Consider the following 72089-nt stretch of genomic DNA (forward strand, 5'->3'; position numbering starts at 1 on the left):
GTTTTCTTTTATTTCTTTTTGGTTTGTCATTGATTTTCCTTTTCTTCTACACCACCAAGTTCCCGGTTGGAACCATTTGCTATTTTGGACACAGTTGGTCCACACATTCAGGAGACCCATCTCTCATCACTCACTTTTCCTCAAGACAGGACAATGAGTATGTATTTGGTCTTGTCACCACCCTAGCAACCTACCATTAAACAAACATACAATCTACATGTCTACTCTTACTGCACCTACTTTTGACCTCAAGCTTTAGAGCCATCTCTCCTGGATATTCTACCTACAACCATGGGACTTAAGGTACTGTCATTCAATGTTAATGGCCTTAACCACCCGGCCAAAGGAGCTCCATGGGGAAAGAAGCCTGCAAACACAAAGTCAACATACTCTTCATTAAAGAGACCCATTTTGAAACTTAAGCAGTTCCAAGATGCATGCAAAAATCATACCCCCACATTTTTCTCGCATTTTCATTCAGTAAAAAGTGGAGAGTCCTACTAGCTATCCGAAATTCAATATCTTTCAAACTAAAAGATTATATTTTAGATCTTGATGCTCTAGATGCTTGGAGATTCAAACATGGTAACGAAAAAGTGTTTACATTCTTTTCCACTAGGCATACTTCATACTCATGTATTGATTTTTTTTAAATTGATAAATGACTGTTGCAGCAGACCTCCTCTTCCACAATATCAGATATAATGTGGTCTGACCATGCCACCATTTCACTTCCTATTGAGGAAAAGGATGCCTGCCCTAGATCGTTTGTTTGGAGATGTAACAACTCAAGAATACAACGCCCCGAATATCTGGAAAAAACAAATCCATAGCCTCCAGGTATTAACACCACCTATAATCTCCCGACTTTCATGTTATGGAATGCCCATAGGGCTTTCATTAGAGGACTTATCATACAGCTCGGTGCTAGAACAAAACGCCAATTTACCCCTGAACTAAACAAACTCCTCAATTCCATTCACGACCTGGAAACACAAAAGAAACCTCACCCAGTGCCTCCGTCTTGGCCACCCTGACCAAATTGCGGTATACCCTGAGATCCCTACTGTGTTCTCAACATGATGCCTACCTAAGGAAATTTAAGATAAGATAATACACCCACGATAAATGGGCAGGCAAGCTGCTGGCAAGCAAACCTAAAACTTGTAGCGCTAAACTTAGACTCCCCTTTATCTACCACCCCTTTACCAAACAAAGGCTCCCCAACCCCCAAGATGTAGCAGACGCATTGAATATTATGGGCCCTTATACAACCTAAACAAAGATGAATCACCCCCCCCCAACCTACCCCAGAATCCATTAAGGATTTCCTTGCCCATCTTAAGTTTCTATCCTTCTCTACATCACAACTCACTCAATGTCCCCTTTTCAGTGGCAGATTTATCTCATGTTATTAAAAACCTCCCCAAAGTAGTCACCAGGCCCTGACAGACTCACTAATGAATATTACCAGTGATGTTTTATCCCAGTACTTAGTGGAAGTTTTCACAGAAGCAGCTCATACAGCATCATTCCTGGACGAGATGTTGATGGCTAATATAATCACCTTGCCCAAACCAGGTAAAGATCCCAATACCCCGGCCAACTTCAGGCCTATGTCTTTGCTTAATTGTGATATCACAATTTACTCAAAGCTGCTAGCTCTCTGTTTATATGACATCCTTCTGACCTTAATACAACCCGACCAAACCGTATTTGTCAGGGGCAGACAAGCATCAGATGCTACCAGGCATACCCTGAATATCATTCAATAGGCTGAATGGACCCAAACGCCTTCTCTGCTCCTATCCTTAGATGCGGATCTAACCAGCACCAGGTTGGGCTAAGACACCTGAGCGGCTTCCTTTCTCTTCAGTATCTACTATCAAAGGGGATACCTTACCTAGGCATCACCTTGACATTTCCAACCAAACAGTTAAATGGGGCTAACTACAAACCACTAACTGCAAACCAATTATCAGTAAATTGCAAAATTAAAGTCAACAATACTCGAGATGTGAGCTCTCCTGGATGGGCAGATTGGCTACATTAAAAATTATGATCCTACTGCAAATCCTTTATCTATTCAGGACTCTGCCTATCCCTGTGAACTCCCCACACTTAAAATCGCTTGAATCCATAACCAAGAGGTTTGTTTGGAAAGGCAAAAGAGCCAGATGTCCCCATACCCTCCTTATTAAACACAGAAGGAATGGAGGAGTTGGCTCCGTAGACCTACCAGATTACTGGACTGCCACACAACAAATCCCAACTAAAACAATGGTTCACCCCATCCCCAGACAATGTATGGCTAGACATAGAATCCTCCCTAATGCGCACTATGGATCTTAAAAGTCTTCTACTGGCGGATAGCTGGAAGAGAACAGATACTTCTTCCCTTCCAACTACCATAAAAGCAGCACTGACTGCCTGGAGAACGCGAGCTTAACAAAAAGTACATAGAACCCTAGAAACGAAAATCAAGACCCCTATCTTCACCCTCAAATTCCACATTACCCACCTCTCCATGAAAAGTTGGAAGGAATCGGGAGTTCTTTGGGTAGAGGATCTAACTGACTCCCAACCCTTACCCTTTGAAGACATACAAAGCTCCATCAACATTCCACCGAAGGAAGTCTTTAGTTACTTACGGATGTCAACATAAGTCAAAACAATGCTCCAAACCTTCCCTTTCTATACCTCCTGTAGCATGGCAATTCCCAAATGACAACAAGCCTAGGAGCAAGGGCTTTTCCTTGTTCTACTCGCTCCTGCAGAATAAACAGACTTTTCTTAAAACCTCCCCAATGCGTCTCTGGGAAATTGATTTACAACAATCAATCTCTGAAAACCAATGGCTCAAAGCCATAAAATATTCCCAACATTGCATAAACTAATTGGAACTATCATAAAAAATCCTTTCTCACAGGTATTTAACACCAAACTGCATGGTAAAGTTTTCCCCTGATATCTCCCCCCTATGTTGGAGAGAATGCAACCAATTTTGCACTCTCTTCCATGTCTTATGTTCATGCAAAAGCTTAGCGAGCTACTGGCATAAAGTTTTCCAGTTATTATCACAATTGACAGGTTTCCTTCTCAAACCAGATCCAGCATTATCCCTGCTATGCTTGGGTATAGAAAACATCCCTAAAGAATTTCATACTATCACTGTACTTATTCCGGTCACTGTACTTCTTCCGGTCCGCGCTATAGCCGAAAGACTGCTACAGCACGGACTCTAATTTCCGGGAGGCCGTCTTTAAATGGCCTCCCAGTAACAGGCTCCCCGCGCGCTCCCGCGAGCGCGCATCAGGGAAAATCTGTGTCGGCCATGTCCCTTGGACACAGCCAATCACAGATCGTGGTAAATGGCCAATCACAGCGGCCATTTACCACGTGATCGGCCCATGCAATGAGAGATGATCTCATATGTAAACATATGAGATCATATCTCATCGCCAGCTCTCCTTCCTCACACAGAGACTGCGTGTGAGGAAGGAGCAGAGCCGATCAGCCGTTCAGGGACACAGCAAAATGTAATCAGGGCACTGATCACCAGTGCCCTGATTACAACAGAGGTAAATAAAATACAATGTGCCCACCATCAGTGCCCACAGTGCCCTCCATCAGTGCCCCCCATCAGTGCCCACAATCAGTGCCCATAGCGCTGCCAGTCAGTGCCCATCATTGCCTGCTCATCTAGGCACTGATGAGCACTGACTGGCAGCACTATGGGCACTGATTGTGGGCACTGATGGTGCTGCCCATCAGTGCTCATCAGTGCCGCCCATCAGTGCTCATCAGTGCCACCAGTCAGTGTCCATCAGTGCCACCCATCAGTGTCCAGCAGTTCCACCTCTCAGTGCCCAGCAGTGCCACCTCTCAGTGTCCAGCAGTGCCACCTCTCAGTGCCCAGCAGTGCCAGCTATCAGTGCCGCCTATCAGTGCTCATCAGTGCAGGATATTGGTACCTCCTCATCAGTGCCACCTCATCAGTGCCCATAAGTGTCACCTCATCAGTGCCCATAAGTGCCACCTCATCAGTGCCCATCAGTGCAGCCTATCAGTGCCCATCAGTGCTGCCTCATCAGCGCACATCAGGAAGGAGAAAAATTTATTTATTTTCAAAATTTACTCGCAGAAAATAAGAAAACTTTTTTTTTTTTTTCAAAATTTTCTGTCTTTTTTCTTTTTTTTTTGTAAGAAATAAAAAACCCAGAGATGATTAAATACCACCAAAAGAAAGCTCTATTTGTGTGAAAAAAAATTATAAAAATTACATATGGGTATAGTGTAGCATGACCGCGCAATTGTCATTCAAAGTGTGAGAGCTCTGAAAGCTGAAAATTGGCCTGGGCAGGAAGGGGGTGAAAGTGCCCGGTAGGCAAGTGGTTAATAGCTGCCAAGGCGCTCCTAACTAGGCTCTGGCAAACAGTTCAACCTCCCCAATGTCTCTGAACTTACTATGTATCTAATGCCTCGTTTCCACTGAGCGGAACGTTTTGGGTCGGTACAGTTTGGAAGGGTTAGAATGGTCCGGCCTATTCAGGGGAGCGTTTCCACTGCAAGTGGGACCGCCAGGGGCCATGCAGTGTTCACACCAAACGTGGTGTTTGTTTTGTGCTTTTGTTTGACGTGACCATTGACTTTTTCCTATCCACCAATCAGTGGAATTTATTGTGTTACGCCAGTAGCTCCACCCTAACCGTACCGTAACATTTCCTATGGCCCTACATCTGAAGGAGGACCAGGAATGGTGCGGTTTGGCTTGGTTGTATGGGCCACTTTCATAATGGAAACACTCAAAATAGCGTGCCGTACCGAACTGACCCGAACCAATCCGCTCGGTGGAAATGAGGCATTAGCCTCACCTTTGAGTATGAAAAGGCTCTTGCTATTAGCACTAACACGTATCCCAAATTCCAAAAAATTTGGGGACATTGGTTTCCAATGATTCCCAAATAAACTTTGTTTATTTGGGAACTTTGTTAAACTTTGTTGCTTTGTTCTCCTCGAACAAGATATTATTGATATTCAGTGTTTGAGTGTATCTACAATGGTTCTCTGCAACATGGTTCTCTGCTACGTGCATATGTTGTTCATAACAATTACAGACTTGAATATGTGTCCTCTACCTTCTGTAAGCTGTTATTTTTATAAAACTCAAAAAATTTATTGTTGAGAAAAAGTGACCTTTTTAAATGGGTCTAGGTTGAATAAAGACCCTAAAACCAAGACTCATTGGTCATTATTACTGTGTTACTGTTGATGATAGACAATGGAACTTGTTAGAAGGTTGTAGACTAGCAAGTACAAGTGTAGAGTGTGATATTCTTGCAAGGCCTTTATCTGGTGTTTTGCCCTGTTAATTGTTCCTACAAATCCAGATACCTCTTAAAGAGAGATTGTATAGTATATGTTAGAACACTGACAAAGCAGAGAGCATGGATGAAATTCCTAAGTCACAAGTTATCAATAATGTCAATGCTTTTGTCACTAGCCATGGTGCCTGTCATAGAGAGTAAAACCAAAGTGATTTGCTTTGAAGACAGGTCAAGAACTCAGAAGTGGTGTGCTTTTTACCCAGGCATTATGATATGATGTGTGGCATTGTAGCAACTAAATTTCAGGTACCTGATGCAACTTTTATTTGAATAAAGAGAAACTGTCATCTTGCCAAAGCAGAGGAAAATGACTGCACCTCAGCAAAGAATCCCTCTGGGACTCCCTTATACTATCCTTGCTTGTGCTTCCTCACCACTGCTGTAAAATATTCCCATCACGCACGTTCCTGAAAATGGCTTTTAACAAGTGAGTGCTGCGGCAACAGGCATCTGGGAACTGGTATTAACATGAGGTTAAAGCATATATTGCCAGTATACAGTGGCTCTTCAAATAGTTTTTCGAAAGGTTAATTAAAGGCATCACAGAAAAGAGTTTAAACATTTTGGGGGCATGCAGGACCCCATCTAATGCTTGATGAAGGGGCCTTGTTTTTCCCTGAAATGCCACAACTCTTAGCTGTAATGTGATCACTTTGATAACCTTTTTGGATGCTATTTGAAGAGTTACAGTGTGCTGGCGATATATATGATTTATCCCTAGTGCTCCTACTTTGATTGCTGCTAACACAGAATTGAGCAGTGTTGACAACCTGGGGGACCAGCCATGTCACTCCCTCAGTCATAAAACACAGGGAGTAGTTGACATGCACCCATATACCTGGAACCTGTGCTGGAAGAAGTGGCAGTATAAGGGGGCAAGGTTACAGTCTCTTTAGGTTTACAAATAAATTGTTAGCTCATGGGCCTAAACTAGCTAAGAATGTATTTTTTTTTAAATACCTGTATTTTTTCATAAATAATTTCAGCTTTTTAGTACATCAAGGTAAGAAAACAAATGTATCTAAAGCAGTAATATATTTTGAATATAGAACATTTTTAACACATGGTTTTGGAAGAGATTGTCAGCTTCTGGGGTTTGTTAAAAAAAAAAACACAACCTGGTTTCTTTCTCAGTATATGCAATTTTCATAATACTATGCTTGGAAAAAGATTGTTTGGTCCTGGAGCTTTAATAAAAGGAATGTGTGAGTCTATGTGTCTGTGATATGATATGTTAACACTAACGTTTTATATGTGGGAGTGCCCATGCACTGATTGACTGTTGTAGGAGATGGGCAAGCTGTATACTTGGTCAGTAAGCATGCCAAGGATTATAGGATGCCCTGCCAATCTAACAGCAAACGCATATGGTGAGATTGTGTCACTATGGGCTAATTACAGAACACTTTTTTTTTTTTTTTACAAACCTTGTAGAAAAGCAAGCCATTCAGATTTATTGCAAGTTCTTGTTCAAATGTATTAGCCTATTTCTGTTTTTAATACCTTGCAGGGTTTTGAGAGTACATGCAAAGATGATCAGAAATAACCACTAATGAATTAAAGTTTATATAAGAATTTTAATGCCATTCAGTTCAGACTTTTTTTTCCAGTCAATATATGGCTTAATAAAAGGATTGGGCAAACAATTCTATCTATCTTTTTATAGTGTATTTTTACAATTTTTTTCAGTTTATATGAATGTCTAACACACCTCTATTTTATAGTGAAGTAGTCTCAAGATAACTGCCTACAGTGCCTCCACATAATGCAGGCACTTGACCATTTTTCTTGCACAAAATTTTAAAAAAATCGTAGGTTGATTTATTTTTTTATATATATTTTTTTGTGTGTCTAAATAATAAAAAATAACAAATGCTGTTTGAATAAATATTGATTATTTCATGCAGTTTGGAATCATTTTATCAGTTTGTAGAACTACCTATTGCATAAGTAGAATTGTATATCTTGCACTAACCAGGGACAGTATCTGATGTATGGCAAGGCAATGCTAAAAGGAGCAGAATTATTACAAAATTGCTGCTTTATGCCTACCTTCCTCCCTTTGCTGCTGTAAAGAATAAAACCTGTCCTTAACCACCGTCTCACCTCTAGTCGTAATTCTGTTGTGGATCTCTTGCGTTACTGTTTTTATTTTCGGCCTGGGATTACAGGCTGAAGGGCGACAAATACACGGGTATAAAACACGGTCACATTAATTTTTCAAAAAGGCAGCCTGATTTGCATCTTTTTATGTCCCTAATTTGCTTGATAAATGTATTCCCATGCAGTGGCATATGTAGGGGGGTGCAATCTGCACCGGGTGTGGACACAACATTTCGTTTTCTGCTCTACAGAGCTGCAGTACCTATGCTATTAGCATGATGTGTTTGTGATGGAGCCGAATGGATAGAAGGGAAAGTTGGTTTTGATGGATCCACAATAAAGTGATTCATCCTCCAAAGAAGCAGATCCATGATTGAAATATAGTATAGGTGTTCCCTGTTCTGATGTTAGGCTGATACCTCTGCTGTGACAAAAGAAGTGCTTGCCAGAGATTAAATTCTCAGCTGACTGCCTTTAAACACTTCTGGACCAGAAGATTCTCCCCCTTAATGACCAGGCAATTTTTTGCGATTCGGCACTGCATTATTTTAACTGACAATTGCGCGGTCGTGCGATGCTGTACCCAAAGAAAATGGATGTCTTTTTTTTAAACAAATAGAGCTTTCCTTTGGTGGTATTTGATCACCTTTGTTATTTTTTGCGCTATAAACAACAAAAGAGAGACACTTATGAAAAAAAAAATAAAACATTATTTTTCACTTTCTGCTATATAACATTCCCAATAAAAAAAAAATTAAAAATCTGATTTTTTCAACATTTTAGGCCAATTTGTATTATGCTACATATTTTTGGTAAAAAAAAATCCCAATAAGCGTATTTTGATTGATTTGCACAAATGTTATCTCGTCTACAAACTAGGGGAAAGATTTATGTCATTTTTTTTTTTTTTTTACTAGTAATGGCTGCTCATAAATAGCATCCAAGTCAAATCAAGTCGGAAGGAAATTGCAGGGCAAAGTCGCAGGCAAAGTCATAGGACTTTGTTGTCACAGCAGTGTGAATGAGCCTTAAGGTAAAAACCCTTCCACAGTCCATTCTCCCCTCCTTACCCTAACCTGACTCGTTTATCAATCCAGCGGTGTGTCCGGCTGCAGGTCTTCTCTACCTCACTTCCTGGTTTAACAGGCTTTGCTGATAGCAGTGTGAGCTATTAGCTCCTGCTTCTGTCAATCAAATCCATTGAGGAAGGAGGGGGGTTGAGCCATGTTATGTCTGTCTATGAACACTTACAGCCTGGCTCGAGAGAACCTGCACATCTGCCCCATAGCAAGAGGCTTCAATTGAGGCAGACACAGAAGAGGAGGAGGAGCCAAGAGTGCCAGAGGAGGACCCCAGAAGAGGAGGTTCAGAGCCGTTCTGTGCAATATCATTGCAAAGATCAGATAAGTATAAACCTGTTTATTATTTTAATAAAAAAAACAAAAAAAGGCTTTGAAACCACTTTAACACAGGTCCCCTACTGCATTCTGATTTATTAACATCGACTGCTCAAGCCCTGAAGAAAGGGGAGATTTTTTCCCCCAAAATGTATTGCCTGTATTTGACGCTCTTAACCAGCATCAAAAAGTCCTTTAAGCGCAATGAACAGGTGCTCCTCCTTACACATCCAAGAATATGCTACTAGAATGGAAGCACTGCTTCTGCCTGCCTGATTAGCGCAGCAGAGCAGCAGTTCAGAGCCTGGGAAGGTTCCAACTCAGCTCCAGTTACATGACACAACTGTGGTGGGAGCTTCCCCTCACTCTGAACTGCTGCTTCTGGTAATTTGATGGGGAGATCTGTACTGAAGGGGGAACTGTGTCTATGGGGCTTTACTGAGGGGTTAGGTTGAGGGTGTGTCTGTACTATTGAGATTTGTACTGGGATGGGTGGGCAGGGAGAGGGATTTAGAGTTCTGGGGAGAGATCTGTACTGGGGAATATGGGCTTGGGGGGATAGTGTATTGGCAAGAGGGGGTAATTTTTGGTTGTATTCTGTACAGTGGCTTGTATGCTACACACTCTGGGTATTACATATGTCTTATCCGTGCATGCTGAGCACTCTCCACTCCTAGCCCCTATGTTCTGTGTGTTATGTACTCCTGACCCTTGCATTCTGCACTTTAAATGCGTTAAATACTCTTGATGCCTGAACTCTCTGCACTATCCACTCTTGGCCCCTCCATGCTGTGCATTACACACTCCTGACCCCTGCATTCTGTGCATTATGCACTCCTGACCCTTTCAATCTCTGCATTATACACTCCAGAGCCCTGTGATCTCTACATTATCCACTCCGGGCCCCTTCATTCTGTGTGTTATTTACTCCTAAACCCTGCATTGTGTGTGGTATACACTCCTTACGCTTACATTCTGTGCATTACATACTTCTGACCCATTTACTTTCTACCATAGCAATACCTGAGCCCTGCACTCTCAATGATACCCACTCCTGGCCCCCACTTTTGTTGCATTACACACTTCTGACCCCTGCATTCTGTGTGTTATTCACTCTTGAGCCCTGCACTCTCTGTTACCTACTCCTCACCCCTACATGTTTTGCATTACCCACCTCCGTCTCCGGGTGAACATCCTGTACAGTAAAATAAAAAGTTCCTGAAAAAGCAATTTTCTGGTGTAACATGTTGAGCAATTATCACTGTACTGTATACCTGGATTGCATGTGGTCTTTATTTGCAAAAATTATTTTAGCAAAAACAAATGTATCTTTTTATTGTACCTAATAACATTTTATATTAATTTTTAAACATGTTGTAGTATATTATCTCTGTCTGGCACCTTAAAAGTCCCCATTCCGTATTTCATGTGTATTCTCTAGTTTATGGGATATGGTGCCTTACTCCCCAGGCCTCTGGCTGACAATACCATTTCTTCACTTGGTATTTATCAATGTCGCATGTGAATTTCTCTGAGGAAAGATACAAAAACATGTCTAAATTTACCTAGTAAGTATTCATATAAGCTCTTAAAAAAATTATCATGTATTCCTCGTTATCAGGAAATCCAATAACAAAAGGCTTGCCAATGGGCTAGCCCATAAATCTACCCCTTTGTCACCATATCTCCCAGTGGGAATTTTCAATCACAATGTAATAATGTCATGATCACAGGTCCCAAAACCTCCAGGTGATTGTCATCTATGGTCCAAATATTATAGTAAGTAATGTTTACTTATTGCATCTTAATAAATTCCCCCTTATCTTTAAATGACAACCAGGCCACCCAAAAACATTAGAATACATTAAATAATACAATTAAATTTCTTTGCAGAAAGTTTTTAAAGGAAAAGCCTTCCCTCTGTGGAATTTGGATTCCATGATAGAGCATTCACCTCTTAACAATTAGATCAACAGTGCCAACAGGGTCATCCAAACATTTAAATATTGTTCAGCACTCATTTCCTAGTATTAGATCTAAATGCCCTTGCAACATGTTCTAAATTTTATTCTCAATTTTTTTTTCCACTTTGTTTAATTTATTTTTTTCATATATTTTATCTGAATTGCAAGAGAGGACTATAAATGATATGCTCCTGTTTTATATGCGTATTAGTTAGAAAGAAAAAAACTGAACCCGTGTTTACATTTATGAAATAACTGAACAAACGTATTCATATGATTCTATTCTCCAAGATCCATTAAAATCTATATACACCATCTAGAATGATCTTCTGCGGCTTCTTCTCAGCTCTGTTCTGGTTTAGACTCATCCTGCATATCTTGCCATGATGACAATATTTTATATATATATATGAGCTATAAACTATCTCAGAGAAATTTTAAATCATCTTACAGCAATGTTTAGGGAGCTTGTTAGTAAAGAATTTTGCTGCAGTTGTTGACCTGAAGGAGGCATGCTCCAGGCTTGTCATCTTTGTCCTTCCATCCCTACTTAGTAAGTCACTGACCTGAAACACGAATATGTATATGAGGTGTTGAGATGCAATGACTTACTACAGTACGTACTCAGGAAAAAATAAGACAGCATCAGAGTATTTGTACAAGGCAACTATTGCAGTGCTTATATTTATATTCTGACAGGTTCCCTTTAAGGAGTTAATAAATATTGAGTGGGCCCATCTGGATTCCATTTGCTGATTTCCTTTGGAATGATATTCATTTGCATTCGTTTACATAGGAAAACTAAGACATTTTATGGAATCTTCTCCATAATTCCATGCATTTGTGGTAATTACTGGAATCCTAGAAGAAAAGTATTCAATTCACATCATGATCAGGGCAAGTACTAAAATGTAGATGTACTGTTCACGAATATACATAACTATATCACAAGCATGCTTGCAGAAAAATTCCTTATGTGACCTACCATGCTGGCTTCATGGAGGTTAGGTTTGAAGGAACAAATACAGTATTTAGTCCTGAAAAATATGCAATTTGACAAAAAGATATCTAAAATGTATGACTAAGCTTATGATAATAAGCTTATTAAGCACATAATAATCTCTGTGAGGTTGTATAGTATGCTATTCATTTTTAACTCCAGCAGATAGTAGAGAGGATCTAAGGAATTCTGTTTCAATATTTGTCTTAAAGTGGTTTTAAACCCAAAAGCGATAATGTATTATATTGCAGCTTACTAATTCGTAGATGTGATGGCTGCATTCATTTTCTTTTTTTAGACTTTCTTTTTTTCTATTTTCATCTATTTTCAGCCAGTAAGTCTGTTGTTTTTCAAAAGAGTAAGCTCTCCAGCAAAATGTATTAAGTACAGAGATGAGACAAACCATTTACTACTGACAAGGGTTCTTAAAATGATAAGCTTTTATTTATTTATCTAAAACCTTTATCCCAAAAGAGAAAACGGTTCCTGTAACTGCTTGTAAAGTGTTAGCTGAAGTTTGACTTCAATTTGTTAATGTATTTAACCACTTTACCACCGGAGGATTTTCCTGCTTTACGTCCAGGCCACTTTTTGCAACTTGGCACTGTGCGACTTTAACTGACAATTGCCCGGTCATGCAACCCTGTACCCAAACGAAATTTACGTCCTTTTTTCACACAAACAGAGCTTCCTTTTGGTGGTATTTGATCACCTCTGTGCTTTTCATTTTTTGCGATATTAATAAAAAAAGAGCGAACATTTTGGGAAAAAATTGACATTTTCTACTTTGACAGTTAAAAAATATCCAATATATTCAATTTTTGTCATATATTTAGGCCAAAATGTATTTAGCTACATGTCTTTGACAAAAAAATTCTCAATGAGTGTATTTTTAACCACTTTAAGACCGGAAGATTTTACCCCATTCCTGACCAGGCTATATTTTGCGATTCGGCACTGCATTAATTTAACAGACAATTGCGATGTCATGCGACACTGTACCCAAATTAAATTTATGTCCTTTTTTCCCCCACAAATAGAGCTTTCTTTTGGTGGTATTTGATCACCTGTGCGATTTCTAATTTTTGAAAAAAGAGCGACAATTTTGAAAAAAAAAACTATATTTTTTACATTCTGATATATAACATTCCCCCCAAAAAATTAAAAATCTAAATTTTTTAACATTTTAGGCCAATTTGTTTTCTGCTACATAATTTTGGTAAAAAAAAATCACAATAAGCGTATTTTGATTAGTTTGCGCAAACGTTTACTAACTACGGGAAAGATTTGTCATTTTTATTGTTTATTTATTTTTACTAGTAATGGCGGTGATCTTTTTTTTTTGCGGGACTGCGACATTGGGGCGGACAGATCGGACCCCTAACTGACATTTTTGACACTTTTGGGGGTATCAGTGACATTACTACATTAATCAGTGCTGTAAATATGCACTGTTACTGTAATAATGACACTGGCAGGGAAGGGGTTAACTTTATTGGTGATCAAGGGGTTAAATGTATGCCTCATGCTTACTGACGTGTGTGGGGGGAGGGGATTGTGTGACACAGACACAGATCGCAGGTTCAGCTATGCTGAATCCTGTAATCTGTCTCTGTCTGTCACATAGGAGATCCGCCCACTTTGTTTACACAAGTGGGCGGATTTCCTCACTCGATCCCCGACGATCGGGGAAGAGCGGCAGTGATCACCGCCTCTCCTCCCCTGGCCCGACTCCCGCAGTGTCTAAATACAGCGGCAGCGAGCCTCAGGCGGCGCTCGTGCGCCACCGAGATGGGGCGTTATCCAGCGACGTAGGACTACGTCGCTGGACGATAACAAGCCACTTTGCCGCAGTACCAGCTCAGTGAGCGGTGGGCAAGTGGTTAAATCTGCTAGTTCATCTAACACTCCCCTCCCCCCAGACTGACAATGCTGCTGTCCATGGGTGCCCCCCTGTTCTCATTCATCCAGAGTGGGGGGGGCACTCTAATACTGGTGGTGTGTTACTTGTCAGATCACCAGGTGAAAACAGAGGGGAAAAAGCTTTAAAAAAGAAAACAAACGCAGCCACCGCATCTAATGATTGTCAAGCTGCAATATATTACATTTTTGGTTTTGGGTTTGATACTGCTTTAATATTTTAAAGTAATCTGTTTGTAAGACAATTTTAAAAACAAAATGTTTCATCTCTAATATGACATAAAACACCTACTGTCAATGTATAGCAATGATGACTTAGCTAACAGCAGGTGACACATCACGACCATCATACTGCATACAACATAGACTCACCAGGAAATGTATTTGGGACACTATATTAATTTGTCATGTAATTTCGTATTTCTGAAGCATTCCATCGTGATTCTGGTCTAAGTTGACATGTTTGCATAAAGTAGTTTCAGTAGATTTGTAAGCTGCACACTCTTGCTGCAAATCTTCAGTTCTACCACATCCCAAAGGTGTTCTGATGGATTCAGATCTGGCCTGCCACCATCTCTGTGCCTCAAAAGAAAGACTCATCAAACCATGCTTTTTTTAGGTCTTCAACTGCCAAGTTTTGGTAAGCTGTCTGTTCTTTGCTGACAAGAGTGCAACCTGGTTTGGTTATCCACTGTTGTAGCTCAGCTGCCTCAAGGTTCAAATTGTTGTATGTTGAGATGTTTTTCTGCCCACCTCATTGTAAAAAGTGGTCATCTTGAGTCAACATAGCCTTTCTGTCAGATCCAACCAGTCTAATTATTCTCCTCTGACCTGTCTCTACAACATGACGTTTCCATCCACAGAACTGCAGCTCACTTGATGTATTTTTTTTTGCATCATTCTGATTAAACTCTAGAGACTGTTGTGCATAAAAATCCCAGGAGTTCGGCAGTGACAGAAATATTTAAACCAGCCTGTCTGGCACCAACAATCATGCCATGGTCAAGATCAATGAGATCACATATATTTACCCATTCTTTAGTTTGATGTGTCTATTACCTTTCATGCATTGCATCGATCTCATGTGACTGGCTAATAATTGCAGGATGTGTGCTGGTGTTCCTCTTTAATTTCTCAGTTAATATACTTTTCCAAAAACAATAACTTAGCCAATAAAATGGTTGAATATAAAAATGCTGTATGTTCAAGTTAACAAATATTAAAAATATTGAAAATAATTTTCTGCCTATGGTCTATGGCAACACGATTACTTACTTATTAACCTTCTTATTTCAAAAACAGAGTAACAAAGTAATTTCCATTTAGTTACTAAAGAGGAACAACGTTTGTTTTTTTAAACAGTAAAATATGTGGTAATTGAAAATATATATTACAATGTATTAAGATAAATTGCATTCACACCTTCATAATTATCATGACAATTATCATTATCATCATAATTCAGTGGTAAGATAAATGCTGATATAATTATGTGGAAAAGTATATTGGCAAAAGCATATTTACCAAAAAGGTTCATAAAATTAATTGAACTGAAATTGTTAATTGAAAAAAATTTCATCATGAACTAATAATTAATAAATATTTCATAGGCTACAAAACATATTATCAATGTTCTATGTGTATAGTAATTTTTTTTTTCCTTAGATACTCTCAGAATTTCTATGACTGTATTAGTTATGGATAAAAGGGGACCAGACATGATTGTCATTTTAATGACATGCTAATGACCAACAAACTGACTACATGACTTGAATTTAAAACATTTCTCCCCTTCCCACACCCCTTCCCTAACTCAAACACACAACGTATTTATCTTTACATTATTTGAATCTGACACTTCAGCAGAATTGCAAGGGGGCACATGCCAACTTAAAGCCCAATCCCGTCTCCTTGCACCTTTCCCGGAGGACCACCTTCTCCCTTTATTTCCCCCAACAGCAATAGGTTTTTACTTGTGTGTGTGTGTTTCGCCGGCGCAAACTAAACCCCAAACTGGTAGCCAATATATGGTTTGCTGCGGCTAAAGTGACTCCTTACCAGAGTGTATACAAGTGAAAAAATCTATAGTAGCTGCGCTAACCAATATGTAGATAATGTAAATAGTATAAAAATAAAGTCTCCATTAATCCATTCTGTGCCAATAATGGTGTATAAGGTTGCTCATATAGTGATACACCCAACTGATATGTGCTTTACCCACCACCTTCCAAACTTCACACTCACTGGAAGGCAGTGTACTATGGGCCTAATTCATATAAACGTCTCCCAGGTGTATGCAATGGTATTCCTCTGACACAGTTCTGATATGTTATGATCCTAGGTCTATGTAATGGCATTCCACTGATTCCTTATTTGGTCCAATTGGCTTCCCTCTCATGCACCCATGTAGTTAAACAATAGCCATCATTGTGCAATATCCCATCCAATTTTATTAAAAATATTTTTTAAATTTTACACTCACATGTGGAAGTGCCCTCAAACCAGCACTAAGTCTGTCCAGTCATCCACAAAGCCTGTGTGACCGCCGCTCCGTGCAATAGAGCCGCCCACATCAAAATTGAGACTTGACACGCACGCCGGCTCCATTGCACAGAGCGGTGGTCACACAGGCTTTGTAGATGAATGGACAGACTTAGTTCTGGTCTGAGGGCACTTCCACACGTGAGTCTAAAATTTTAAAGATATTTTTAAAAAATCTGGATGGGATATTGCACAATGATGGCTATTATTTATTTACATGAGTGCATGAGAAGGGAGCCAATTGGACCAAATGAGGAATCAGTGAAACGCCATTACATAGACCTAGGATTGTGATATATATACTGGGAATTGTGTCAGTGGAATGCCTTTGCATACACCTGGGAGATGTTTATTTTGATCAGGCCCATAGTACACTGCCGTTTGGTGGTGAGTGTGAAGTTTGGAAAGTGGTGGATACAAGCACGTATCAGTTGGGTGTATTACTATATGGGCAACCTTATACACCATTATTGGCACAGAATGGCTTAATGGACACTTTATTTTTATACAAATTTTATATACATACATTACTTTCACATTTTTTGTTATTGGTGTTAGAAGACGTATATTGTAAAAAAAAATTGCACGGTGATTTTGGCACTAATTATCTACATATTGGTTAGTGGAGCTACTATAGATTTTTTTCAATATGTTTTTATTATTTACCTTTTTCTGATGGCTTTTGGCTGGCAACATGACATTCTGAATTCTCCTTCTCTTCATAGTGGGTGGTGCTGGATGACATTTCTCTCTCCTCCCTGTGGTGGGTGGTGCAGGATAATGCAGAGATACATTTTGAGTACTGGGTACTGTACCCAGGGTATGGGGCTATAATGGCTTGCACTCATAATCCTTCTTCAGTCTTCCAGGTTAAGTGGTTCTGGGCATAATTTAACTCAGAAAACTGAAGATTGTAGTGAGAGTTACAATTACAAATCTCCATAGGGACAAGAAAAATTAGTTCAGAGTAATTTGAAAAAGGGTAGACAGGTAACCTGCCTGACTTTTTAACCTAAGTAGACAGAAGATAAGGCAGTAAAGACTGTCTGACCTTACACACTGTATTTAATCCTCTAAATTTGTAGTTTGTAAAGTCAAACTGTTGACAGACCATAAAATGTCAAACCTCCTTTGGCTTAAAAATTTAAAACAATTGGTCCTATATCCCAATAAGCATAGAATAGTACCACATCCCAGTAAACTTCAAGAAGAAAAAGGAGAACAGAATAGGGGAATTTTGGGGATTTTACGGCATAAACGAATACAAAAATTGATACATATGTATATAAAAAATAGAAATCTTTATTCAATAATACCGGTTTCAGCAGCAGCTCATAAATTTGCGGCAATATTATCTGGTTCATCATTGTAATTTTGCACAGCTATTTTGCACTTAATATTCGGCACTTTATTTAGCACATTAATTAATTTAGCAGCGCTGATACACACTCATTTCATTCAATAATAACCATAAAAGTGATCATATAATATATAGAAAAATAATTCTATAAAAACATCTCCATAAAACAGATGCTGTAGGAGGGTTGGGGCAACAGGATTTTATCAGTATCGTCATAGAACATACAAAGGAATTTTTTTAAAACAATCAATTTTATTGTATAAAAAAGAGTTTTCTTTATACATTATACACACAATACAAAAAGGACCACAACATTACATAGTATATAGAAATATCACTCTTGAGGGTTGCTACAAAGTAATATTTCTGTGTAGCAACCGTCAAGAGAAAATTTGTATTTATTTATTTATTTCAGGAACTTATATAGCGCCGTCAATTTACGCAGTGCTTTACATATACATTGTACATTCACATCAGTCCCTACCCTCAAGGAGCTTACAATCTAAGGTCCCTAACAAACATTTATATATACACATACTAGGGCCAATTTAGACAGGAGCCAATTAACCTACCAGCATGTTTTTGGAGTGTGGGAAGAAACCAGTGTACCCACAGGAAATCCATGCAGGTACAGGGAGAACATGTAAACTCCAGGCAGGTAGTGTCATGATTGGGATTCAAACCAGCGACCCTTTTGCATATTTCTATATACTATATATTTTATGGTCTGTTTTGTAATGTGTGATAAATGTATAAAAAACTATTTTGTATACAATAAAATTGATTGTTTTAAAAAAATTCCTTTGTATTTACTATGACGGTACCGATAAAATCCTATTACCCCAACCCTCTTACAACTTCTACCAATACAATTTGGGATGTGGGTACCTATTTAGCAATATAGTATCTTCTGAGCAACAATCACATTCCATCTCCATATAATATGCTATGTAATGTAAGTCTGTCCGAGAAGCAACCCCAACACGTTTCAACTAGTTAGTCTTCCTCAGGGGGTTATATATTCTCAGAGACAGGTTATTCTGCAAAAAAATACATGCATCAATATATTTTATATTACATTGAAAAAAGCCATTTGTATAACATCACATATTGGGGAGTATATAATACAAGGTCAGAATACCTTCATTCAATGTTGCACACATATACAAAACTGTTGGCATAAGGCTGGATGTCTCTAAAGGGGCATCTCTCTCATGTGGGTCCACAAAGAGCACAAGGAATTAAAACCTCCAGGGTACTGTATATAGTGGGTCTAGAAAAAAAAAATATATATAAGGACGAGTGCACATGAATGAAAAATAATGCTATGGTATTAGTAGATATGCCATAAATAAAAAGGCAAAATTAGAGAGTCGGCATAGACAAAGTATCTGAGTAGGCTCACTATACTGTATAGAAACAGATTCACAAAGAATTATCTAGTTTGAGGATGATCCTGAATCTGCTCCCAGGCTCAGGTAGATACCCTACATAGTTACATAGTTTGTGAGGTTGAAAAAAGACATCAGTCCATCCAGTTCAACCTATGATGTGTGTGTGTGTTAGTACATTGTATACCCCTGTATGTTGTGGTCTTTAAGGTGCCCATCTAATAGTTTTTTGAAACTATCGATCCTCCCTGCTGATACGACTGTTTGTGGAAGCGAATTCCACATCCTTACTGCTCTGACAGTGAAGAACCCCTTACATATTTTAAGGTTAAACCGTTTTTCCTCTAGTTTTAGTGAGTGGCCACGTGTCTTATTGTATTCCCTTTTTCTAAAAAGTTTGTTCCTTATGCCAGGGTCCTCACCAGTACAGTATTTGTAAATTGATATCATATCCCCCCTCAAGCGTCTCTTCTCCAGAGAGAATAGGTTCAATGCTTGTAGTCTTTCCTCATAGTCGATGCCCTCCATTCCCCTAATTTTTTTTGTTGCCCTTCTCTGAACTCTCTCCAGTTCCAGCACATCCTTCCTGAGGACCTCTGCCTGTTACTTTATAGCTTCTGATATTCCATTTGAAATGCCAAGCTCAAAAAAGTAATTAAAGCAAAAAAATATGATTTACTAATAAATGAATCAATCATTATGAAAAAATTGCAGATACATCAATCAGATTCTTGCGCAAGCCCAACTGTGACCGATTTTGTTTGGATTTGGGACAAATATTTTTTTTGCTGCTTGTATTTATCTGCTATACAATTTGATGGCTAGAAATAGGAGAAATTATGTACTTGTATCCAAACCTGCCCAGAATAGCTACAATGTTATTAGTCATAACAGATTAAAAAAGGATTTAGATGACTTTTCTCATTTCCAGTGAGCAGCGCAAGAATAACTGGTTACGGGTGTCTTTTATAGGTATATGTATACATGAGTGTTGTACAACCGATGTAGACGTTTTAGTGTAATCTATAAACAGACACGGGTAATATGTTGGTGGCAATTACTGTAACAAAATAGTGAATGAAAGTTTGCATCTTCTTCCTTTTCCTGTAATGATTTCTTTTTTTAAACTAAGTATGCATTTTATGCATGTAGTTTAACAATCTGAAATACGTAGAGCATTTTTCCTCATGCAATTATAAACTTAACAGGTCTTTCAATTTTTCATTTGTTCCTTTCATCCATTGTACTGGAGCAATGGCAGTGGAAGTAATGTATGTAAATTACTTGATAACTGTAATGACTTGATTCATAAACCTTTGTTAGAAAAATGTGGTAGATACCGAGGTAGTGGGGTTGATTTCCAAAGGATGTAAAAGCTGTTTACTTAGCAAAGTGTATGCTCATTTTTCCAAGTGAATGTTAGTAAATAGAACCTAATTGTCTTTACTGCAAGCAACAACCAGCTACCACTATGAACTAAATCAACCAATCACGTACTAGCAAAAATGTGTTTTTTGCAAATGATTGGGTATTCAAATTTAACAGTGTTTTATCCCATTTATTGGAGGTAGAAGAAAGGTGTGGGGTGCTGGAGTAGATACAGCAAAAGAAGGGGGTTCCCCTAAGGGGTTGGGACTTTTAAGGCACTTGGGTTAGTATGAGACAAGTATGGATAGTAAGGTTTTTTTTGAAAAAATATCAAAGTTTTATTAAACAACCATAAGAGTCTAAAAACAGCAAAATATTACATGTACATAGAAAGTAAGCAGACAGAAAATGCAATACAGTACAGCCACAGAGACGTGCAATATGAGTCACACCCAAATACCCAACGCGTTTCGAAGCTATTCGCTTCTTCTTCAGGGGTAATGTAAAGTATTGCACATAAATTTTTGTAAGGTCTCTGTCTGTATAAGAAGAAATTCTGCATGCATAGATTTGAAATCAGTTCGGCAGGCTCAGCATTCTCCTCGTGTGTCCACTAGGGAGTGTAGATCATAGAAGATGCCTACAAGGTCAGGAAGACCTGTATCTAGAGGGGTAGGTCCCTTTCAAGTTTTGTGTCAAGCTCACACAAACCCATCCATGGGAAACTGTGTGCGGCTGGAGTCCAAAAAGCAGGCTCAGGTGTGAGAGAGATAATGAAAGGGCTGTATCAGTTTTTAAGAGGATCTAAGGTAAAGCCAGACCGAGGTGTGACCGTGCTTCCATCACGGTCACACCTCGGTCTGGCTTTACCTTAGATCCTCTTAAAAACTGATACAGCCCTTTCATTATCTCTCTCACACCTGAGCCTGCTTTTTGGACTCCAGCCGCACACAGTTTCCCATGGATGGGTTTGTGTGAGCTTGACACAAACCTTGAAAGGGACCTACCCCTCTAGATACAGGTCTTCCTGACCTTGTAGGCATCTTCTATGATCTACACTCCCTAGTGGACACACGAGGAGAATGCTGAGCCTGCCAAACTGATTTTAAATCTATGCATGCAGAATTTCTTCTTATACAGACAGAGACCTTACAAAAATTTATGTGCAATACTTTACATTACCCCTGAAGAAGAAGCGAATATCTTCGAAACGCGTTGGGTATTTGGGTGTGAATCATATTGCACGTCTCTGTGGCTGTACTGTATTGCATTTTCTGTCTGCTTACTTTCTATGTACATGTAATATTTTGCTGTTTTTAGACTCTTATGGTTGTTTAATAAAACTTTGATATTTTTTCAAAAAAAACCTTACTATCCATACTTGTCTCATACTAACCCAAGTGCCTTAAAAGTCCCAACCCCTTAGGGGAACCCCCTTCTTTTGCTGTATTTGCTTATCCGGGATGTGGCACTCCTTATAGGGGGCTCTGGCTGAGGATAACCTTTTGTTAGGTGCTGGAGTAGATGTAGTCTGAGTTGTGTATGCAAGTAATGATTAACCTTAGACAATGCTCCCAGCTCTTTGGTTAAGTAGGGACTTCATACCTCCCAACTTTTTAGGATGGGAATGAGAATCACCTATTAGAAAAAGTATGTAGGCACAGGACACACCCCCTTAAAGGAAAATTAAGTTAAAAAAAAAAGATTAGTTACCCCTTTATACCAATGTAAGACAAATATGCAGCCCCACTAGACTGGGCTTTTTTCCATGGGGCGGCAAACTGGCGTATCTCCCTTAGTGCTGGTAGCAGGCAGCATAATGCACCCCCAGCACAGACACTGGGGTCTCACCATGAGCCCTGGGCCCTGTACTAATAATCAGGGCCTGGAACTCGAGATTCTGAGTCACCTGATTGCTTTGATAGCCTCTAAATGGCTATCACAGTGATCGGTCACTGTGAAGCACAGCCCGTGTTTTCTTTCTCTGTGAATTGAAGAGAGAGATACATTGTATCTCTCGCTCTATTTGCAGAGAAAAACAAAAGTTAAATAAATAATATTAATAATAAATATACAAAAAAATACCTAGATCCAGGTTTGATCTAGTTTAGTGCCAGGGTTAGTGTTTGGGTCAAGGTCAGGGTCAGTATTTTTTTTTTGTTTTAATTAGTATCAGTGTCAGTTAGTGTCAGTGTCAGTGTGTTTTAGGTAGAATAAAAAAAGGCAAAATGCGCACTATTATTTTTGGGCTGTACTACGGGTACATACAACTAACATGCACATATGTGGTTTCACTGCGATCATCAAGAGCAGGAGAACTAAATTTGGTTTGCTCTTTGGTGGAAGGTATTAGCAATACCGGGAAATATACAGCTACATTTAAAAAAAGATATATTTTTTTTTAATAATTTGGGACAGTTTTCCTTTGATATTAAAAAAAGAAATCAGGAGATATCCATTATCATTTACCACCTAATGAAAGCCCAATATGTCCTGAAAAAAAAGAGGTATAATCTACCTGGATACACAAAGTAGTTGGGATGATATGTACGGTTTTACTAACACAAATGTCAAAGTTGCAAAGTTGTGCTTAGGCATTTAGGGCTCTTTCACACGGGCGATCCGATCAGATCCGCCTGTCAGTTTTTTAGGCGGATCTGATCGGATCCTCCATGCAGCTCTATGGGGCAGCGGATGTCAGCGGAGACACCTCCGCTGACACCCACTGCCATCCGCATCCGATCCTGTGCGTGAAATCTGGACGGATGGAAACCCTATTTTTCCATCCGTTCAGTAATCGGATCGGATCGGATCTGATGAGAGTGGACAAGCGGTCCGCTCTCATCCGATCCCCCATAGAGGGCAGCGGGGGCTGAGACACCTCCCTCTCCGCTCTGCAAGCGGAGACGGAGCTGTCATCGCAGGTCGACCCCCGCTGAGCAACACGGATCCGCCTACGGAGGCGGACCTTGTGAAAGAGCCCTTAGATTTGTTTCAACCTTTGACGCAAAGGGGTTAAACCCACAAGTGCTTTTTTTTTTTTTACCACTACTGTTCCTTTATATTGACTTTTGAAATGTACAAATGCAGCAATTTAGAAATTGGATTAAAGGTTTAGCACTGTAAACACTATTTGAAAGATAAATAGTGCATTTTATATACAACTATATAGATATATATCAGATCAAAATGAGGGACAAATGAGGAGGAAAGAGGGACAGAGGGACTTTGTTTCAAATCAGGGACAGTCCCTCGAAATCAGGGACAGTTGGGATCTATGGTCCGACTGTATCATAAAGAGATCCTCCTTTATCAGGGCTCAGTGCTGTTAAACTAAGTGTGTACTGTAATAAAATTGGAGCAACCCTGAGGGGTAATAAGTCTGATGATCACACCAGATATCAGTTGTTCCTAAATAGCATCTGGAGCAATCATCAGATTATTTACCCCACAGTTTTCCTTTAATTTTATCTCCTATAAATCTATTTCAAGCATCCAAAACCCTTTCAGTAGTACCACATACCTACCAACCTTATTTTCCAAGGGTCTTCTAGCTGGTCCAGATATGTTACAGGTTTTTCCCTTCCACAAAGGGCATCTCTCTCTCTCGCTCACTAAATGTTGGCTCAGAAGACTGATAAAATCAGTGGTGGTGAGAAGCACTTACCATAGAAAATATCTGCAGACTTAAAGGGGGATATTGCAGTAAAAGATGCTTTTTTTTTTTTTTTTTTTTAATTATATTTTTATTTGCATAAAAATAAATTATCACGGTACAGAAACAATATAAAGGCAAAGAACATTCAAAACCGGGAGTGGTGACCCCATAGAACAAGATAAAACGAAAAACAATGTAGTGACAAAAGTAGATAATCCAACAGTACAGAGCTGCAAAGACTGGGAATCACCATCAAAAGTACAGTAGCATACAAATATTTATATTATACACCTCAAAAAAGAAATCGTGGGGTCAGGTGGGGTTCAATGTTAAAATATTATAAAATTATAGGAGTCCCAGTCACCCCAGACAGCATCAAACTTAACGAGATCGTCGTGCACCCTTGCCGTCAGGGACTCCATTTCCCAGATATCCGAAACCAGCTTCAAAAACATGGGCTTATCCGGGGGAGATTGTTGTAGCCAACACAACGGGATAGCCCTCTTAGCGGCTAGGAGGAGGAAAGATATCAGCTTGGCTGCCGGCTTAGAGACCCTAGGAAATGGTAGGCCTAGTAGACAATGCAGGGGGTCCAGTGGCAAGTTTAAACCCACCACAGCTTGAAGTGTATCTAACACCATGGACCAAAAAGGACGTACGAGGGAACACGTCCAGAAAATTTGATAAAGGGAGCCCCTCTCCTCCCTGCACCACCAGCACAGGGCAGAGCAGGAGGGAAGAGAAGAATCTTGAGAGCTGTCTCTCTCTGCGCCACGCAACGAGATGATTTAAAAGAAGACGTCCAAATTTTATTCCACATAGGCAATGTAATTGGTCGATCCAGCCTCCCAGACCACTATGCTTTTTTTTTTTACTTCTGCTGGTCTATTAAATGTACATCCAGCTACAGCCTCAAGAGAGAGATTGTGCTTATGCCCCAGTACATATACCCATGCCGGCATATGAGACTGTTCAGAACCTCTGGACAAAACCTTAGAGAGACTAGAAAAGCATGCTAATCTCTACTACAAAGTTAAACAAACATTATCATTTATAATTAGGGTCAATGAACATAAATACATTTACAGGCTACAGCCCACATGTGCTACTTATTGTTGGGGCATTAGTCTAATAAGTTCTATGTACAAACCATCTGTATTGTCCAATTGTATTTAAACTGATAGTCTCCCAGGGTCCTTTTCCAGTCCAGGTTAGAAGATGTGGGGTAGTGCAGAAAAGTTCTAACATGACCCAAGTTATTAAAAGGGTCAAATGGTCTGATGCAACTAGGGCAGCAATGCATTTTAAGAATGTGGAAAATAACTATTTAGCTACAAAATAAACGTAGGACTTCATGTGCTTGCAGCAGGTGTTACTTTATAAAAAGTAGCAGTGTGACAACAGCTGTGAGAAATGGAATTGGGATGCATCTAAAATAGATATTAAGAGATATTTTTAAACATCTGATGAGATATAGCTTCTAAATCTCAAAGCTAAAAAGATTAATTCTTTTTGGTGACAAAACCAGGACAAAATACTGCACCAGGTGTTTAGACACTAGTGACAAAATAAATGCTATGTCCCTGTTGAGGATGGAGCTGGAAAATTACATTAAAGCCTCTGCTGGGCATTGCTAGAAATAAAATGTAGTAATGTAGCCCTATGCTGTTCACAGAATGTAATGCTTGTACATTTAGGTAATTATATAACATAAATATGGGAAGATAAGATTTAGTTCCTAGATTACCAAAGAGGGGTTGGTGACACTGTTAGAACCTATGAGTGTACAACTGTGGAAGCACCTATTCTGCAGTGTTATAGCTGAAGAAATTGTTTCAGAGATGCAATTTGGGACCATACACGAGGGTTGTTCAAAAGGTCAAGACAAAATAGGAGCATAGGTTAAAACCCAAGATCATTATAACTAGTTTTCCCCATTGCACACCTTATTATGCCAACTTTGCATTTCTCTTGATGTAGATAGAACAAACTAAATAAAAAGGTTTACACATTAACTTTTGTACAGTTTGGTAAACAGTATTCACTCTAACTAGATCCTTACTAAGATGTAAATAGGAGTTTGACTTTTAACCACTTGAGTACAAATATGTTTATACCCCTTTATTATCAGGCCATTTTTCAGTTTTAATTGCTGTGATAATTTGACTGACAATCACTCTATTTATATATATATATATACAAATAAATAGTATCTCACAAAAGTGAGTACACTCCTCACATTTTTGTAAATATTTCATTATATCTTTTCATGTGACGACACTGAAGAAATGACACTTTGCTACAATGTAAAGTAGTGAGTGCACAGCTTGTATAACAGTGTAAATTTTCTGTCCTCTCAAAATAAGTCAACACACAGCCATTAATGTCTAAACCGCTGGCAACAAAAGTGAGTACACTCCTAAGTGGAAATGTCCAAATTGGGCCCAAGGTGTCAATATTATGTGTGCCCACCATTATTTTCCAGCACTGCCTTAACCATCTTGGGCATGGAGTTCAACAGAGCTTCACAGGTTGCCACTGGAGTCCTCTTCCACTCCTCCAACACAACATCACGGAGCTGGTGGATGTTCGAGACCTTGCGCTTCTCCACCTTCCATTTGAGGATGCCCCACAGATGCTCAATAGGTTAATGGCTGTGTGTTGAGTGATTTTGAGGGGAAAGCAAATTTACACTGTTATACAAGCTGTACACTCACTACTTTACATTGTAGCAAAGTGTCATTTCTTCAGTGTTGTCACATGAAGATATAATAAAATATTTATGAAAATGTGAGGGGTTTACTCACTATTGTGAGATACTGTATATATATATATATATATATATATATATATAGTATCTCACCATAGTGAGTACACCACTCACATTTTTGCATTTTTGTAAATATTTTATTATACCTTTTCATGTGACAACACTGAATAAATGACACTTAGCTACAATGTAAAGTAGTGAGTGTACAGCTTGTATAATGGTGTACATTTGCTGTCCACTCAAAATAACTCAACACACAGCCATTAATGTCTAAACCACTGGCAACAAAAGTCACTACACCCCTAAATGAAAATGTCCAAATTGGGCCCAAAGTGTAAATATTTTGTGTGGCCACCATTATTTTCCACCACTGCCTTAACCCTCTTGGGCATGGAGTTAATCAGAGCTTCACAGGTTGCCACTGGAGTTCTCTTCCACTCCTCCATGATTACATCACAGAGCTAGTGGATGTTAGAGACCTTGCGCTCCTCCACCTTCTGTTTGAGGATGCCCCACAGATGCTCAATAGGGTTTAGGTCTGGAGACATGCTTGGCCAGTCCATCACCTTTACCCTCAGCTACTTTAGCAAGGCAGTAGTAGTCTTGGAGGTGTGTTTGGGGTCATTATTATGTTGGAATACTGCCCTGCAGCCCAGTCTCCATAGGGAGGGGATCACGCTCTGCTTCAGTATGTCACAGTACATGTTGGCATTCATGGTTCCCTCTATAAACTGTAGCTCCCCAGTGATGGCAGCACTAATGCAGCCCCAGACCATGACACTCCCACCACCATGCTTGACTGTAGGCAAGACACACCTGGTTGCCGCCACACATGCTTGATACCATCTGAACCAAATACGTTTATCTTGGTCTCATCAGACCACAGGACATGGTTCCAGTAATCTATGTCCTTAGTCTGCTTGTCTTCAGCAAACTGTTTGTGGGCTTTCTTGTGCTTCATCTTTAGAAGAAGCTTCCTTCTGGGACGACAGCCATGTAGACCAATTTGATGCAGTGTGCAGCATATGGTCTGAGCACTGACAGGCTGACTCCCCACCCCTTCAACCTCTGCAGCAATGCTGGCAGCACTCATATGTCTATTTCCCAAAGACAACCTCTGGATATGACGTTGAGCATGTGCACTCAACTTCTTTGGTCAACAATGGTGAAGCCTGTTCTAAATGGAACCTGTCCTGGTAAACCGCTGTATGGTCTTGGCCAGCATGCTGCAGCTCAGTTTCAGGTTCTTGGCAATCTTCTTATAGCCTAGGCCATCTTTATGTAGAGCAACAATAATTTTTTTCATATCCTCAGAGAGTTCTTTGCCATGAGGTGCCATGTTGAACTTCCAGTGACCAGTATAAGAGAGAGTGAGTGAAAACACTAAATTTAACACACCTGCTCTCCGTTCACACCTGAAACCTTGTAACACTAACGAGTCAGATGACACTGGGGAGGGAAAATTGGGCCCAATTTGGAGATTTTAACTTAGGACTGTACTCACTTTTGTTGCCAGCAGTTTAGACATTAATGGCTGCGTGTTGAGTTTTTTTGAAGGGACAGCAAATTTACACTGTTATACAAGCTGTACAGTCACTACTTTACATTGCAGCAAAGTGTAATTTCTTCAGTGTTGTAACATGAAAAAAATATAATAAAATATTTACAAAAATGTGAGGGGTGTACTCTATGTATATGTATATATATATATATATATATATAAATAACTCCCACCTTAAAAAAAATAAATAAATACCACAATCGTTGGTGGTCAGTGGAACATTAAACTCCCCCCCCTCCACCTCTTAAAATATAATTTGTGATCAGTAGCACTTTAACCCCCCCCCCCCGCAAACAATCCCACAATCATTGGTGGTCATTAAAATTGGTCGGTATTTTGAGATCAGGTTAGTGATACAGCTGGGACAGAGTTGTGGATGACTCTTAAGTTGTTGTTAGTATTTTAAATTTATTTTTTGGGGGAGCGGAAGCCAATAGAGGGATTGGTAGAGAGGGGTAACATACAATGAATGGTTAGTAAGGTGGATGAGTCTGGCAGCAGCATTCATAATAGGCCGAAGGGGGGGGGGGGTAGCTTACCTTAAGGTAATCCAATGCAGAGAGAGTTGCAGTAGTTGAGCCAAGTTGAGCCAATAGATAACCAGGGAGTGAATTAGAAGCTTTTTGGTGTCCTTGTTTAAGAAGGGGTGTATTTGGAGATGTTGTAGAGGTTAAGGTGGCAAAATTTGGACAATGATTGGATGTGGGGTGGAAAGTAGAATTCAGAATCCAGGATTACACCTAGCACCCTGGCATGTGGGGACGGGTTGATAGTTGCGCCATCAATCTTGTCGGTGAAGTCAGGGGAAGGGGCACATAGGGGAGGAAATATTATGAGCTTGGTTTTGGATAGATTGAGTTTTAGGAAGTGATGTGACATCCAGACTGATATGTATGTCAGTAAATTGTATATTGGTGATGCCTGAGGAGACTGATGAAGTGAGCTAAGGGGTAGATAGCCTCACATGGCTTTCAATACCATTTCTATATTGATGACACCCCAATGTGTCTTGGGGGTGTAGACTGGGAATAGGAAAGGTCCAAGAGCAGAACCTTGGGGGACCCCAAAGGAAAAAGGAAGAGGAGGGGAGGAGGTAGAATTGTAAGTGACACTGAAGGTGCGCTGGGATAGGTAGGATGGGAACCAATGAAGAGTACAGTCACAGAGACCAAAGGACTTTGAGGAGGAGCAGATGGTCAACTGTATCAAAGGCAGAAGAGAGGTGCAATAGTGGAAGTACATAATAGTGAATACTGGTTTTATCAGTTAGTAAACTGTTCGTAAGTTTTAGGAGAGCAGTTTCTGTGGAGTGCTGAGGGCAAAATCCAGTCTGAAGGGGATACCAATTTCATGCCTGGACAAATCCAAACAATGCATCTCTGCTCCCCAAAATCATCTACTTGTGCCAGAAATGAAGAATGTAATTACAAGATCTCTGCTCCAGATAAGTATTGGAGACTTGAAGATGGTAGGGTTTCTCTTCTCCACATTTTTGGGATTGTCCCAAGCTCTCTGACTTATGGTGTAAAGTAAACAATTTACAGATTTCTATATCCCCTTGGATCTGTCTCTTATTAGGAATCAATCCAGCAGCACCTTTTCAACAGCTAAGACCTGCATCCCTGCCTGTTGAGAGGAAGAGACTCCCCCATCTACCCAGATGTGATTTATTAGAGTTGACAGTTAGAAGACTGGATTCATTCTTCAAAAAACACCCCAGAGAAATTCTTTAAGTCGTGTCAACATTAGCTTATGTTTATATACTCAGAAAAAGGCAAACACTTGATGGCCAGAGAGGACTTTATGAATATCGAACTCACCCCCCTCCCTCCTTTATTACTTTTTGCCTCTCCCTGTACCACTTAGTGGCTCTACTTAACCTTCCTCCTCCTGTCTTTCAGTCCTTTCCCCTTCCCTTCTGCCCTTCTGTTGGTTCACGCCCTACAATCATAGTACCATCCTTAAAGTAGAAGTATGGGCAAAACTTTTTTTCATTTTGGATAGGGCAAGGGAGAGTTAAAACTCCTGTCAGATTTTTTTTTTCGCCATCTGTGTCCCATTGCGAAGATTTCCCTTCTCTTCCTGTCCCATAGCCAAACAGGAAGTGGAAATACCTGCAAATTAAGGGAATTCCTTAAGGACCCCCAGGTCACCACAACTAGTGTCCCCATTTGAAGTTTCCCCCCTATTACTTTTTTAGGGACAACCCAAAAATTGGGTTTTTGTTTTACTTTCAATGATAATGGTAAACAGGGCAAATAGAAAGGGTGAATCTCTCTAACAGGGATACAGACAGCAAAAAAAACTGACAAGCATTCTAATCCCTGCCCACCCTATCCAAAACTGAAAAAAAAAAGGTTTTGCCTTCAGTTATACTTTAAGCTATTCCATTTTTTTTTTTTTTAATTATTATAATTATACAGGATACAGTACATTTACAATACAATAAAAAAAAAACTATTATACAAGAGACAGTACATTTAAAATTCAATAAAATACAAGAGGGTTAAGAGCACCCTGCTCATAAGAGTTTACAATCTAATAGGGTGGGGCAAGGGGTATAAAAGGTTATACCTGCGAGGGACGAGTTTATAGAAGAATTAAAAGTTCAGTTGTTAGGTGGAGGTGGGATAGGCTTCACTAAAGAGATGGTTTTTCAGGGATCGCCTAAACGTACGTAGCCAGGGTAGGAGATAGCAAGACAGATTAAGGTAGAGAGTTCCAGAGAATGGGAGATGCTCTGGAGAAGTCCTGAAGATGAGCAAAGGAGGAAGAGCTAGAGAGCAGGAGGTCTTGGAAGGAGTGGAGAGGACTGTTTGGGATATTTTGAGACAAGATTGGTGATGTTAGTTGGAGCAGAGTTGTGAATAGCTTCCTATGCGGTATCTCCCTCTTGGCTGCCCCAAGCTCACCTTCCTCCTTCCCGTGATAAACAATGCCCTTGCCCGAAGGGAGCTATATTTCCTCTTGTTACTCTATTTATAGGTCTCCTGTATTTTGTTTTTTTGTTTTCTTTTTGCCGTTTGCTTACGTAAGGTAACTTAACACTCATTGTCTTAATCTTACGACCAACAGTACGGGCAGCCTCACGTTGAACTGCATCATCCACCATGTATGCGAGATGTTTTGTGAAAACTTTACAATGCACTTTGGTCTATGGCCTATCTCTGCTGTATATGTGACTTTGTTGAGCACTAAATAAAGAATTAAAAAAAAAGAGCAAAGAAGGAATGACTGAGTGGAGACATCTATGCCACGTGTCAGAGTCCCTGTTCACACCATGTGCGTTACAATGCAGCAAAACATGTTTCATATCATCTTATTGTTTTCAATAAGTCTGGCTCACATAAACTAGTTTCATTGTTACACGTCATGAAAAAAAGTTCAGGCACATTTTTCAGGTATCTTTTTATCAGTAATCAATGGAAGCGCATTACAATGCATGATACATGTGTTCCCAGGCACTGCAAATGCATGGATACCGACACCTGCCCCTGGCAATAGGTCATGTACTCTTGGCCTAGCTACATTTGCAAAAGGACAGGCTCTTCATACAACTTCCTAAGTGCCAAGAATATAATTAAAGTAAGAGCACAATAAAAACGTCGGTAAACGCAAGAAAATGCGGATTGAAAAACGCACGAAAATAGAAGTGTAAAGCTGTGTAGCCAGCCTAGGAGGAGATTTTCCCTCTAGTTGAAAAGGTTTTTCTCGCTTCCAGGAAAGAAAATTAAAGGGTAACTCCACTTTCGTGGGGAAAAAAAATCAGCAAATAAAGTAAAAACAATATAGCGTATACAATTGCGACACAAATCATATTGTAATTGAATGCTATTAAAAATGATCTTTCCTTTTCAATCTGTAGCTGTTGTAATTTTCTGAAAATGCAATGCAATATGGCTACCTGGAGCTGTTCTGTACACAGAATGTGTACTGACCACACCCCAGAAACATCATTTCCTGCTTGTGTGATTGGCTCACCAATTTTCCCAGAAGTCTGCCTAAGATACAAGTCAGATTTCTGGCATCCCCTGCAACAAAAATGTAATTTTGGTGAAATACTCCCAATAGGAACACGTCTAAAGGGATGCAGGCCCAGCAGCTTTCCTTATTAGAGCCCTGCAGCTGCCACAGCTGATTGATAATTGTGAAACCACTTCCATTAGACCCACTCAGCATAGAGGAACAAACAGTGATTTCTTCAGAATAACAAAAGGTAGGAATCTGCAACAAAGTTTGTTAAAATCCCTGCAATGTACAGAGATCACCCAGAGGGGAATGTTTTTTTCTCAACAAAAGTGGAGTTACGCTTTAAGGGTAACCTCAAATTTGGACAACTATCACAAAAGAAACAGACATAACATGGGATTTAATTATTTTCAAATTTAGCCTAACTAAAAAAAAAAAAATGTGGGTAAAAAAAGATTTGGTTTTAGCAAAAAAATGCAACATATAAAACAATAACCTAGGACAGCTTCCTTTCAAGATACAGTTATCCAGTGTCAATAAGCCAGACTGTCCTGGAAAGACCAGAACACATGGAAGCAATAAACATATTCCAAATTCTCTGTACTCTCTAAGAGCTTTAGATGCAGTGTAAGATGACAATACATCAGCTATGTAAAAACAATTGAATCCCAGGCACATATAGTACACAGATGTGAGAATCATTGTGCTGTTTTCTTTAATAACGTGGTAACAATGTTCAAGAACTTGGTGCTCAGATACTGAAGAAAACAACAAGGAAACATCCACCAACCTAAACACTATATTCATTCTACTATTTCACTTCAGTATTGAGAGGATAAAATGTAAATTAGGACATTACCTTTATTTTGTTTGTATGTCTTCAAATGTAGCCCATCTATTTTTTAGTAGACTAGGTCAGTGGTTCTCAATTCCGGTCCTCGGGACCCACTAACAGGCCAGATTTTAAGTATTACCTTGGGGGATGCAGACTAGAATACTGCAATCACTGAGCAGCAAATTAGATCACCTGTGATGTAATTTAGTTATCTTGCAAACCTGGCCTGTTGGTGGGTCCCGAGGACCGGAGTTGAGAACCACTGGACTAGGTAATACTTTTTTGCCCTTTTTATGTTTTTTTTTTTTTTTTCTTTTGGGGGGGGGGGGATATTCTTCATTTTTTTTATTCCCAGAGATATAAAAAGTAGTGAGAAATTCTCTCTTCTCATCCTCAATAGAATACCGTAATTCCTCAGTGGTCCCTAGGACAAAAAGAGAGGCTATATTTCCCTAGCACGGGCATGAACAGTAATAAAAAAAATGACGGGAGAGCTAACCCTTCCTTTTTCTATTCAAAGATAAAGGGCTTATTTAAAAATCAGCAGTATAGATGCCTTGTGGACATACCACTGTGTTTTATAAATGTGTTCTGAACTAAATGAAAGTTATGTTAAAAAAATTCAAAAGGAGAGTCCACTCATGAGACCTCCAATCATGGAGCTCTCTTTATAGAGAGAATGCTGAGGGACTCTACTGGCTACACCAGCTATGCACCTCTATAAATGGCACTGTACCAGAGAACTGATAGCATTATCCTCTCAAATTTATAGATGTAACAATTTTCTAGTATAAGATGCTAGACAAATTTAGTTTTTGGTTTCTTCTATAGTCAAGAGAGCAGTGATTGTTCGTTTTGGCCATTTCAGGGTTGCACAGGCTGGGAGTTTGACTGCTTCCCCCTGCCTCTGGAAGAAGCTTGCAGAACATAGGGAGGGAGTTTAAAATGACCAGCTTGAATATGCCATTCACTGGAGAGAAGTGTCCAGAAGGTGGCTGGAGATGTGATAAATAGTGTGAGGCCCTTGAGAAATGGTTCTTTCGTCAGCAGGGAGGGTTCCAAAGCATGTAGGTGGGATGCAGCGTGGTGCGGCGGCAATAATTTACACAGTCAGGTGCAAGTAGAGAACTTGTATTGAAGTACTGCAACAACAGTTCACAACAAACCCGAAGCAAGACTGTCCAACCAGGTACACTTACCGTTTCCAGCAATGTGAAGAGAGCAGGTCTCAGCCAGACTGACAGCATCTGTTAAGAGGGCAGAATGTGGCTTGGCCAGCTCGTGCCCAGATGGAAAGATGTCCAGAGGAGTTGCAAACCTTATGCTTCCTCTCCTTGTCAGGAACCTTTACCTATCGCCAGCACTGTCCCTAACAGAAGGGGTACCTTTCCCTACACTACCCACTTGCATAAAGCGTGCCAAGCCTGGGAGCCAAGGCCTCAAATAGGCTTTGCAAGAGCCAAGATGGCTGCCAGAGTCACATAGGGCAGGAGCATCCAAATGGATTACTTTCCCAGTGACACAGCAAACCATAAAGAGATTATGTTTCTGTAGACTTCCCTTTCTGCTGCAAGGCTGCTGTGGATGAACGCCACCTGCAGTAGAGAAAGTAGACTGCACCTGCCTACAGGTGCTTGTGCTAGTAGGCAGCCTCTGTACAACTAGGGAAATATGTAGCTATTACCAGTGACCCCTGCAAGGGTAGAATCACATAATTCAGCTCATAGAAAAAGTTTTGGCTTTAGATACTCTTTAAGCAATTCCTCAAAGCACATTTTACATTTAAATTAGCCAATATAATTTCAATAAATACATATGAGTTATGGTGGTTCTCAATTCCTGTCCTCAGGACCCACTAACAGGCCAGGTTTGCAAGATAACTGAAATACATCACAGGTGATATAATTTGCTGCTCAGTGATTGCAGTGTTCAAGTCTACATCTCCCAAAGGTAATACCTAAAATCTTGCCTGTTAGTGGGTCCTGAGGACTGGAGTTGAGAACCACTGAGTTAGGGAGTGTTGAATACACCAAATAGAGTCTACATTTATAAGAGCACTCACCCAACAAAGTCTGTGATCCCCTCTGTTAGGAAGTAGCGCCTGCAGAGTAGAGGAGAGAGCGCCTGACAACAGTTGGGAATTCAAAGAGCCATGACGTCACTCATAGACTTCCAGGGCCCAGTCACTGTCACTGTTCACTCCTCTCCACTGCAGCAGCTGCTCACTGACACAGAAAAACCAGAACGGCAGATCATGTGACCGGACCAGAGCAGACTGAAAATAGGTAGGTATACACATTTTTTCCACACAGGTTAGGCAGCATATGAGCAGGACTACCTTTTTAAGACTAGTTAGTATTAGGCTGGAATTCTACTTGTAAGGGAAAAGTCCCTTGCAAAGTGAACAGCCTATTTGCCTTTACTAAATCAACTCCAATGCATCTTTCAATATACAATTGTGAGCATTGGTTTCTGAGCTTCTGCCAGTAAGCAACTACACTCCCTGGTCAAAAAAAAAAGTTGCCACTAAAAAAAGGTCACACATGTTGGACCGCCTTTAGCTTTGATCACTGCATCCATTCGCTGAGGCATTTTTTTTTTTTTCAATAAGCTTCTGCAATGTCACAAGATTTATTTCCTTCCAGTTTTGCCTTCATTTTTCACCAAGATCTTGTATTGATGATGGGAGAGCCGGATCACTGCACAAAGCCTTCTCCAGCACATCCCAAAGATTCTCAATGGGGTTAAGTTCTGGACTCTGTGGTGGCCAATCCATGTGTGAAAATGATGTCTCATGCTCCCTGAACCACTCTTTCACAATCTGAGCCCGATGAATCCTGGCATTGTTATCTTGGAATATGCCTGTGTCATCAGGGAAGAAAAAATCCATTGAATGTCAGGAAAAGGGAAGGCATTTTATATGCCCCCTTTTCCTCATGGGAGAAGTGGCGGGAAGAAAGGTCAGTAGTCTTCTAGTCAGGTTTAGGTGGGCTTTTCCCCTTACTTTTTCCTCTGGCAAAAAGAGCGGGAAGAGCTGCCTGAGGGCTGAGGGATCACGTGTACTGGCAGATGACTGGTCACACCTGCGGGGACACAGGATTTCTGCGGAAGCTTCTAGAATAGCCTGGGCCTATAAAAAGAGGGTTCCATTTTTAGGGACTCATTCGCCTCAGAAGGCACCAAGCTGTGGTGTTCCCCATCCCTCCCTTTATGTCGCGGCTGTTGTTATGTGGTGGGTCACCTTTGTAGCTATGCAAAGGGGTCTAGTGGTACATTTATTGTGAGCTGGGAGTTATAGAAATAACTGATTTTTATTTATTGAAACAGCCTGAGCCGTATTGGCTAGGCTGTTTAAGTGTTTTTAACCTCCTGCCATCCGCGCTACAGCCTATATACGGCTGCAGCGCGGACTCGAATTTTCGGGAGGCCGTTTTTAAACGGCCTCCCAGTGACACGCCCCCCGCGCGCTCCCGCGAGCGCGCATCTGGGGGAATCTGTGTCGGCCGTGTCCCTTGGACACAGCCGATCACAGATCGTGGTGAATGGCCAATCACAGCGGCCATTCACCACGTGATCAAGCCGTCCAATGAGAGATGATCTCATATGTAAACATCATCTCTCATCGCCGGCGCTCCTTCCTCACACAGAGCCTGCGTGTGAGGAAGGAGGGAGAGCTGCACAGCGCCGGGGACACAGAAAAAAGTAATCAGGGCACCGATCACCAGTGCCCTGATTACTAGAGGTACACCAAACACACCTTCAATGCCCACAGTGCCCACCATCAGTGCCCCCCATCAGTGCACACAATCAGTGCCCATAGTGCTGCCAGTCAGTGCCCATCAGTGCCTGCTCATCTAGGCACTGATGAGCACTGACTGGCAGCACTATGGGCACTGAGTGTGGGCACTGATGGTGCTGCTCATCAGTGCTGCCCATCAGTGCTCATCAGTGCCACCCGCCAGTGCCCATCAGTGCCACCCGCTAGTGCCCATCAGTGCTGCCCGTCAGTGCCACCTCTCAGTGCCCGTCAGTGCCACCTCTCAGTGCCCAGCAGTGCCACCTCTCAGTGCCCAGCAGTGCCGCCTATCAGTGCTCATCAGTGCCGCCTATCAGTGCTCATCAGTGCGGCATATTAGTGCCACCTCATCAGTGCCACCTCATCAGTGCCCATAAGTGCCACCTCAGCAGTGCCCATAAGTGCCACCTCATCAGTGCCCATCAGTGCAGCCTATCAGTGCCCATCAGTGCCGCCTCATCAGCGCACATCAGTGAAGGAGAAAAATTTATTTATTTTCAAAATTTACTCGCAGAAAATAAGAAAAACTTTTTTTTTTTTCAAAATTTTCTGTCTTTTTTCTTTTTTTTTATAAAAAATAAAAAACCCAGAGATGATTAAATGCCACCAAAAGAAAGCTCTATTTGTGTGAAAAAAATGATAAAAATGTTATATGGGTACAGTGTAGCATGACCGCGCAATTGTCATTCAAAGTGTGCGAGCGCTGAAAGCTAAAAATTGGTCTGGATGGGAAGGGTGTTTAAGTGCACAGAAGGCAAGTAGTTAATATGGTCTTGAATGAGATATGAAATATGGGATGGCAGGACTGAATGGTTATCACATAAATTAAACATATCAATAAATATTAATTACCGAGAATAAAACACTTCAGACAAATGAGTTGGATAAAATTAGGACGCGGCCGTTTGATACTGGTTTTGACAAATAAATAAATAAATACATCAAAATAATTGTAGCAACTCAAACAACCCAGTCATAACAACTCGGGTTGTACAAACAACATATCATATTTAAATTATCACCCAACACCTGTACAAATAATATAAACCCACTGTCCCCCTCTGCCATGCAGAGGTGACCTAACCACGTAATAATTTGGCTGCGACAAACCAGGGGAGGGAGGGGAACGCTGTGGTCAAAATTTTTGAGCTTGAGCCTGATCTCCTGGGATGCCTGCTAAAATAGCCCCCAGTGACTGGTTCTGGCGGGCATTTTAGGCAGGAGAAAAGAGCAGGAATGAACCCCATTTGTTCCTAAAAATAGGGATACTCCTAAACTCCCCATATACCAAGACTAAACTCCCTAGCTACTGAAAAAAGCGGGAATTTTGAGCGGGAAGAACTGCTAGCCTGAACTAAGAGTCAAAAGGTCAACCTGACCACTTGCCTCAGAATTAAACCTATATCATTTTAAATTATAGATTACTTGTTCTCCTTCCGCCAACCCATAAGGAAAGGGGGGCTAAAGGTTCCCATTTTCCCTCATTTTAAACCAATAATAAACGGCTGCAGCCAATTAACTTCCAATTTTTGGTGTGTCTGCTTTATTTATTATTTTATTAATGTAATTATATGGTTAAGTTCCTTTGCATATTTAAGTTGAATGATGGTAAGAGATCCTGCCTACTATCCCATACCCTGGTCATTCAGTATATTCAGGTAGTCAGCTGACCTCATTCTTTGGACACATGCAGTCCAATAAGATGGTTACTGCATGCTTACAGGGGCGTACCAAGGGGTTGGCCAGATTGGCGCCCGCCAGGGGCGCAGGCTGAGGGGGGGGGCGCAAAAAAATTGGCAATGTTAGCAGTGATTTTTGCGCCCTTTGCTCAGCCTGCACCCCCCGGCGCCCCCAGGCAGCGAGCGACTCCAATCCTGGAGTCCTGTGTCTACTCCAGGCGGCAGTGCGGGCTCTGCGGAGCTCTGTCCGCCCACACATATGGCCGGTCAGCAGTCACATGGCCGTGACATCATCAATCAGCTCCAGCTTGGCGGCAGGCTGGGGATGGGGACTGCACTGGGGCTGTCAGAGGAGCCGATACCGCCGATCAGCACGGTGAGACTCCTTCAACCTCCTCTCCACTCCCAGGCAAAGCTGACTGGGGACCCCCCCTCTCTCTGTCACCCCCCTCTCTCTCTGTCACCCCCTCTCTGTCTCTGTCACTCCCTTTCTGTCACCCCCTCTCTCTGTCACCCCCTCTTTCTCTCTCTCTGTCACCCCCTCTCTTTCTGTCAACCCCTCTTTCTGTCACCCTCTTCTCTCTCTGTCAAATCCCTCTCTCTCTCTCTCTGCTTTCTCCCTCTCTCTCTCTCTGTCACCCCCTCTCTCTCTCTCTGTCATCCCCTCTTTCTTCTGTCACCCCCTCTTTCCTCTGTCACCCCCTCTTTCTCTGTCACCCCCTTCTCTCTCTCTGTCACCTCCTCTCTCTCTTTCTGTAACCCCCATCTCTCTCTGTCACCCTCTCTCTCTCTCTGTCACCCCTCTCTTTCTCTCTCTCTCTCTCTCTCTCTCTGTCACCCCCTCTCTCTCTTTCTGTAACCCTCATCTCTCTCTGTCACCCCCTCTCTCTCTCTGTCACCCTCTCTCTCTCTCACTGTCACCCCCTCTCTCCCTCTCTGTCTTTCTCTCTCTATCTCTGTCACCCCCTATCTCTGTCACCCCCTCTCTCTCTATATCTCTGTCACCCCCCTCTCTCTGTCACCCCCCCTCTCTCTCTCTGTCACCCCCCTCTCTCTCTCTGTCACCCCTCTCTCTCTGTCCCCCTCTCTCTCTTTCTGTCACCCCTCTCTCTCTCTGTCACCCCCTCTCTCTGTCTCCCCCTCTCTCTGTCCCCCTCCTCTCTCTCTCTGTTACCCCCCTCTCTCTGTCACTCCACTCTCTCTTTCTCTGTCACCCCCTCTCTTTCTCTCTCTGTCACCCCCCTCTCTCTCTGTTACCCCTCTCTCTCTCTCTCTCTCTCTGTCACCCCCTCTCTTTCTCTGTCACCCCCCCCCCTTTCTCTCTGTGTCACCCCCTCTCTCTGTGTCACCCTCTCTCTCTGTCACCCTCCTTCTCTCTCTGTCACCCCCCCTCTCTCGCTGTCACCCCCCTTCTCTCTCTGCCACCCCCGTCTCTCTCTGTCACCCCCTCTCTCTCTGTCACCCCTCTATCTCTCTCTGTCACCCCCTCTCTCTCTCTGTCACCCCCTCTCTCTCACTGTCACCCTCCCTCTCTCTCTGTCACCCCCCTCTCTATCTCTTAGTCACCCCCTCTCTTAGTCACCCCCCCTCTCTGTCACCCCCTCTCTCTTTCTCTCTCTGTCACCCCGCTCTCTCTCTCTGTCACCCCCCTCTCTCTCTGTCGCCCCCTCTCTCTCTCTCTCTCTGTCAACCCCCCCCTCTCTTTCTCTCTGTAAGCACCATCTCTCTCTCTCTGTAAAACCCCCCCTCTCTCTCTCTTTCGGGGAGGGGGCGCCGATACAGTTCCTCGCCAAGGTTGCTGGAGACCCTAGGTACACCTCTGCATGCTTAGCTTAGTTAGTTGCTTAGTTAATTCCAGGTGGCGACTTTATTTTTTGGCCAGGCAGTGTATGACAGTAGTACTATAAAAGCATAGCATTTATCTCCTTATTTTTCAAAGTAATTTATAAGAGGCAGTAAACATAATGGCAGCTAAATCATTCATAGGACATATGAGACTTGCCATAATTATAATAAAACCACACATTACTGCTTTTGTTGTGCTGATCCACAGTTGCTCAACTCTTATGGAAGTAAACAAGGGAGACAGATCTGAGAAGCCTGCATCTGAAACATATACCCAGAAGATTAATCTATGGGTTGCTTTTCATTAAGAGATTATATTATCACAGCTCTAGCAGTTCACTTGAAGTTCACGGGAACACTGCTGCTGTCACTAAGACTTGGAAAAGGAAGAAAATCATCCTCGCAAACCACTAGTGTGTTCATACATTTTTATTATGATAAAAGGCCATTCAGCTCCTTAACTAAAAATTGGAACCTCAAAATCTTGTTTGGAGGCCTTACATTTACAAAATGTTCCTAAGACAACAGCCAAAGGGATATAAGTCACAAAGAGTAACGTTAAGTCCTGAAGAAAACAAAATATATTGTTGTAACTAGTACTTTGTTGTTTACTTAGATTTCTTTCACACGTGTGGCCTGGGGTTCTGAAAAACAGGCTGTTGAAGTAGGGTTTTACCATCCCCTGAATGCCAACCTGAAGGCGCGCAGTCACTCAGGGCTGTACACATGCCTCTTATGCGATGTGTGTCGCATTCAGCCAACAATACCGCCGCTAAATGCAACCCATGCAAATCTATGAGTCTGCTCTGCAACTGCCTGCAATATTATTAACAGAAAAAAAAAAACTTCTGCAGATATAATGTGCAAGCATGTAGGAGGTGCCAGCACATACCTGTAGCAGTTTTCGAAGAGCCATTCAAGGTTCCTATTAGAAATGCACCGATACCGTTTCTTTTATCGGCGAGTACGAGTAATGATACTTTCGGTCAAGTACTTGCCGATACCGAAACCGATACTTTGCGGTGCGATTTGCGTCAATGCAAAATAAATGGGCGCAAATCGCGCTCCAAAGAATCAAATGTGTTTTGAACAGGAATGCGGTGAGATTCCTGTCCAAATGGATGGGACAGGGAGGAAGAATTAAAAGATAAGGATGTATTTTATGAAAAATGGAATACAGCGCTAACTAGGACTAGGACTGTATGACTACAGAACTAACTAGGAGATGTGTAGGCATGATTTTTGAATAAAAGTCTTAAGCCTCATGCACACTGGATGTTTTTACAGCTGCTGTTTTTGGCGTCAGATGTTTTTTTCTGCAGCCTGTAAATTCTCCAGCATGTTATCCTATGTGTCCATGCACAAATATACTGTTATCAGCAGTTTTTGGCAGGGGCGTTTTCTGGCCTGGAAAAAAACCTAGAACTAGTGGGTTTTAAGAGGCGTTTTTCAGCTGTAAAAATGCTCTAACTCTGATACAAGCTTAAAAACACTTAATAATGCCAAAAAACTTTGAAAAATTCAACTATTGTACGTTTAATAACGTTTTTGAGCCATAGGATTTTGTGGGAATATAATCTGCTAAAGAAAAATCTAAAAAACTATACAGCTGAAAAAAGTTTAAAAAAAAACGCTCAAAAGCACCACTGCAAAAAAGCTGAAAAACTCCTTCTACAGCTACAGATTTCTACTGATATTTTGATAACATCCAGAGTGCATGAGGCTTATATGTAAGTGTCACTTTAATGGTACATCACCACCACCTGTCTTAGTGTGGTACAATTTTTTTATTCTCATAAAAAAATTGGTGTGAGGATTAAGGGTAAATTTGATACATAATTCAGACATCACAATTTAGGTGCTGTACTTATGAAACATTGTTTGGGTATTTAAATTATGCCCTTAACCACTTTAGCCCTGGAAGATTTGGCTGCTCAAAGACCAGGCCCTATTTTGCGATTCAGCACTGCGTGATTTTAACGGATAATTGCGCGGTCATGCGATGCTGTACCCAAACTAAATTGATGTCCTTTTTTTCCCACAAACAGAGCTTTATTTTGGTGGTATTTGATCACCTGTGCGATTTTTATTTTTTGCGCTATAAACAAAAAAAGAGAGACAATTTTGAAAAAATAACAATATTTTTCACATTTTTTTGTATGAAATTCTCAAAAAATAATGTAAAAATCATTTTTTTTTAACATTTTAGGCCAATTTGTTTGCTGCTACATATTTTTGGTAAAAAAATTGCAATAAGCGTATTTTGATTGGTTTGCACAAAAGTTATTGCGTTTACTAACTACGGGAAAGATTTATGTAAAAATGATATCTAGACCACTGTTCCTGATCTTTGTTGACGGTATTATGACATGAAATGTACCAGGAAATTGGAGGAAAGCTAACGTGATACCGATATTCAAAAAAGGGCAGAGGCATGTCCCAGGAAATTATAGGCTGGTCAGTCTGACATCGATAGTATGTAAACTTCTGGAGGGGATGATAAGGGACTATAGCGTAGAGTTTGCTAAAGACAACAACATCATCAGCAGTAATCAGCACGGATTTACTAAAGGGCATTCTCAAACCAATCTCTTAACATTCTACGAGGAGGTGAGCTGTGAGCTAGATAGGGGGAGACCAGTGGATGTGGTGTACCTGGATTTCGCTTGATACAGTTCCCCACAAGCGCTTAATTTATAAAATAAGGTCTGCAGGCATCGACCACAAGGTTTGCTCTTGATACGGAACTGGCTAAAAGGGCGTGTCCAAAGGGTGGTAATAAATAGCGCATACTCAGACTGGTCTGGGGTGGTAAGTGGGGTCCCCCAAGGCTCAGTCCTGAGACCAACCCTGTTCAATTTATTCATAAACAGCATTGAGGACGGAATCAGTAGTTCTATATCAGTTTTTGCAGATGACACAAAATTGGCCAGGGCAATAACTGCACAGCATGAAGAAGATATCCTACAGAATGACCTGAACAAAATAACAGAGTGGGCAACGACATGGCAAATGAGGTTTAATGTGGAGAAGTGTAAGGTTTTGCACTTGGGGACTAAAAACATAAAAGCACAATACACTTTAGGGGGGGAACCTTTGGGGGAATCAAAAATGGAGAAAGATCTGGGAGTCTTGGTAGAGGATAGACTAAGCAATAGCATGCAATGTCAAGCGGCAGCTTCCAAAGCCGGCAGAATAATAGCATGCATAAAGAAAGGGATGTATTCCAGAGATAAAACTATAATCCTACCACTTTGTAAAACTCTGGTCCGATCTCATCTGGAGTATTCTGTCCAGTTCTGGTCGCCAGTCCTCAGGAGGGATGTGTTGGAGCTGGAGAGAGTCCAGAGAAGGGCAACTAAACTAATTAGGGGATTGGAGGACCTGAATTATGAAGAGCGTCTGCAATCGCTTAATTTATTCTCCCTGGAGAAGAGACGTCTGAGAGGAGACATGATAGCTATTTATAAATGTGGAATTCTCTACCACAAGAGGTAGTTTCTACAGGAAGTATGGCTACTTTGAAAAGACTCTTGGACGTACATCTCAAGGATCAGAACATTAGGGATATGAGAGATGATTGCGGCCACACATGCCTACACAGGTTGAACTGGATGGACTATTGTCTTTATTCAACCTCAACTACTATGTAACTATGTCATTTTTATTGTTTTTTTTTTTAACTAGTAATGGCGGCGATCTGCGATTTTTTTGCGGGACTGCAACATTGCGGCGGACAGATCGGACCCCTGACTAACATTTTTGACACTTTTGGGAGTACCAGTGATATTACTACAGTAATCAGTGCTATAAATATGCACTGTTACTGTAAAAATTACACTGGCAGGGAAGGGGTTAACTTTGTTGGTGATCAAGGGGTTTTAGTGTGTCCCTAGGGGCATGATTCCAACTGTGGAGGGGCGTGGCTTGTGATGTAATCACAGAGACATGCAATCCTACATAGCAGGATCGCATGTCTCTGTGATTACTTTAGTGAGAATGACAGATGGCTGTGTTTACATCAGCCGTCTGTCCTTCTCTCACTGCAGAGGGAGATCGCCAGTGGTCGGCGGCCATCGGAGCTGTCGGTCACACGCACTGACTCCCCAGCCGACAAACGAGGGTGGAAGCACGCCTCCGGCGGCGCACGATCACCCCCTAGCTCCTCCCAGGCTAGCGCCGTACATGTACTTTGGGAGCGCCACACGGCGGCGTACAACTGCGGCGGGCGGTCAGCAAGTAGTTAAAGAACATGTATATCCAACTTTTCACATTCCTGATACAGTATGTGCCTGCTCTACCATGTACTGGTATGAAAATGTATCCTGTTTTCATTGTATTGCTTCCTTTGTGTGAAATCCTAGTGTTCTTGCCAGTCCCTTTACTTTCTTATTAAAAACTGACTACACTAAGCAGGAGAACATACCGGCTTTGCTGGGAACTTAGTGTGCTCTCTTTCAGTGATCAACCTTGTCCTGACACGTCTGCTTCTAAGCCCCACACACACAAATACATACACACACACCCCCATTCACTAGGAAGAGCAGTGTTCTGCTGTTTCTTTTCCCCATCTCTATCGCAGCTGAGAACAGAGGGAAAAAAAGGTATTTATATTGTTTTTTTTTTTTATATCTATACACAAATGTTTTGCTTTTCATTTCTTTCTCTAAACTGAGAAAGTTGTTTTACAATGTGAGGGTTTACAATCACTTTATCTTGAGCACACCTGTAAATGTAACATAACCCCAATTTTAAACCGCCACCTAAAGGTACCACTAAACCTAACCTTTATCTTAATCTAAATATACTCCACCTTGCTTTTACCTAATCTGTAAACTAAACCTCACCTTGATCCTTAAAGCTACCACAATGACAATAATAATGTCATGCTGATATAATGCTGATAAAACCACCTATATAAAACTATCATTTTTATGCCACAAAAACCAAAGTGCCCAAAACTGATGCACTTGAATGTGAAGTCCATTGCTTGCTTTTCTGCATGAAAATAGGACAGTCCAAAGGACCACTTAAAGTGGGAGTAAACTCCTTTTTATGATTTTTACCTATATAGTAGGTAAGCCTATAATAGGACTTACATATAGGTACAGTAAATATCTCCTAAACATGCACCTTTTAGGAGATATGTATTTGTGAAGCCACCGGTGACATCTCCAGCACATGCACTCTGAAGGAATAGCATACCCAGGCCGTTCCTTCAGAGCCATGTACCGTGAACAGTGGCTTCCACGTTCATGCACAGGATTGATGTCATCACGGCCCATCCAATCAAAGGACCTGAGGCTGCCAACCTGGAAAGAAGGCCGGGTTAAAGATGAAAGCCCTGTCAGTGGTGACAGCGCACCGCTGGAGGGCTTTGTTCTAAGGTAAGTTTCACCTAATGTGCTAGTATGCACCGATTGAGACCTAAACCACAGTTTTTCCCTTGCAGGGTGACAACCACAATAACCTTTATTACACTCTTTTATCTTACAACCCAACCTGCAACTATAAAGATTTTTAAGGAGAGAAACATTACTGCTTAGCCATGATCATTAAAAAAGCTAATGTTTAATTTGTCTAGACAATACAGGGCACTATGTTGAAACATAAACAGCAGGATAGAGATTGTGCTTTTTCTCGAACATAAATAGGAGTTTATTGATTATGCAAACAGGAAACAAGACTAAAATACATACCTGTAGCACACTGCAGTAAGAAAGGTTCTCCAGATATAAAAGCTTTCCTTAGAATATATTCCTTAACCACTTCTGGACCGGAAGATTTTACCCCCTTAATGACCAGGCCATTTTTTGTGATACAGCACTGCGTCACTTTACCTGACAATTGCGCCGTTGTGTAATGCTGTACCCAAATAAAATTGATGACATTTTTTCCTACAAATAAAAAAAATAAAAGCTTTCTTTTGGTGGTATTTAACCACTTCTGGACCGGAAACCGCAGAGGTGATCATCAAAAAGCTCTATTTATGGGAGAAAAGGCCAGCATTTTTATTTGGTTATTTGGTTACAGCATCGCACGCAATTGTCAGTTAAAGTAACGCAGTGCCGTATCGCAAAAAATGGCCTGGTCATTAAGGGGGAAAATCTTCCAGTCCAGAAGTGGTTGATGCATAGAATGGATTAAGATAAGAAAAGGTTCTGCCTTTATAACTTCTTTAATAATAACAAAGAATATAAATGTATTTTGCGGGCACAATATTCCTTTACAAAGTTAGATATTACCGTATAAAAGTAGTAGTGATATCACACTGCGTTGCACGTAGCATGTGCAGAAAGCAGAGTTGTGGGAGGGACCCAATCGTCTCTGCCTACTGCAGGCTGTCTGCAGAAAAATACAGGAGGGGGCGGATACAAGACCAGTCACCCTGCACAGGGAGAGAGGGTGGCATTGACCGGTCTCTAATATAGGACATACCTGCCCAGAGGCAAACTTTCACACACTGGATTACTGCACAAATCTGGAAGAAAAACACAAAACACACACAGATTCAGGTAACAATGCAAATTCCTTGTGTAAGTAAACAATATTTGCTAATATATCTGCTTTAACCACTCGCTGACCCACTGCAGTACATATATCGCGGACAGGTGGCTCGCATAGGCACCATAACGTACCTGTATGTCATGGCTTTCTTCTGAGTTCAGGGCATGTGTGCACCCCCACCCACCGGCTTTGCTGTGATTGGAACACATTGGGATCCTGGTCAATAATTCATAGCCAGGAACTGCTGATTGGCTGTGTCCATTCACAGCCCAGAGCCCTGTATTGACAATCAACACAGGGCTCTGTACAGAGGGAATGATCTCTGTGTGAAACAAAGAGATTTTTTAGTAAAAAAAGCACACATTACACATTGTTAGGCACACATTTAACCCCTTGATTGCCGCAAGATGATCAGTGTATTAGTGTCACTGATGATGTCAATGTTAGTTAGCCAGTTCCCACAAAGTGTCAGATTAGTGTCAGATTGTCCACCGTACTATCACAGTCCCACGATAAGTCACTGATCACCGCCATTACTAGTATAAAAAATAAATAAATAAAAATTCCAGTGTACATACCATTGCTTGTAGAAGCTACAACATTCACTCAAACCAATTATTGTTCTTAGATTGTAAATCTCAATTTGTAAAGTGCTGCATAAACTGTCGGCCCTATATAAATCCTATATAATAATAACTCACTGATTGGGATTTTTTTTTATACTAAAGACATGTAGCAGAATACCATTTGGCCTAAAGAAGACTTTTGATTTTTACATTTTTTAATAGATATGTTTTGTAGCAGAAAGTAGAGAATGTTGTTTTTTTTTTTTTGTTTTTTTTTTTCAAAAATTTCAAATATCACCAAAGCTCTATTTGTGTGAAAAAAAATTATATAAATTTAATTTGGGTATAGTGTTGCATGACCACGGAATTGCCAGTTGATAAAAAAGTGCAGTGCTGAATAACAAAAAATGACCTGGTCATGAAGGGGGTAAAACCTTTCCGGAAGTTGAAGTGGTTAACGTGGTTGTAAACTTCAGACATGAAGTATGAACAAAGCATATCCCTCTATAGTGTGTACTTGTCTCAGATAAGAGCACTAAGTGTCATTTCTGTCTGTTGCTTTGTTCCTCTGCTCCTCACTTCTGACAAGTTTTCCTGACACAAAAAGAAAAAAGGCGACAGGAGGGGGACCTCCAGCTGATAGGCAGCCTTAACTCTGTTTCTGTGCGCTGTGTGAAGGGGGTTGTGTCCAGGGCCAGCCCTACAATGGGTTGGACCCAGGCAGCACTTTGAGAAGGGCAGCAAATTGACGCCCAAGATTTTTTTCCCAGCAGTTTTGTGTGTCATCAGTTGCAGCGCATTACAGACGGCATTTCCCCACCTCAGACTGCCGCCTGTAGTGCAAACTTATATGTATGAGGAGGGGGAGCGTCTACTCTGGGGAGAGTGTAATCCTGGTGTGCGCAATGACATCAGATATCAGCACACTCCATCTCATGCAGTGCAGGCTGGATCTTCTAGGGCGGTGACCACGGCAGACACAGGAGCGACAGGAGGATTGAGGACAGACAGCGATGTTTGGTGACAGTATATAAAATATTTTCTAAACGTTATATCTATATAAAAAAAATGGATGTGGGGGGCCTCTTGGTGGGCCCCCCTTTTTTTTGGGGGGGTGGCAGCATTTCATTCTTGGACCCAGGTCGCACAATGTTTTGGGCCAGCCCTGGGTGTGTCTCTTCCCTCCAATCACCTCTCAGGGCTCTCCTAACTGAGTTCTGCAGAGTGTAACCTCAGCTCTTCATCCCCTTTTTCTGACAGCTCACGCAAGTTTTATAAATTCAGCACTTTCAACAGCTGTAGAGAAGTGAAGACTGCAGATAGGCAGGTACAACTTATGTAGAAGGATTTGTTTCGTCTCTGTGGATCACCTGAGGGCAGTCACTTCATTGGGTATATGCAAAGGCTTACAAGAACTTTAAGTCTACAACACTATTAGACTAGGGCAACAACATGCTGAGTGCAAAACCCTACTTTCATAATTCCAAATTCTAATGCATTTTGATGTTATCATGTGCACCACATGATATCATTACACTTGATTAAATAATGAACATAGCAATGATCACTGAAAGTGTTTAGCTATATCTGTTTGATAGGTGCAAAATGTATTCTGCACACTTCCTATGTTAATTTAAAGAGCCGTACTGGTTTTTATCTTGAACTTCAGAAAGATTAGCCTTTTCTGTTAGTAGAGATCTGAAAGTGGGAGTGGTTGAGTACTTTAGTCAAAGAGTTGGGAGGGCCAACATCACTTAAGCTGGCCGAAGACTTTGCGGGAATCAAGCAATTTTCTTTCCTGTGGTTGCAATGATTCCCCCATCAACACAGTCTATTGGGTTCTCCCGGCAGGGAGGTACAGGGAGCTGTCCCAGACAGGAGAACACACAGTGATTATTGCTAATGGCTATAGCCACTGGCAATAACCGCATGAAAAATCCGACAGACTGGTTGTACCCAAGTTGATCAATCTATCAATTTAGGTACAATCAGCCTGCCCATACCTGGTTAGAATCTTAGTTGGTCCCCGCTGAACTAGCAGAAATTCAAACCGCCTATGGCCGGCTTTAGTCCACGAAAATGCTGTATGTTGTCAGACCACAAAAGGGTTTAGGAGCTAAGAGCAATTCTGGCAGATCTTTGTATTTGCAGTATTGTAAGAGGGACAAAAACAAACTAACTTATAATGCAGAGAATACTGCATTTTATTTTTCCCTTCACATGGCCTTTAACATCGACTTTGAGTCTGTTTATTGTAGTGGCTGGTACAATATTTAGCATATTATCTGCCAGACATATATTATAAACGGGTTCTAATAGAAACTTTGATTACATGATAATCCATCATTTATCTTCTTAATGCAATCACTTGCTGGCTATCAAGCAGAGATTCATTTTTTTGGACAGCATACATTTTTCAAAGGATAGATGTAAGTAGTAACTCAACTGCTGAGTAACATGTAGATCTAAGTCATTTAAAGTATAACTAAAAGCAAATGTATGTATACATTTTTTGGGATAGAGTAGAGATAGATTAAAACACCTGATAGTTTTTATTGCTGTCTGTGCCTCTGTTCAATCCCCTTTGTTCTATCATTAGCATTGAAAGTGAAAGTAAATGAAAATCCCACAATTTTGGGTTGTCACCAGAGAAGTAATAGAGGGGGAATGTTCCAATGGGCACAATGGGGACACTAGTTCTGGTGATCTGTGGGTCCCCGAGGAATTCCCTTAATTTGCAGGGATTTTTCTCACTTCCTGTTTGGCTGTGGGTCAGGAAAAGAAGGGAAATCTCCGCAATGGGATACAGATGGCAAAAATAAATCTGACAGGGGTTATAACCCTCCCTGACTCTATCCAAACTAAAAAAAAAAAAAAGTTTTACCTATGAATCTAGTTTAAGAAAAAAATAAATAAATCAAGTTTAGATTTGACGTCTCTCTTGTCCACTTATGTAATTTAGTGGCTACAACAATTTTTTAAGTGCTGTGCAGAGTACAAAAGAAACTTCTTATCAAACAGTCATCCCTGCCAGAGTTCTACATACCCTAGGGCCAGACTGGGTGAAAGCCAACGGACTATCAGTATGCTTTTGGAATTCAGTAGGAAACTGAATAACCTAAAGAAAAACGCAGACAAAGGAGACCATCCTGCCTCATGCTGATAATGGCTTTGCTCTGAATCAAATCCAGCACCCCAATGTTGGAAGGAGAGAGTGTAAATGACATGCAAATGTTTTTTTTTTTCCCTTTGTAAACTCTTTTTTTGCTGTAGTACATCCTACACCATGAATGACAACCCAAAAATGTGAGGTTCCCTCTCCCCCCCTCCCCCAAAATTTAGACTAGAACCATTTTCCTTGATGAAGGTTTACTATAGATTTTAGCAAATGAACCCCCTCCCAAAAAAAAAAAAATTCAAGCTCATTGGAGTACAAAAAAGTTTGGAGCTCATCACCATCATTGACCAAACATTGGTCACAATCATATTTAAGCAATGATGTTACTGTCCTAAACAAGCTGGCAGGTAGTCCAGGAAGCCATTCATTTAGTGGTGATAGTCATGCAGTAGCAGACAGGGGTTCAGGCAGATGAACTGGCAAAATCAGGCTCTTTAGTTTGCCTGTTTGGTAAACCTCAAAACAGCTAGTGTTGGGGTAAAACCTTCAGTCAACCTGAGCCCGCAGCTCATCCCTAACTATGACCAACTCACAGAAGAATTTTTCAGCAAGTTTGAAAATCCTCCTGTACAATGATGGACATCTTTAACTGCCTGATGCACTTCCTAGCACAAAAGGTATTTTCTAAAAGAGCCCAATAATTGCACTTAATGCTCCAAACTCTCATTTATTCTGACAGATATTTCCATGGCTGTGTGCTTTTTCCACAACCAGACCCATAGCCACTGTTACAATCACACCTGTTGCTGCAGCTTTTCATTCTGTTCCACCCATTCACAACTACTTTAAGCAAATATGCTGTGTCAGGGCAGGTGGGTCTTACTAGCCACATATATACATTCACAGTGAAGTTCTAGGGTGCACTTCAACATGGCTTAATTACTATGTTAGCAGCAGCTCAGGCTTGTAAGTAAACTTTTGGCTGTTATAGATATAGCTCTTTCACTCCTGGCTGTTGACTATGTATTGTACATGTGCATAAAGTTGCTTCTGTAGCTCCTCTGCTCCCCCTTCCACTATGCATGTCCCGGCTCACCAGCTCCCACTGATCTCCACTGTGAAGTATGAACACTTACAGCTCTGAGCACTTCCAGGTTCAGATCTGTCAATTTCTGGCCTCTTTGTCCAGGAAAGAAGCTGATTCAACACCGTAGGGTTGATTTACTAAAGGAGAGAGTGCAAAATCTGGTGCAGTTCTGCATAGAAACAAATCAGCTTCCAGATTTCTTTTGAACAAGATGAAGTTAGAAGCTGTTTGGCTAGCATGCACAGCTGTACCAGATTTTGCACTATCCAGTTTTAGTAAATCAACTCAAGTCAAAAACGAAGTAAACTTTGGTAGCTAAATCTTCAGCAGTGTCTAGGTGCATTCAGTCTGGCTGCAATTACATAAACAGGAAAGTGCACTCCCAGAAACTGTTTAGCTTGGTTTTATGCAGCTAAACACATGTAAATATGTGTAAACACATGCAAATGCAAGTGCCTTAAAAGCAGGAGAACTTGATCTGGATAAAGTTGATTTATAACTACCAAATCCTAATGCCTCGTACACACGCAACGATTATCGGCCGACCGATCGGCCGTCTTTTGTCCAGTGTTGTTGTGTTGGTTGAAATGTGCTCTAGACTGCACACAAATTTTCTCAGCCAACAACAACCAACTTCAGAAGTGATGTCATGTTCTGGTTTACTTTCCGTGTGTTTTTTCTTCTCTGGGCATGCCCAGTCTTGCTCATCTGAATTTTGTCTGCCGAAATCTGTACTGACTGACGAACAATCGGCCGTTCTGTTGACGGCCAACAAAAATTTTATAGCATGCACACCAGATTTTGTTTGGCCGAAAAGTCGCAGTCGGTTGTCGGAATCATCATACTAACAAGCCGACAATTGGCCGATCGGATGTTGGCCGAAAATTCACGGCCAACAATCGTTGCGTGTGTACGAGGCTTTAGAGGCCCATGTGTATGAGGTATAATGTAGGTTTTCCCTTTAAGCACATAATTCTTTGAACAGAAAACCCTCTAAAACTCCCTAAACACACTTATTCTGTGAATGCTTTTCTGGAACTTATGAGAAACAAAGATGAATAATGTGCATATTATATAATATTATGTAAATTACAATGTTGCTGCTGTGTGGAATTTACCTTTTAGCCTGAATTAATGCAGAGAAAATCTTCCTCTCACTTCCATAGGAATAAAGAAAACAAGGTGCTATTTCACATAGAAATTGTAATTGTAAACAACCTTTCTTGTAGAAAGGCATTTTACAAGAAAAGCCAATATGGGTAATTTCAAGGGGGATTTTCTTTTGGAAATACAGGGACAATCCCATGTTGCTGACAACAATGACTGTAGCGCCTTATCTTTATTATGACCTGTTGCTTAGTTGTCAAAGTCAAACCAAATATTATGTATACACAGGTAGTTAATGACTTACTTTGATGTAGCAGGTGGCATGCAAGAATAAAAGAAACAAGACAACAGTATAATAACATTCTTGTGATCAATTTAAAATGCAGTTGATGAAAACATAAAAACACCGTAAAGTGTAATGCCAATTTTTAATAGACTGGGAAAGGGTTGGGACAAGTTTTAGATTTGTTTTGCTGTCTGTGTCCAGAGCTGGTTTTAGGCAGAATGAGACCCTGGGCAAAAATGTAAATTAAGTATCCATATGTTATAATCCTGTCTTATGTATATGGACCTCACCCTCTTGTACCTGGCCACTGTAACTCGCACGTGTACTATGTAAGGTTATTGGAGGACAGTGGTAGGTTTTAAGGACAGTGAAGACTTTCTAAAAAATGTGGACCCCATTGCTGTTGGACCTAAGGCCATTCGGAGAGGAGAGGTTATTCTGGTATATGATGTGGGTAACTTACAATGAAGTTCATGTGGTTGTTTTTAATATATTTGTAAAAAAGCCAGAAAAGCAACCCATACCGATTACATCTTGGTTCATTTCTTTGGGAGTGGTTGTCACGGATCATGATTTTTATCAATTATTTATTTTTTTTTTTGTTTGTGAACTGTTGTTGAAGCCATTTAAGTGATTTGGAGAAGCTTTTTGCTTTTTTAAAGTTTTTTACCTGGCGGGGGGGGGGGATGTGTGTGTGGCCTAAACATTTGAGAAGATTTATGTCCTCCTCACAGGAAGTGCTCTTAATCATATATATATATATATATATATATATATATATATATATATATATATATATATATATATTATATATAATATATATTTGGGAGGGCTGTGTTCATACCCTCTCTCTTTGGGTTTATTTTGCCTTAATAAACTCTCTTAATTCCCTAATTATTTATTATTCTAGTAATTTCCCTTTGGTATTAATAAAGTATTCTGATTCTTAAATATTATAAAGTGACTAGCACCCAATTTATTCCAATGCACAAAGAGTTAAGGGTTTTGCCCTGAGGTTTGAAATGCTAGAAAACCAAGCTACCTGAAGGTCCTCATCTGCTTCTCTGGGGTAAAAGGGTGCTACAAGTTTATTTAGCATTTTGTTCCCATTCCTAGGAATGTTGTACTTCCTTCAAGGGCCTGTGGTTCTCATGAAGAGTCCAAGGCACCTTCAACACAAGGATGTTCTTTTTCTGTATAGGATGCTGCCCAATCCTGAAGGAATCAGCCCAGTGTTTTGACATAAAGAAAAGCACAAAAGTAAGTCTATGCGCTCCAAGACCTCCTATATGGGAGACAGGTTTATATTTGGTTCACCAGGCTGATACCTTAAAAAAAATAATTAAATACATAATTGAACTGGAGATGACAGATAGGCATTGTTATACATCACTTGTGAATCAGCCTGATACAAGGGTGATCTTGTTTTCTTATGGGAAACAGAGAACCACATTGCAAGGTTGTTCATAACTGATTTATACTTTTCATTCCTCTAGGCCAGCCTTTTTCAACCAGGGTGCCCAGACATCCTCAGGTGCCTTGAGGTTTCTTCAGGGGTGCCTTGGCAAAATGCCTAAAAATTGCCCAAAAATGTATACAAGCCAGCATGTGGATGAAGCCTGCCTTTTAGATACACAAAGCGACAGGTTTTTATAGTGCTCCATTTTAACCTACTAGCCACCAGCATCTTAACAACCAGTGATGTTATCAGTGTTGATAGGAAGGGTGTTGAAATCCTGCACAAGCATCCTTGTTTGACCCTCCCCTGCCTCTCTCTATTAACACTGGGGTCACATTAGCTGAGTGTTGGAGAGAAACTGAAGGAGAGGAGAAACACTGGAATACTAGTCAGTACCAGTGTGCAAAAGTGTATTTGCTTTGAAAGAATAAATCACCTCTAATGTTGGGTGTCCTACGTGTGTCGATGCTGCCCCACATTATGTAAAATTATTAGAATAGTGTTTCACATTTTTGAATGAGGTGTTTTCAGATTGTCCTAAATTTTAAAGGGTGCCTTGACTGAAAAGAGGTTGGGAAACACTGCTCTAGGCCATGTCTTGTGCCAGTCCCCTTCCCTCCTTCCCCCAGTGGATTGCCTAGCCTTAGTATCATATTATCAAGGGCAGACATCATACCCACACAGGGCACACTGACATAAAGAGGCAGTAAAAAACTAAAATCTCTAACTCTGCTCTGCTAACTAGTTCAGTACTGATCTGTACGGATCCGGAGTAAGTGAACATTACATTTTTCCACCAACAAAGACCACAAGCTGCGCAGATACAACAACTATGAGGACCCAGATGGATATGTCTGACAAGCATGGTGGTGGTAAGAAACCTTATATTACACTAAGCATTGTGTTACTGATAATCAGTCGCATGTTGTATAGGGGTGGTTTGTGGCCCCTCTGCCAGCCTGGTGATCCTAGGCCGCAGCCTTTGTTGACTCTGCAAAAATCCAGACCTTGGTCACAAGTCATCAGCGGTGTTTTAAGTCTAAAAAAGTGTCTATGTACTAAGCACGTTACAAAAACCTGCCAGATAATCATCCTGCCTTTATATACTACCAGTTTATAAAAAAGGATATCACACTTGTAGGCAAATCATTATTTAAATCTCTTTTACTTTAGTCATGCTTCTTTTGCATATACTGTATACTGCCATTCACTTATACAGATAGTATTTATTGCATGTAATGATGATCAGTACTGTTTTCCATGCAGTCTGAGCTAAATGTAAAAGAGTTGAGAGACTTTCTTATTTTTGTGTATCCTTCGGCAAGTTTCAGGAATAAAGGTTACACAGCAAGCCCTACAGTATTCGATTACCTTTCTTCCCATCTGCTCATAGAACATGTAATTGCTTTTCCTTCCAGATAGTGCTGAGGGTCATTTTGTCAACAGAGCTAGCTTAATAGCAAAGTGGCTCAGGGATGGTCCATATATACTGTATAACCACCCCAAAAAATATTTTTTTTTTGCCATTGCATAAATGCAGTATAACACAATGTAGATTAGCCTATACATATCACTTTTCTTTGCACACATATGTGTAATAATTTAATATTAAGTATTTAAAACTGCAATTATTTACTGCTATATTATTATTAGATTATATATAATATGATATATACATTTACTGCTATAATATTTAAAGCTTCTATTTAAATATTAAAACTGCTATTAATATCTTATTTATAGTTCCAGGAAAATGTAATTTCTTCCCCCCAATATCGTATGGTACATGCATAAGAATAGATGCATGAAATGTGTGCCTCATCTGGTGTGTGCGCTGTATGACATTACATTTTTCTGTTAAAAAAAAAAAAGCCCTGCCCTGAGATCTTGCAAGTAATAGGGAAGAGAAGTAATAATGTTTTTTTTAAAAATGGCGGTGTAAAATTCTCACCGACTGAGGAAATAAGAAGGAGGTAAGAAGGAGACAGGTAAGTGCTAATAACTTAATTTATTTTTCTTAATAAATTGTATTAATGTAGTCCATTTTTTTAAGGGTAATGGGGGTCTTCTGTTTTAAAGAAACCTATGTTTTATCAATGTAAGGAAAAACAACAGGTTTTCAGGTTTTCTTTGATGCCCAGTGCACCAGCAGCACATATTCCCATTTTCTCTGCTTTCCTGGCCCTCTGTTCAGCTACTGGGAATAAAAAAACGACCCCCCTACTTCTGGGAATGAAGAGTATGTGACTCAAGCCATGTGACAGCACTGGTGTTCAGTGATTAACCCAGCAATGTCATATGGGAAGCATTACCTACAGTTCTTCTAACCTCCTAAAGACTGCATTTATCTTTTGGTGGATGTCAGTATATTGTCCTTCAAAAATATCAACTTGTATATTTTTAGGGGATAAATTCAACTTCTGAACATATCACATGTTAAATTCATATTTAGGGTGTAACATTTAACATGTTCAGCATCCTCCCCCCCCCCCCTCCCAATTCTTCCTTTACCTGTGACAGCGGGCAGGGGTTCTTTAAGCTGCACCCGCTGTCACATTTCAAAAATAACAAAGCTGCACAGGGCTCAGCCCGCACAGCCACTTCATGTATTTACAGGGATCTGTGAATGAGAAAACTACAAGTCCTGTCCACCACCGCAGCAGACCGTTTGTAGTTCCTAATGAACTACCAGGGCGGTAATCATCACCCTGGTAGTTCACTGACAGGTTAAATATGAGTAAGGCTTCTTTCACACGGGCGCTCCGCTGCTTTAGTCCGCTGCGGGACTTTTTTTTTTTTTTTTTCACGGAGCGGATGACATTTGTGTCATCCGCTCCGTGTGCCCGCATATCATACCATCCATTTGCGGATGATATACGGACATAATGTAAGTATATGGCATTGCGGATGTCAGCGCTTTCCGTTTTTTACACGGATGAAAAAATAGGGTTCTGTTCCATTCCAAAAAACAGAACAAAACTGAAAGGAGGGAAATCGGATGTCAGCGGATGGTATTCCGCTGACATCCGCAGTGCCATTCACTTACATTATGTCCGCAAATCATCTGCAAAAAAATAGGATGATTTGCGGACACACGGAGCGGCCGTGTGAAAGGACCCTAACTCTCTGCAGTGTCTGCAGGATCCTGACATTGCATTTTCGATCCACAGATTGCGGGTACAATACTCTGCAGGCGTAAGTGTAAAAAAATAATGTTTGCACATTGTTTTTACCTGCATTTATTATCTTTATAGGAAAGGTAAACTTAGACTTTATTAAGACTGTAAAAGCAGTATATTGTTATATTCTGGCAATTTACAAGATACCAATGTACCGTTTAACAAAATACCACTTCCAGAGGAATAGAATCCATTTCAGTTGTGAACACTAAAACAAAATGTAATACTGTTTTATGTGTATATGAACATCGTGTGCAGTTTTATAATTTGTTGAACTAGCACAGTAAAATAACAATTTATAAACAGTGCACGAAAATAAATATGATAAAATAATAATTGTATTGCAATAGTTGAAGAAAAGCCCCACTGTGACAGTGAAACACCTTTCTGTACATCTAAGGACAAATCTGAGCTCAGTTATAATAAATAGTTCCTTGGGGAGAAAACATATTATGATCTTGTAAAATGGGACTTTCTAAATTGCATATCAAACATTGCTTTCATGTTATTTTTTTTTTAACTTGTTTCATTTGTAATATTTTTCAGAAATACACAATGAAACAACATACTCGCTTAGCTGTATGGTTATATAATATCATACAAGCAGATATAAAGATGTAGTGAGTCACTGTTCAAATGAGGTGATATACATCATTGATGTAATTGATGAGACTCTCTGCCAACACAGCAGGCCTATGTACTGTATGGGTAGTTAAATGTTCAGCTAATTTGTTTGCATCCAGAACAAATTGTAATGAAAGTTTCTTCTATGTTTTAATATAAACAATTAATAGCTGCTGTCTGTATCTGAAAACCTATGCCAAGTTTTGTGTTTGACTGCATTTGGCTATAACAGTTCTCCTGTATGGAGGCCATATGGATGGCCATACAAGTAAATCTGGCCACATACTTTTCTCAATGGATATATTTTGAATGAATTGTTTTGCAGTCCTTAGCTACATAGCTATTGGAAAACCTAAAAGTGATTGCTATTTAACAGCTTTAAATTATTCCCCCCACCGGTTTACATTAAGGAGGAATGGATTCATGGATAAAAAAGCTAAACTTTCAATACAACACTCCAACTAATTCCTGTAATCTAGTTTGCAACAATTTTTTCCAATAAAAATGTATGAGTTAATTTTTTGGAAATTGGGGGCGCTCAGTTGTATCATGGTGAAATTGGATCCATTGGAAGGTATGGTACATGTATTGTGGCTTTGATGAACTGTCCTGGTTGCTTCCGTAGAGTATTCATGGCTTAAAACAAAACCTGTTCATTCAAGCAGTACAGTCCCTGCTGTTCATAGCCAGCTGCTGCCTATTGTACTTGCAGACATTCACACTTTCATCAGAAGGTGATTCTTGACACGCACATGTGCACTAGCTTTAGACCTGTCCACTGTTCAATTACCAATCAGAACAGTGACTGACAGACCAACAAACAATAGTACATAACAAGATATGTAAAACCGGTGACTGCAATAGGTCTATACTTTATTCAGTGCATTATATCTCCTATTATAATGTAAATGCATGTGCTTATCTAAACTTTCTGGTCACAGTATTTACCATTTTTTGGTTGAAATGAGCAACGTAGGATTTTCCATTAGATGAATATGCCAGCTGGACCTCTAATAATCCTGAGCCATGTATTAAATAAGGTATTTAAGTGATAAGATAGATGGCATCTGTCTTGATAAAGGGAACCTGTACAGTCCCAAAATTGTTGTCTATTGTGAGACTATACTGTAATCAAGGTCAAATTTCTATTAATGAACACGTAATTTTTGCTATCAAAACATTCCTGTACTAGAATCACCTATTTTACACAGAAGGGGTCCTAACTTGGATTTGAATATTGAGATATATAGGCTGATCTACAGCATCTCACAAAAGTGAGTACACCCCTGACATTTTTGTAAATATTTAATAATATCTTTTCATGTGACAACACTGAAGAAATGACACTTTGACAATTTGCTGTACCCTCAAAATAACCCAACACATAGACAATAATGTCTAATCTACTGGCATCAAAAGTGAGTACACCCCTAAGTGAATGTGTCCAAATTGAGCCCAAAGTGTCAATATTTTGTGTAGCCACCATTATTTTCCAGCACTGCCTTAACCGTCTTGGAGGCTGCCATTGTACAAAATGCTATTTTCCCAACAGCCATGCAGATCCTCTGACTTTAACGCATTCTGAACCACTGCCCTGAAAGAGGTGTTAAGTAACTGATGAACTGCACGTTTGTGCTTTATTTAAGTCCAAGACAATCCTCTTATGGGACTTTTAAAGGTAACCAAAGAGTATACCAAAGCAATCAAAAATTTACATCTTTAGTTAAACATAATAAAATCTCTGCCATACATATGTGGCAATTAAAATGCTTTTTTACCAAGTGTACAACATGTTCATTAAATTTGTTTACACTTTACACTTATAAGGTACGTCTAGTTGCAGTCTGCTGTGCACTATGTCAATTCACAATAAATGTTAACGACTGTCAACATCCAACATGTTTCAAATCTTAACAACAATGTACTCTTCATCAGGGAAGACAGTACCTCACTACAGAAAAACAATATTAACACGAGATACAGTAAGTAATATTGTATGTCATATTTAATAATATAACTGTACAAACCTACAAATGAAGTGATATTATTTCTGTATGTTTGTTCTGGGATAGTGACTCATAAAGAACTGAAGAGGTTTAAGCAGCATGACAGTAAGGCAACCAGCATTCCCAGAAAGAGGCCAGCAGTGACAACCTATAGGTTTCCCACAGCACATGATTCTTTATATTCCCTGAGATAAGGCCATAATTAATGACAATTCGAATAAGATCATGCCCACATATCCAATTGTCAGCTAATGTCTCTGGCTAACTTAAAGAGACCTTGTCACCAACTTAAAAAATTGCAGGAAAAAGCACAGAAAACAATACTTTAAATGCTTACAGTGTGGTTTTTTTTTCTTTCTATAAATTATATTTATTTACTTGTGATATTCTTTTGAACTTGCTAGATAATTAGACTACTCCAGGAGAGTTAGTGATATTAAATCATCATTTTTTTAAGCTATTGTAAATAGTGATCTACTCCTTGATGTATTGAAGTTTTCTGCTGAATGAGCAGGTCCTCTGAGCAATGGCCCTTATATTCACCATTAGGGTGGCTCCTTTCTCTTGTATGGTCCACAGAGCCACCATTTTGCGCAGACTCCCAGGATTGGACTACAGGGCGACTTGTAGATTTGCGCTTTAGGCAGGCCAGGAAGACTCATCTTTGGCCTCTCTTCCAAGGGAAATTAATGGCAGCAGCTGCCAAGGTAGCTCTGTCACCTGGTAAGACCCATGTTTGACTCCTCTTCCAAAATAAATGATTGGCAGCAGCTCCCAAGGAAGCACTGCCACTTCTACAATAGTTTTTTTTTTTTTTTTTTTAATTATTTAAAATTAACTCTCTTTGAGCATTTTTTCTGCAATTGTTTTAATTGCAGTGAAAACAATGGATGCCAGTGCACACATGCATGTAGGCACTAAGCACGAAGGGACATCTGGTCCTGAAAAATGGAATATGATGAATGGAAGTTATGTTGTATACTGTAGGTTCCCAGAAAGGAAATCCAGGGAAGTGGCCTTTTGGGGAGTGTCTAATTATTCTCTGCGGGGCGCAACTCCTTTTCCCCTTTCTCCATAATCTTTTATGTAGCTTCTGGGGGAGAAGCAAAGGGGAATACTGCAGAATGTCATTTGACAGACAGCTCTATCTAAAGCTGACCATAGATTGCCTGAATCTCGGCCGGTTTATCCATTTATGAGTAGGCTGAATGTGCCCAAGTCAAAATTTTTGGGCATGCAAACATTTCCAATGGCTACACCCACTAGCAATAATCACTGTGTTCTCCCGGCAGAGACAGCTCCCATCCAACGTCGCACCCCAACCTGGGAGATCATAAAAGCTCTGCGGAAGGGATTCTCCCATAAACACTGGCGTAGTTGCAGTAAGCCTGCTGAAACCACATCTAAGATGGTAGCACCAAGCAGCAGTCCCAGGGCTCTTGAATGTCTACACAAAAGAGGCTTTTAAAGGTAAATAACATGTATAAAATACACTAAATGCACAAATATTCTCATTGGAAGATCGGTGTTGAAATGAATGGTCTGGTAACAGTCTCTTTAACAAAAAGCAGAAAGAGAAAGTTCCAAGCAAAAAAGCATACTCAGCTAAACTGGAGTTGGACTTAAAAGCAGGTTAGAGATTACATATCACAGTGGCCGGAGGTATTATGTAAACAGCAGTAGCCCTTGCTGGCAGTTAATGTTGGGAAAGCGAGCTCCCATTGTCAGCTTGAGCTCCCAGAAAGCTATAATCATTCCAGCCTACTCCCACATTAGTACAAATTAGGCTAGTTAACATTCTGCAATCACGTCATTCAAGTAAACACAAGGTGTGTTTCAGTTTATTTATTACTGGAATACAATGTGGGCGTGCTAAATTGCTATATGTTCCCATGTGTTTTTATTCTGCAAATGAGAACATGTTTGAAGAAGTAAAATAAATCAGTTTAGCATTTCCATTTTCTAATTAATATTTTAACTAGCAGCATAAGATGCGACGGTTGAAAATAGTTAATTATTAAAAGGCAATATAATATGATATGTAGCCACAGGAGGGCTCAGGAATGCAGCAAACGGACCTGTATTTACATCTTTATCTATACCAGTATGATTTGCTGTAAAATCTTTAATTAGATTTCTGCTTTATAGATGTATTGATATACAATAAAAGTGTACTTACTGACCTATATGTGTGATTTAAACTGCCATATATATCACTGATCTAGTCAATGTGTCTGCTTACTCTGGATTTGCTTTGTATATTATCTTAAAAATAAAGGCTGCATAAGATACTATATTGTTTGCTCTTTCCTATTATTGGTTTGCTTTGCTAAATTATTGTGTATACTTGTCTTTAGCAAAGTTCTATGGTGACATATATTTATTAATTTATAAAATACTTACCAATTAGCACAATTCTTGTTTACATATATACCTAGGGACACCAAAAGCAGTGCCATTACCCACCTTTTCTTGTATACTCCCTTTTCATAGACGCCAATTTGGTGATTAGTCAGGGTGGGAACAGCAGCCATATATCAACTAGACTTATAGCGCAGAAACTCATACCTTAAATTTACCTGTACTGTCCTACCTTATACCTATAATTTTGCAAAACATTCTGCAAAAATATGTATTTAATTTTTTAAATATTAATCATTTTCATTAAAACAGATAAGGGAGCTGTTGTTTGGAATGCACTATTCATAAAATGTGGTTTTTGATAACATTCATCCTTGCAAATTATCTTCCAAAATATATTATTCCGTAAAAATTAAATTCCTAAAAGCCCAAAGTTGATTCCTGGCCAGAGTGCCCTCACTAAAATTTACCCAAACCACCAGTTTGATTTTTAAGGAACTAAACTAAATGTCCAAAGTTTATAACTGAATATGTGGTCACATTTTGACATACTGGGCCCTGAACCTTTTATCTTCTACACTGCAGAGTGTGCAGATCTTTCTGCAAAGCCCATATCCCTCCCTAGTTACAAGGATGATTTTAGTTGCCTGAAAGAAGAGTCCATCAGCAGGGTTCTCAAAGGGTCCTAAATTATGAAGAACCATTTTTGCCAGAGCAACCTTTTAAAATTGGTTTTAAAGGAGGTAAGCTGTAATTTGGATAGAAGAAGGCCTGTGGACATAGCTTATCTAAAAATTTGCTAAGGCATTTGATACTGTACCCCACAAATGTTTAATTTACAAATTAACCTCTTTTAGTATTGGTGAATTAGTATGTACCTGGGTAGAATACTGGTCGCAAGAGCATGTCCATAGGGTGGCAACTAATGGCAAATTTTCTGAATGGTCTGAGAGCAGGGTGCCCCAGATCTCAGTCCTGGGATCAATTCTGTTTAACTTGTTCATAAACGATATAAAGGTTTGAAAAAAAATTGTCAAATCTCAGTGTTTGCTGACGATAGAAAACTAAGCAGGGCAATAACTTCACAACAGGATATATCAACTTTACAAGAAGATGTGGTGAATAAAAAAGAGGGGTGGGCAGCTACTATATAAGGCAGACAAGGTTTAATGTAGAAAAATGCAACATAATGCACTTGGTAGCGACAAATATGCATGCAAATTACACACTAGAGGGAGAACCTCTGGGGTTATCAAGGATAGAAAAGGTGGTCCTAGCAGATGATAAACTCAGCAAGTGAAGCGGTGGTTGCCCCTATGATGCTGTGTCCCAGAAAGGGGGGCCCTTTTTTGCCAAGACATCAATTAGTGCAAACAGGTAGGCCAGCCAGTGAAAAAGTGTTCATATACCAGTCATAGAAAAGTTGTCTTCTGCTTGCCCAGGAGAGGAGAGGAGAGCCGCAAACTCTATTACAGTCTACGGGACTCAAACTTAAAAAATCAAAAGTCCCTATTTTGAAGGCTTATATGCAAGTTATTGGCCATAAAAAGGGTATGGGGGCCCGGGTACTGCCCTGGGGAACATGAGTTATTTTATTTTATTTAACTTTGTATATTTCTTGAATGGATGTATTGCCTAGGTATGTATTGGGTAACAATGTGTAATGTTCCATTTTGAAACAATACTTGCATATTTAATTTATTTTCTACAATATAAGATGTATTAAAATGTGTTAATCTGAAGTTCTCTAAATCATATCACTGTGCTGCACAAAGAAGTGGATAGTGACCCCAGGAGTCCAGCTGCTCCTTTTTTCAGGTTTGAATTCCCCTACTGATACTAGCCATGCTTCCCTCTCTGTAGGACGCTTCCACACTGACTTACACCATCTTTATCCTGATATTAGAAGTATTGATTTAAAGATTTTTCTTTAGCCTGGGGGTATTTTTGTCTTCTTAGATGCAAAATACTGTTTTGTAAGTATGAGATATGAAGATATATAGGGGCTATATTAGCTCTGGTTATACCCAGGGGATTTATGTCCTGACCATATTTATATTCAATTGCTGTTTACATATGTTTTTATATCAGATCAAAGAAAGGGCCACCAAAATATGAGCATGAAATGCATTGACTATCCTTTATTGGTTAAAATAGTGTCAAAATCAATGTTAGAACCTCGATTGGCGACATTGATAAGTTATCTTGGATGTTCACTTTTATGTACCAACATTTTTAACCACTTACCAGGCCTATTTCTGACACTTGTTGTTTACAAGATAAAATCAGTATTTTTTGCTAGAAAATTACTTAGAACCCCCAAACATTATATATTGCTTTTTAGCAGAGACCCTAAAAAATAAAATGGAGATTGTTGCAATACTTTATGTCACACCGTATTTGCGCCACGGTCTTACACAATTTTTTTGGAAAAAAATAAGAAAACAGTAAAGTTAGCCCAATTTTTTTCTATAATGCGAAAGATAATGTTATGCCAACTAAATAAATGCCCAACATGTCATGCTTCAAAATTGTGCACACTCGTGGAAAGGCGACAAACATTGGTACTTAAAAATCTTCAGAGGTCACACTTCTACAGGTTACCAGTTTAGATTTACAGAGAAGGTATAGGGCTAGAATTATTGCTCTCACTCTAACGATTGTTGGCGATACCTCAAATGTGTGGTTTGAACACCGTTTACATATGTGGGCGCGACTTGCGTATGCGTTGGCTTCAGCGCATGAGCTCAGAGAGATGGAATTACATTTTTTTTCTTATTTATTTTACCTTTTATGTTTTATTTTTACACTGTCCCTTTAAAAAAAAAACATTTTTTCTGATCCCTTTTATTCCTATTACAAGGAATGTAAACATCCCTTGTAATAGAAATAAGCAGGTCCTCTTTAATGTGAGATCTGGGGGTCAAAAATACCTCAGCTCTCACATGTACACTAAAAAGCAAAAGAAAAATGTAATTTTTTTCCATCATGAAAAAATGGACCCTTTAAGGCCCTTGGGCGGAAGCGACGTATGACGTCGCTCTGGTCCTCCAAGGCCATAGAGTCGAAAAGGGCCAGCTTGCCCTCACTTGACTTCCTGCCTAGGAGGGGAAAGGATCAGATCATTTTCCCCGCTACCAGCGGCTCGGGTAAGCGGGGAAAACGACCTGGAAGTGGCGGGAGGGGGGACACCTCTCCAGCTGCCCATAAAAGTGATCCCGTGGTGAATCCGCTGCTGGGACCACTTTATGTGAAAGAGGACCGCCCACCCAGTAAAAAAATACCGGGGTTATGGGAGCTATCTGCCATAATCCTGGTATTTCACGTCAAAGTAGTGACGTAAAACTGCGGCAGGCAGTCCGTAAGTGGTTAAATATGTGCTTTATGTGTTACTATATAAATTTAAAATTTTGGATACGTTTTGTATGCCCCTGAGTGTTGTTACTGAAATCCTCATGAAAAAACATTATTTTAAAATATAGATATCAACGTTCACTTGCATAAGTTCAGTCTATACATAGAAACTATTCTTGCCTTGATTTTCTGAGCTGTTATGCATATTCTTTTTACTCTTGCACTCACTATTTTCAGGCATGTGACTGTTGTTTTCAACTCTATTTAAATCCACTTGCTGAAGTTAATGATTATTATAGCAAAGAACATTTATCACAGCTTAGTGAATTGATCCGCAGAAGGTTTTTAAAACATGAGTCCACTTTAATAGGGCTACTTAATTTAAGCTGATCATTTTCACACATCCATCTCAGAGATTGTAGTTTTCCTTTAATATTTATCATAATTACATGCATGGAACTCTTTGGTACTTCAACAGAAATGTTCCCAGAATACCGAGATTATTGTGACTGATGGTAAAGACATTCATTCCTCCAGTACGGCAGAGTTTCTTAGGATCTGTACAGTAGTCAATAGATATAATAGTTGCCTAAACTCCAGGCAAACAAATCACGTGGCCTCATAATAGTATACACCTCATATAATATAAATATATATTATATTTATTATATATATTATATATTAATAAATATATATATAAGGTAAATTCCCCTTATATTATGGCTGTTAAGGTCCTATAGCTTTTTAACATTTACATACTGAAAAAAATCATATTTTATAACACGGTGTTCATATTTATCTGCCTTAGACCGTGTATATAGACTAATTACATGAGAAGAAAGACCCAGTGTGTCGCTGCTCATTTATAGTCCAATAAGCAAAGTAGGTGAGGCAAGTTACAGAGCTGTATGCTAGAAATAGTAATAACAATATGTAATCTAAAGTGAAAGTGTGACTTACAAGAGTGGCTGGATAAAATATCTTTTATCCTTAACCACTTTACCTCCGCCCACAGTAATATTACTGCGGCAGAGTGGCTCGTTATCTTCTGACGACGTAGTAGTACGTCGTCAGACACTCCCCCTTCTGGGCGGCGCTTGCGCGCCGCCGGAGGCTCGCTCCCGCTGTTTTCATTCACAGCGGGAGTCGGGCCAGGGGAGGAGCAGCGGCGATCGCCGCTGCTCTGCCCCGATCGCCGGGGATCTAGTGTGGAGATCCGCCCGCCTGTGTAAACACAAGCAGGCGGATCTCCATAGTGACAGGGAGTGACAGATCGGACTGTTCAGCGTAGCTGGACATCCGATCTGTCCATGACTCACTCAGTCACCTCTCCCCCTACACGTCAGTAAGCACCAGGCATACATTAACCCCTCCCTCGCCAATAAAATTAACCCCTTCCCTGCCAGTGTCATTTTTACAGTAACAGTGCATATATATATAGCACTGATTACTGCAGTAATGCCACTGGTAACCCCAAAAGTGTCAAAAATGTCAGTCAAGGGTCCGATCTGTCCGCCGCAATGTCGCAGTCCCACAAAAAAAATCGCAGATCGCCGCCATTACGCGTTAAAAAAAAAACACCAAAAATGACAGAAATCTTTCCCTTTGTTAGTCAACGCAATAACTTTTGCGCAAACCAATCAAAATACGCTTATTGCGCTTTTTTTACCAAACATAGGTAGCAGAAAACAAATTGGCCAAAAATTTTTAAAAAAATTGGTTTTTACATCTTTTTTGGGGGGAATTTCATATAAAAAAATGTTAAAAATATTGTTATTTTTTCAAAATAAACGCTCTTTTTTTGTTTATAGCGCAAAAAGTAAAAATCGCACAGGTGATCAAATACCACCAAAAGAAAGCTCTGTTTGTGGGAAAAAAGGACGTAAATTTCGTTTGGGTACGGCGTCGCACGACCGCGCAATTGTCAGTTGAAGTCGTACAGTGCCGAATCGCAAAAAGTGGCCTGGACGGAAGACAGCAAAATCCTCCGGTGGTAAAGTGGTTAAAGGGTAACTCCACTTTTGTGGGAAATAAAAAAATCTAATTAAAAATAATAATATAGTCTATACAGTGCAATTGTGAATCAAGTCATATTGTAATTGAATATTAATACAAATTTCCTTTCCTTTTCAACCTGCAGTTCTGTCATTTTCTGTAAAATGAAATGCGTTATGCAGGGGCCTAACTACAGGGGTTGCAATTTCAACCGAGCCCCATGCTCCAGGGGGTCTGTGCAGCTTCCCTGTGCACCTGGATAGGAGGGGCGGCGGGGGCAGCATGTAGAGAAATCACTGTCCTCCTTTTTCCTCCTGTAGCTGCAGGAGGAAAATGGAGGAGATTGGTTCCTCTGTATGCTGCCCCCACCGCTCCTCCTATCTAGTCACTTGTGTTCTGCTGTCTCTGGCCCCCGTGTGCTCCCCTGGTCCCCCCCCATGCGCCCCCCCCCCCCTCTCCTGTCGGCTGCTGCAGGGGATGTGTCACAATAGAGAACAAGGAAGGGGTCGGTAAATATGTCATTTACCAGCATCTTCCTTTTCTGAATGGAAAGAGTCATAGTCAGTGACATTGTAAAAAAATAAAATAAAATGATAAAAAAAATAATACAATTAAAGTACCAAAAAATAAAAACTACTGACACCAGTGGGTGAACTTCCAGGATCGCAAAGACCACACTTACAACCGGGCCCTGACATTCCACCACCGTGGGGAGGCCCCAAGTGCAGAACTTGTGAAAGGGTCCCATTGCGGGACCATAATAAAGGGCCCCACAATGAGGGTAAAGGGCTCCAGGATCAGTGGGAAGAGCCCTGGGCTTGAAAAGAAGGGCCCCGGCCAGGGGTCCCTTCAAGGTTTCTTGCACCGGGGTTCTAGTTACGCCTTTGGAGTTATGGCAACCGGGAGGTGTTCTGTACACAGAATGTGTACAGAAAACACCCCAGAAAAACAATTTCTTGCTTGTGTGATTGGCTCACTGATTCTCCCAGAAATCTACACTAAGGCTGACCATACATTTTACAATTTTCTTACAATTTTCTTACAATTTTCTGTGCAATTGTTTTGAAATCTACCTTCATCTATGTAGCACAAATGCCTGCCTAATTGGATACAAATGAAAGTGGTATTTAGCTCTGACCTCATATTATGTGGTTTGTGGTAAATCTAACAGAAAATTGTACAAGAATATTGAACATGTATGGACAGCCTTAGATACAAGATGAATCGCAGCTCGCCGCCATTACTAATAAAAAAAATAAAACAATAAAAATGACATAAATCTTTCCCATAGTTAGTAAACGCAATAACTTTTGCACAAACCAATCAAGATACACTAATTACTATTTATTTTTACAAAAAATATGTAGCAGAAAACAAATTGGCCTAAAATGTTAAAATAAAATAGATTTTTACATATAAAAAAATGTGAAAAATATTGTAATTTTTTTTCAAAATCGTCGCTCTTTTTTTGTTTATAGCGCAAAAAATAAAAATCACACAGGTGATCAAATACCACCAAAAGAAAGCTCTGTTTGTGGGGAAAAAAAATGACATCAATTTTGTTTGGGTACAGAGTCGTACGACCGCACAATTGTCCGGTAAAGTAACACAGTGCCGAATCGCAAAATAGGGCCTGGTCATTGAGCAGCCAAATCCTCCGGTCCTTAATTGATTAATTTGACTCACATACACATAATAAAACAACTTTAAATATTATATCTGAAGTGTTCTTTGTGGTCATGAAAAATGAAATAATTTGTAGTAAAGTGACAGATGTGAATGAGTAAAAGGAAGAGCATTCTGCTGTGTGCCCATGAAGCAGGTGCCATGGTTATTGAAGCATGGCCTGTATGGCAGTGTTTCAAGTCATTCTGTACAGTAGCTATGAGCCCTCTTTCTGTGAATATCCAGCTGTGTGGATGTGTAAGCCGTTGGAACAGCTGAAGCAGGGGAGGAGCTGACACCTTTGTCACTTGTTCTAATGCTTGTGACAAAGCTCTTTCTGAGCAAGAGGGCTCAGGGTTAAAACAGCTGCATTAAGACCTGGTCACAGCTTCCAAACAGTGAATAGTTAGGAAAAAATTCTGTAATCGAACACGGTTCTCTGGGTGAATGTTTCTACAGCTCCATAATAATCCAACCTGCACACTGAACAAGCTTAAAGTGACGCCGAACGATATATATATATTTTTTTTTCAAAAATAATCCATAAACGTCTACTACTTAATGGGCCTATTAAAATAAATATCATATGTCAATTTTTCTATTACGGTTGTACTCTGTATTTTTTTTGCTTAAAAACAATAAAAATTCTTTGAAATAAAAAACATATCATAAAGTAATCAAACAATATAGTACTCAAATCACTATTAGCACTGTGAAAAACACATAAAATATATATATATATATATATATATATATAGATAGATAGATAGACAGACAGACAGACAGACAGACAGACAGACAGACAGACAGACAGACAGACAGACAGACAGACAGACAGATAGACAGATAGACAGATAGACAGATAGACAGATAGACAGATAGACAGATAGACAGATAGATAGATAGATAGATAGATAGATAGATAGATAGATAGATAGATAGATAGATAGATAGATAGATAGATAGATAGATAGATAGATAGATAGATAGATAGATAGATAGATAGATAGATAGATAGATAGATAGATAGATAAAATATATTTATATATAAAAAGTCCACTGTGCTTAAAGTGAAAAACAAATGTTTCTAAACAAAACATAAGGCTAGGTTCACACATGTCCGATGCGAATTTCCCCTCCGTTTTCACTGTGAATTTCCTAAGCACCGGTTCAGCTAATAAATTAGATGCGGTCCAGATGCAATTTTTTTGTACCTGGCAGCCACTGGCGTCTTTAACACTGGTTGACTGTTAGGGAGCAGAGCGAGAAGCCGGCCACCGTGTCCTTAACAACAGATGACTCATCAGCTAACAGCAGAGTTCCCCGCTGACAGCTAAATGAAAAAAACAAAAACATTGCAATAAAAAAAATGGTGAAAAAAATAGTCTGGTATGGATTTGGAGGGGAATCCCATGCCGTTACCCTTAAAATCCGTACCTGACCCAAAAGGTGGACCCCCACACTGATAGTTTTTTTTTTTTCAAATTGAATTCATATTCAAAGCTGATCCGATGTGCGATTGATATGCATTCCCATAGAAGGCAAAAGCCTGGGATTCGCATCTGAGCCACACCGCAGTGCTCAAAAAACGCGAAGGACTCATCAAATTAGCAGTGAATTCGCACTGTCGCTGCACCGCAAATATGTGAACCAGCTCCATAGAAAGCAGGTTTAATTCAAAGGTCATGCAAATCAGATACCGTTCCAATCGCATCCAATTCGCATATACAGTATCTCACAAAAGTGAGTACACTCCTCATATTTTTGTAAATATTTTATTATAACTTAACGCACAGCCATTAATGTCTAAACTGCTGGCAACAAAAATGAGTACACCCCTAAGTCAAAATGCCCAAATTGGGCCCAAAGTGCCAATATTTTGTGTGGCCACCATTATTTTCCAGCACTGCCTTAACCCTCTTGAGCATGGAGTTCACCAGAGCTTCACAGGTTGCCACTGGAGTCCTCTTCCACTTCTCCATGACAACATCACGGAGCTGGTAGATGTTAGAGGCCTTGCGCTCCCCCACCTTCTGTTTGAGGATGCCCCACAGATGCTCAATAGGGTTTAGGTCTGGAGACATGCTTGGCTAGTCCATCACCTTTACCCTCAGCTTTTTTTTTAGCAAGGCAGTGGTCATCTAGGAGGTGTGTTTGGGGTCATTATCATGTTGAAATACTGCCCTGCGGCCCCGTCTCCGAAGGGAGAGGATCATGCTCTGCTTCAGTAT

This window comes from Pelophylax lessonae (assembly GCF_965119305.1).
Source record: "Pelophylax lessonae genome assembly, chromosome: 3".
NCBI lineage: Eukaryota > Metazoa > Chordata > Amphibia > Anura > Ranidae > Pelophylax > Pelophylax lessonae.